Source organism: Phaethon aethereus, assembly GCF_964289735.1.
Source record: "Phaethon aethereus genome assembly, chromosome: 2".
In the NCBI taxonomy this organism is placed as follows: Eukaryota; Metazoa; Chordata; class Aves; order Phaethontiformes; family Phaethontidae; genus Phaethon; species Phaethon aethereus.
The window spans coordinates 136,957,493-137,029,581 of record NC_138582.1 but is presented as its reverse complement, the minus strand read 5'-3'; the positions used below and the strand labels follow the sequence as shown (position 1 = coordinate 137,029,581).

The following is a 72,089-nucleotide window of genomic DNA, read 5'->3' as shown; positions in this document are numbered from 1 at the left end:
CAAGTGCATGAAGGAATGGCAGGTACTCTAGAATTAATACATCTTCCTCACATAAGAAATCAGTGTTCTAATCAAAAAAAAGTAATTTTATTCTGCTTTCCCTTTGCCAAAGAATTTGCTGTAAGTTCATGTAAGCCCAGAATAAAAACTAGTTCTAACAAATGTTTGGCTGTGAGACCTGTCACAGCCTTCAGTTGTCTTCCTCTTCTTCAGGCCTTTCATCATTACACGTTCTATAAAAATCAAATATTAAAGGACTGGCTCTTGCATGCCTCTGAAGAGAGAACTGAAATACATATAATGGAATAATTGAAATATATATAAAATGGAATAAAGGAGATCTCAATGCTCATAGAAGTTTTTTTAAAATGTCTGAAGTCTATCAGGTAAAAATAATAAATTAACCTCCTTGATATTTGATTTTTCAGGAAGTGGCATGCTTTTCAAAAATCCTCTGCCTAGAAACCCCGTAATTTTAAAGTTGTTTTGACACTAAGGTCAACTTTACTGTCTTACAGGTAAGATCCTGCCAACCCAGACATTGGAAATAACAAGGAAATTAGCCACTGGGATAATTTGAGAAAGGAATGAAAAAAATGTTAATGTCTTTTCGAAGACTCCAGCTGAGATCTCATACACGTAGGAAAAATGTTTGAAGTGTTATATGGCAGATGTCAAATTCGGCTGGAAACTGGTTCAGTGAAGATATGTCAGAAGGACAACTGGGGACTGATACTTTTTTAAGGAGGGGAAGACACAGCTTTGTGGATCCCTTCTAGGTGAACATGAAACAATTCCAAATTTCCTGGGCATGGTTTTCCCAGGTGTTAGAGGAAATCATAAAAAATTCATCTTTACTGTGTATTTCAGACTCCCATTTCTTAAGCACAGACATGTCAGAATATGTAGATTTGATCATGAAGAAGTATATTAATATAATATTAAATTATATGACAAAGACCTAACTTCTGTGGCAGGTCTTTTTATCAGAAAGTAATTTATAATTTTCATTACATTTCTACCCAACAAACGTTCACACACTACCACTAAGCCTGGAAACGTTCCATATAGTATGGAAAATTAATTTTTTGGTATGAAATGGGTGGCAACTTACCAATGTTATGTATGACCTCCCTAAAAAGACTATGATTTTTGCAAGAAGGAAAATGTCATTATCCACTGGTAGCTCTGAACTTTTTGTTTTACTTTTGAAAAATTAGACCACTTTCCAAAATTTAAAACTGAAATGTTGTTCTCCCCACTTCCCAAAGCACATCCCTGTGCTTGTTCCTGGACAAGAGCATACCTATGACAGACAGAAATTTAGAAAAGTGTATTAAAATTTCTTTTTAGAAAGAAAATAACTGAAATGATAGACAAACTTATATCTCTGAATCTTTTACATACTTTCATCACCTTTTACATCCTTACATCACCTTGTTGTGATGTTAGAGACTCCATTCTGCTTACAAGGCTGTAAGTGTACTTCCCGGGACTGACTTACAATATAGCAAAATCCAGTGCAATGTGAAGATCATTCTCTGAGTTCTCTGCCTGTTGGTATACATCTACCTGGTAAAATATAGATCTGCTGAGCTGTACCCGGTAAGGATCAGCTTCTAAATGTTGGTCTTGTGCACCAGGGCAACTCTTTTACCTTCTGCACAGCTAAGCAGCTGGGAAGTGTCCTACTCATCACAACATCTTGCAATGACTGTTCATTACGGTATGATGTGCACGGCAAAAGGCGGCTTTTCTGTAATGAAATGTAAACTGAAAGTAACCCCACTCCCTGTTTCTGTCACCTTGTATGAATGTCAGGCCCAGGTTCCTGGTTCATAACCTTTTTATCTATTGGAAATATTAAACATAAACCACCCTCTGACAAGCAGTGATAGTGCATTTTGCAAGGGAGTTGTAAAACATATATGGCAGTTGAGAAACCTGACTCAAAGATTTCCCTCTGGCTCAAGGGAAGTTCCTGCTCCGTGCACACAATATCAGTCTACAGGAGAGAGAATAACTACAACTGAATGAAGGTGTGAGGTACTACTCCTCTCGCATAATAATTGCAAGTTTTAAATGATAAGAAGAAACAGGAACTGTGATTTTATTTGAACATTTTCCAACTCCCCTAACACATCCATAGTGCTCCCCTTGCCTATTTATGGCCACTTTGGTGGAGGAAGGAGTTTTATCTCTCTCTCTGTTAGTGGTTATATCCAGTTATCTGCCTACCACTGTGTAAACTTCCAGTCTCTTTGCTAGTGATTTGTTATCAAAAGTTTTAAGTGTAATTTGATTCTGATAACTGTCACATTAAATGGGGATGAGATTTAGTAGCGAAGTTCAGACTAAGCATTGGCTAAACCAGTCACCAAATATATACCATCTGCATATCCCACACCAGCCCATAACCCTCAAAGGCCTTGTGGTGAGAGGGACACTTCATATCCCAAAATTGCACTTGTCTATTTCAAATTATATTTTTACCTTCACTTTCCAGATTTTAATGCCTGATTTTGTAGCTGGAGCTCAATGCTAGGGCTCAGCATGTCTTGGCTAGGTTTACTTTCCTATGATTGACTTAACTGATCATCTGCTCAGACACTGTTCCCCTTTCTTGATATAAAATAAGGGAGATGATAAAAGGTTTTGCTGCTTCACTAGGAAGCTGAAGCCCAGACAATAGTGTAATGCTTGCAAAACATCTTTAGTCTCAGATGACAGTCATTATCAAAACTCAAGATATTACTGATTTAAGGGTGTTAAGTAATAACAGCTCCAAGAATAAAATTGTTCCAGCTCTGAGGGGGTAATGGGTGAATACCGAGCATGATTAGAGAGGGGAGGGAAACATCTGGATTTTCCTTTGATGCCCAGAGATTTTTCAGTTTGTCCTGCAAGTTCCTACAGAGCCAGGACTGGGCCTCCGACTGCCTTTCCTCGCTGGTGGCACACGGAGCAGCGGCAAGGGCACCCGTCCTCGGTGACCTTTGGGAGGCACGAGGCAGGGACAAACGCAACCGAGTCTTGCCAGTAGCTGCCCAAGAAGGCTGCTGAAGCCAGTGGTGGCGGAAAGGAGGAGTTACTTGAGGTTGAGGACAGAGGGGAGAAAGGATAGCCCCCGGGAATTAGAGCAGGAGGTATCCTGGTTGCTACAGTGCCTTTCTATAGGCTTGTTTGCTACCATATAGCATGCAAGAGAGGGCACGTCTTTTATAGCGGGAGGTAAACAGGAATGACCTCAGCACAGTGTTTCAAGTTTTTTAATTAGCTTGCCCTTCACATTGTTATCACATGCCTCATCTAGAGCCCAGGCTGCAAACGTCGGCCGCTGCAAAGCCAGGCCGAGCGTGTTCGTACGCGCGCGTGTCCCTGCATACTGATAATTCACCGGCTTGTTCGGCTCCTTCCTACAGTGCGTCCGCCGGTGTATCCTTCCTGCCTTGCTGTCGCGGTACTGAGGTTAAGAAACAGTGCTGACGTCTGCTACTGAGATCTTTTTCCTCTCTTTTAAATAAATCCTTCAACATACAAGACAGCAAACGAAGGAAGGAAGGTGACTTCTTCATAAAATGCAATAGCAGCTCATCCAGTTCTTTTTTCTTTTTTTTTTGCACTTACTGCTGGGCTAGTTTTGGCTGGGATAGTGTTAATTTCCTACATAGTAGCTAGTATGGGGCTATGTTTTGGATTTGGGATGAAAATAACATTGATAACACGGGGATGTTTTTGTTACTGCTGTAGTGCTCACAGGGAGTCAAGGCCTTTTCTGCTCCTCACCCCACCCCACCCGCGAGGAGGCTGGGGGTGCACAAGAACTTGGGAGGGGACACAGCCGGGACAGCTGACCCCAAGTGCCCAGAGGGACATTCCACACCATATGGTGTCATGCTCAGTGTATAAAGCTGGGGAAGGAGGGGTGGGGGGACAGGTTTGGAGTTACGGCATTTGTCTTCCCAAGTAACCATGACACGTGATGCAGCCCTGCTTCCCTGGAGCTGGCTGAACACCCGCCTGCCCATGGGGAGTGGGGAATGAATTCCCTGTTTTGCTTTGCTTGTGCGCGGCTTTTGCTTTACCTATTAAACCGTCTTTATCTCAACCCATGGGTTTTCTCACTTTTACTCTTTTGATTCTCTCCCCCGTCCCACCGGGGGGGAGTGAGCGAGCGGCTGCGTGGGGCTTGGTCGCCAGCTGGGGTTAAAGCACGACGACTGCCTGTGGTTTTGTAGCCCTTGAAGCCGTTGTGCTCCAAACCCTGACAATCTGTTCAGTATCAGGTACGGATCTGACTTTTCTGTCTGTACAACCTGGGCACTTTGTGCTTTCTTTGTGTTCTAACAGCACTTCTGTGGATCAGGAAAGGTGCATTCCATAAATTCCATTTCATAAATAGATAAATATTTAATAACTTCAATAAAATCATTTTTTTTTCAATAAATGAGGAGAGAAAATTATATGCCCAAGATCCTGCGAGTTAGTGGTAAGAGAGCTAAAAAACCAAACAAATCCTAACTTTCTAGATCATGTCATCTCTAACAATTGTTTTCTAAAAGATTCAGATCAAAGTTCCTGTTATAAGCTCAGAGGAGTGATAAAATAACAGGAATAAGGGATATAATGTAAGGAGGGTTTTGTGTAGACTATCAGTTTAATTCTCCTCATTCACTTCCTTGAATCAACCACTTCAGTGTCTGATTTGCCTCTCCTATGAAGCCTCTAGCTTCTGGTGGAACAACTTCAGTCCAGTTTAATTCAGAATATGCACATAAAAGCAGCTGTTGGTAATACAATTGCACTCCTTAATTTCCATGCTCATGTCTCCTCTGTACTCAAAGTTTCAGATACTATCTTAAGGAAGCTACTTTGAACCTTCATTTTGCAATATTTTTAGGAAAGCTTTTGGAGTGTAATATTTTGAAGACTATAAAAATAATCTAGTCATTTGGAGAATCTTACTTAATAAAATTATATATGAAAAGCCACTGCCTCTTTGTAGCTATATAAAAATTAATTTGACCGCAAAATAATTTTAAATACATTTTGAAAACTTATCTGAACGCTACATTTAGTGCAGGGTGCTCTTCCTACTGAAATCCATGGGAAGAGATTCCTGCTTTGTGGAGGTGACATAACCTGAGCTCTATTCAACACCATAGAAATATTGAGGCTGTCATGACAGCAGTGTTTTAGTCACAGTCATAGTCACAGTTTCTCACTCCTACTATTCATCTATATGGAATTTTAAAGTGATAACTTATCCTTTCCACTGTCACTGTGATACTCAGAAATAAGGAAGATAAGGTATACATCTCTCCTTGACTCTCTACTCAACTTGTAACTCCTCCTTGCCAGTTACAGTGGTAATATGATGCTACATTGGTGTAGACAAATGTCATTATTTTATTTTCTTGTATTAAATGCGCCTTAATGGGTAGGATAAGTCTTGCCCATGATACCACAGTCTTTCTTCTTCAGTTAAAACATTTTAACGAGGATAGCAGTAACAGCAAATTTTTTTCAACACAGTAACATTCCTGGCTTTATATTAAACAGACCATCAAAGCAAGAGAAATTAATACATATGGTTCAAAAACTGTGGATTTTAGCTAGTCTCTTTTCATGTGTGTGGCCATTGACACAACAAACCACGAGGCTTTTCTGCATGTAAATACTCAAATCACTAAATGCAAGTCCATAATATTGACCAAATTCCTCAGGGTTGTTGATTACTGTAAACTCATAATATTTTCAAAATACATGTTAACATGTGAAATGAAAATCCTCAGAAGGAAACAACCACAAGCACAACATTTTATAATGCAAGGTTCAACTAAGTCAGATGCTCTTTTTTGAAAGAGTGAGCCTTATGTACCAAGTCTCAGACAGCAAGAACCACAGTTATGCAAAACTCAATTTAATTTTTTGGTCTCCAAAAGAATGTCAACTAAGACTACTGTGATTCCTTCAGTGCACCATTTCAAGAGGATCTTAGAGCTGAATGGATTCTGTATTTTGTTTTTTTAAACAAATGACATAGTTACTGAAAGTTTTGATCATCCTGAACCATCTTCTTTACAGGCCTTCACTTGGGGAAAAAATGGGTCGACATCTGCACAAGTGCCATGATGTACCTTTTACGTTCAAGTTGGTGTACAGTTCCCACATTCAGACACATCATTCTAGATGTCTGCTTGTAAAGAAGGTGTCCAGCTCCCATTACTGTCAGTGAAGATCTAATCTATAGAGCAAGTGAGATATCCAGAGTGCACAAATCTGGTCAGCTCAACTTAAAGCAGATATCTACTTTACTGACTAGACTCCTGTTGGCCGTAATGGCAATTTGGACATGGCATCAACATGTAGTAACATAAATGTAGGTATCTGAGTCTGTCAGCTTAATCCCATTCCCCACGTAGGCTATGGAAGAGCCAAGTGTAGTCCTGTAATTTTCCAAAGTGAATTTTGATCCTCCTTCACTAGCAAGGAGAATTTCCTAATCACCAGGTGTCTAACCTTGCTTGTAAAACCGCTTCATGCTGTGTACATAACTCAGCATTAATTGGACCAAAAGAAGGACTTGAAGTGCCCTGCCAGCTTGTGGATGTCCCACCAGCACGGCTGCACCTCCTCCCTCCTGCTGGATCAGGGCTTGTGTCCTGGCACTGGGGCACCCTTTTCCTTTGGGAGACACGGAGCCAGACCCACAACCCATACCCAGTGGAGCAGGAATTTAAAGGTTGAGTGTCCCACTGTGTTCTGTGCTGCTGGTGGAGAAGGGCTTCTCACCTTCCCTTTTGATAGTTTTTAGCACTTCAGTAAATTTTGGCTTTGTCCTGGACTTCTATGGCTGCACTTTTATGTGCTTTTGGCAAGGGAAGGATTGTTCGCTGTTGGACTCTGGTTGAAGCTATCATAAACTCATGCTGGGGTCTGGGGCTGGAGGAAGAGAGACAATAATAGCTTTCTTGATTAAAAACTAAATAAATCTCCTAGCTCTTAGGAGAAATAACTAGGTTCTGAGCCTAGATTCATTTTTACCAGGTCTATAGGTAAGGGAACATTGCAGAATGTTGCTGTTCCGCAGCATTACATTACAAATGGGTTGGAGGTATTCAGATTATGTCTTCTTATTCGTTATAGGATAGCATCCAACATAAACAGAGTAAAAAAAAAAAAAAAATCCAGTGCATTCACAGTAATACTCTCTGAAAGCTCCTCCTGATTTCTGTCTTGGACATATGGTATGAATTTACTTGTAATTCATTAAAAGCTTTTTTGAATTACATCAAAAAGGGAAACACACAGTGCATATTGACTTCAAGGATATTCAGTAATAAGTAGTGCAGCTGGGATCTTCTAATTATTTCCATAACCATCAGTTCATCAGAATAGTACAACTATATTTTTTCCTTTTTCATTGACCTAAATAAATTTTTATCCATTAATAAATCAAAGTAATATTTGAGTAACAAGCATTTTAAAAATTAATTTCTTCCTTTTCTTTGATTTTACTTTTGGTGAAACTGATCCCAAATAGTTACTTTTTAGAATGCCTATTTTACTATCGCTCCGCAATGCAGCTAAAGATCCCTAAAAACAAAGTATTGCTTCTCTGAACATAAGTTATTTTACGGAACACTTAATTAATTGATATGCTACCTGAATTTATTTCTGTACTAAGTGATTCATTAGACAATTAAGAGACCATTCAGGAGCTTCAAATAGATTTTGATAGTATAGCATAGATAGTTTGACATCCTTTTGAAAAGAATAAAGGAGAATTAAAAAATACATTGCAGCAGCTACCGTTGTTTTTCAATGTTCCTACATATTCTCTCATAACCACGGGCACATAAAGGAAGATAATACATTTTGAAAGCTAGTCTCTGGTAGTCTAATCTTTTTTGGCAGGCTGTTGCTAGCTAGAAAAGCCTAATCATTTCCTGAATCTTTAAGAGCTGTTCAGGTGTGTTCTTGTGCATACCTTGGAAGAACCAACTCCTCCTTAAAAGGAAATATCATCCTTCATCAGACCTTTTTGATGCCCATGTTAATTTAGGTCCAACCAGAAGTTCATTAGAGTTCTTTTAATTTGTTTAGAAAGTAGTACAAGAGAAGGAAAGTTTGGTGAAAGCCTAAGTGTGACTGTGCAGTGATGCATACAGAAATGTAAGCTTACATAACGAGTTTAATATTGCAAACACAGTTAGAGCTAAAAGTTCAGCACTGCATGAAAACAGTACAGACAGTCCTGATCTAAGGTTTACATCAACAGGATAAAAAACAGGGGCTGTATCCCACTAGCTCCCTTAGTTGCCTCAGCACTCCCCAGTCCACGTGAAGCATTTCCTTTACTCTTGTGAGTGTAAATTGTTCAAGATTACACTGGAGAAAACATGCTCCTGAAGTCTGCTCACCTGTCAGCTGAAGGACTGGGCCAGGACCTTATTGGAAAAGGAGGTAGTTTTAGATGCCAATCTGCAGATGTGCTTGTAAGAGTCATGAAGTGCATGTTCAGTGAGCAGGGAAGTTTACACTGTTTCCTTTAGATGAAGAGGACCACATTTGCTGACCCTTGGGAGCATATAAACATTTAATCAGAACATCATTCAGTAGTAAACACATGCTACCTGTATGAATAACACCTGTTTGATTCAGTCGTGCTATTGAAATACTATATATATTTATTTTTATATATAAATATAAAGAAAATCTACAAAATGCTAGATTATTGGAGGGACAGAGGCTAGAGCAAAAGAGGTAGAACCTTGCTCTCAAGATTTGACGTTGCCTTGAAAAATGTAAATAATTAAAGGAAAGTATTTGTCACTTGTTAATTTCTTCTGAGGGCCTGGGACTAAAGAATAGAAATGAAATTTTCTGTGTTGCCCACACTCTGTCCAGTGCTGTGCAACACATTCAAAACGTTGTTCAGGTCAAAGAAAGGGGCTTGGTTGGTGCTATCCATGTAGTAAAGATATCTGATATTTTCTCCACATTTTCATACATAAACTCGTGATAATTCACCATCACCTAACTTTTTGATGTGAGGTGGGACTGAGTCCTTGAATAAGACCTTTCTGAAGCAGCATATGCAGCTTCTACCCACACAACTTCATTCATCCCAGGGTTATGTTAAGTGAAACACCATGAAATCCTCCCAGTGAACAAACTGTATCAGTAGTTACACCTACACTGCTAAAATATCTGACTCCTGAAGAATTCCATGACCTTCATGGTTTCAACAGCTTTTATCCACTTTACCCAGAAATACCCTCTCTGGAGTGGACCGGCCACATTTCTATGGTCTACCACTTAATTTGAGCTTCCTTTGCATCTCAGGTGCTGCACCCAAAACCCTAAGACATACTGATTACTTCTTGTCTTTTAACAGTCCTTAGTGCTGTGTATGGGTGCTAAGCTGTGTCACAGTGATGCTATACAGAAAGCAAAAACACAGAGAGATATCTTTGTTGCCCAAAGTGAAGGATATGCATTGCACGCTCCAGGATATATCACGACAGTGCACAGAAATAAGGGCACAAGGACCACGTTCCAGAACTGAAGAAGATGGAAAGAACCAAAACTGTCTTATAGAAATCAGTTCTTGGGAGCAAACTTGGGAATAAACTATTCTCAAAGCCAAAGCCCACTTTCATCTGAAAGTGAACTAATCTGTTTGCTTCAAAAGGAAGCCTGGAAGTTAATTAATATATACACCATGTCAGTGACTCCTCCCAGGATATGGGCTAGGTAGCAAAGTCATTTGGCAGTGCTTGAGATGGCACTTGGAGGATATAGGCTAGAAGAAGCTGCAGAAAAGGGTGTTATGAATCCATCCTTGAAAACTATCATGTCCTCTGAGGACAATTCACTTGTGTATCACCTTTTCTAAGTGCTCTGCCATTTGTCCAATTTCCCATCTCTCACCAGCAGAAACCTTCACCAAAACTGTCGCCAGCTGTTCCGCAGACTCAGTTTATACCTGATCTCATGTCTTTAACCAAAATATGATGTACCATCATTGTTCCATTTTGCCCTTCGTTATGTTTATCAGTACAACAGAGAATATAGAGCCGATGAGGATCTCAGCAGACAATTTCATCTTTCCTCAATCCCCAAGGAAAGATCATCTATACCAAAGTTTTACTTGTAGACAATTTCTTGACTTGACCTGGAAAAAAAAAAAAAAAGAAAAGTCAACAATCTAGATGCCAATAGCTCCATCAGTAACCTGGTCCAGTGCTTAACTATCAATACAGTTATAATGCCATTTTCCTAATATCTACTTTTTGTCTTTCTTACCATAATTCAGTGCCACAGTAGATATGAAAGATACTGGATTACATTGTTTTTGCAACAGTCTCATTTTTTTCAAAACAAATTGCATGTTTTCCACCAATTGCATGTTCCACGAAATTCCATCTGTCTTTTCTCAGAGGTCATGTCTTTTATACCTCTTCAATTTTGCATTCTTCCATAATTCGTATCACACACATCTTTCCCGAAATAACCAAAATTAGACACAGTACTCCAGCTGAGGACTTAACAGCACTACACAGAGGAAACACTACTCCATGTGTTTTGCACATGAGTTTTTTGTGCTTTTGTGAATTTTGCTTTTTTTCACAGCAGTTTGACATTGTTGGCTTATGTTCAGTTTTCCATCCAGTATATCTCCTAGATGCTATTCTGCAGAAAAGCTGCCTACAAAGTCATTCCCAGCCTCTGCTTATTGACAGATTATTCCTACACAAGGATTCTTGTGCTTCTACATGAAAGAATGAACTCTTATTTGTGTTTCAAGTCCATAACAAGTTTGTATTAATTGAAAACTCTTTTTATCCCCTTTGTCCTTAGACTACCTTTCCATGAATAACAATAATCTTCCTATACTCAAATTTGTTTTCTTTATTCTGTTGTCATTGCCCTCTTTTTTTCTAAAGAATCATGAACTTCATGATTTCATCATCACTTTCAGCCAAATTTTCTTCCTTGATTATATTCTATTTCTCAGGATGAAATGTAGAAAAGCCCATCTTCAGTTAATTCTCTCGCTTCTTGAAAAAAAATTTTGTTCCTGTCAGTTTCCAAGAACTTAAGACCTTTTTTTTTCCCTCTTGCCTGTGTTGCCCAACAAATGTCCAGGCACGTGATGGTTTCTTTATTCCTTTCCTTTAGCTAGACTAATGAAACATCATCTTCCTAATATTCCTGGTCTAGCAGACCAAAAAATATTGGTTTATCTTTCTCCTGTTATAGAGAAGGCCCTGGAATAAGTAACTTGCTTACATAAGGCAGTTCCTCCTCCCTTTCCTTTTTTCTCCTCCCTGTCTTTCTGAAATAGGAGTATATCTTGACATTCAGTCCTGTGAATTATCTCTGTAGGTCTTTATCAGCCTAAGTCACCATTTTTTAATAATGTGTGTTTTCCTGCTTAAAGTATATAAGGGCTCAGCAGAATGACTGCCTTGTGAGTTTCCTGTGATCTTACTACTTGTATCACTCTATTAGTTAGGAAAAAAAAAGTATTTTCTCTTCTTCTGTAGAAAGCAATGAACCACATTGACCTGACTTTGTTTTAAAGGCAAGAAGAATTACTTGAGAAATCTGCAAATTCTTCATACTTATCAGTTAAGTCGCTCCTAAAACAGACATGCAGACCTCATGGGATAGAATAAAATACATTTCCTTGGCTTTGTGCTTTGTGCAAACATGTACTACAGAGAACTTGTAAAACCATTTCAGCTTTAATAAATTCTTTAAAGTTATTCTGCTTAGAAAAAATTATTATTAAATAGATATCTTTGATGTAACTCTGTTTAGTTAAAAGAATCGGATATGTTCCCTCTCCCCAATTTCTAGAAAACCACAAATAATTGTTTTGCTTGGTTACAGCGTTAGAAATTTTGGACAACATAGCTCAGTCTCTTTCAGAAAGGTCAAGTATTGTGACATATTTCTCTACTCTACTCTGCCTGATTTTTAATTCTTTCAGCACTCACCTCGACCCAGACTTTCTCCATCTATTGCACCAAATCCTTCACAGCTTTGCAGTTGCCGGTGCTATAGTAGCATACATATAACTTGGCTTCAGTTAGGTTAATTACAACATTTTTGTTAGCTGCTCCCTATAAAGAAACTAGAAGACTTCTTAAATTCTAGTTTGCAAATGCGATTAAAATCCCTAAACTTTGACTTCATACTTAGGGACAACTTAGCAACAGATGCAGCCACACTACTACCTCATACATTGAGGCATTGCAGAACATTGCACAGTAGTACAAAAAGACTGAAGTAATCAAGGTACACATCAACAGGTGCAACTTTCCTCGTGCATTTTAAAACCAGAGTTAACTAGCATAACCAATGGTATAATTAAGTTCACCTTAGTCAAACGGAATTTACCCTACTCTCATTGCCCCAGCTGGTAGTCTGAAACTGGGCTTTCTGTTTTTACTACCCCAACTAGGTTTAGCATGGACCTCTGTGACAGAGAATGGGGAAAAAAATGTCCTCTGAAAGACACAGAAGCCCACAGCTACTCCACAAGAGAAGTCCTTTTCACTCCCTGCAGGTACTCAGCACTGTCAGTTTGTACAGCCCAACTTGGATCAGTCAGACAGTGATGGAGAAAACCCTACCTCCCCCACCCCACAGACATTAACTAAGCTTAGGCAGAATATTTCTTATCATTTTTATATTGACAAAAGTTAATTATGTAAGATATATTCATAAGCCCCACACTCATAATCCAAATGGACAACATCTGTAACTCAGTAAATTCAGGGAAGAACTTTGGATGGTAATGAGCCACTCCTCTTATGACCACCAAAATATGACCCTATCTCAGAGTAAGGCTGCAAGTACCGTACCATGACTACAGCCACTACCAGTGGTTATTAATAATATCACTGTTGAGCTCAAGTTATAATGCCTATGCCCCCGTGTTGCTGTAGAAACATGGGAGTTGATTACAACTGGTTGTGACAAGCCCACAAAGCCTACAAGACCTACAGTATCAATGTTCCATTTTGGTCTGATTTCTGACAAATAAGTAAGAAAATAGGACTTTTTTATTTTATCTTTTAAGTGATTCTGGCAAGTTGTTTCTGGCTGAATGACAGGTACAACACAGATGCAAAAGTCACAAAGCAACTAACACCAAAGAGCAGTAAGTAAAGATAAAGGGTTTTTATGGCTTCTTCCTGTTAATTACAACCCAGCTGCATGGGAAAGGTAGGTGACCAGCTGCACTTAAGGTAATGGGTCAAATACCAAACCTGACTTGCCATATGCGGCTTGTGGGTGCAGGCTGGTTGTCTTGCTAGTGCTCTGCTGGTCTGCTGCAGATGTTGAAGAGTGGTAAACAGTCTATGGCACTTGTAAAATACAATACACCTTCTTTGTATTTGACTGTTATTTTGAGGAGATGTTCCAGTAAAGTTGGGTATCTACTATTTTTGCATGCTGTGCATTGTATTCTCTTCAGTGTTAAGGCTTTGCTGGGTAAATGAGTTCTCATTTCTAGCTTGTGTTTTGGGGTTTTTTTTGGTGGAGTTTTTTGTTTGGGTTTTTTTAGTAATGTTGTGCTTATGGTTAATAGCATTATGGTTAATGTGGTTCTTTAAAGTAGGTATCTTTTCAAGTTCAGTCAGTTTTGACTGGTGTTAATTAATGATGCTTGACTTTGCTTTTCCTGTTACTGACTGCTTTTGGACAGATGAAGCAAACATACGGAGGCATGGATGAATACTGTCTGCTTGGAATAGAATACTCTTTCAGTGCAGTGAATGTTTTCCTAAGTTACACAAATACTTTTGGAAAAAAAGAAGAAATAGTATTTCCTCTCCAAATCACACATCATATTTTATCATAATGTCCTCCCACAATTGCAAGGACATTACTGTAAATTACTATTTCCCGTGTTGCTTCTCTGCCTTCTTTTGTTGATGAGTCTTCTCTGTTCAACATGTGCATGTTTTAGTCTAGAACTTCTGCAAAAATGTCAGATTGTGCTAATTTTTTTTTTTTTTATTATTTAAGCACAGAGTAACTATCTGTAACTGGATTGTAAGTCTATGTTTCTCAGTAGGTTAGGTCAGGAAACTTTTTCTAGGACACTATTTCTTACTCCTCCTTTTGTTCACTTTCTTTTTAATGTTTGTTTACAGTTCGGGGTCTTTTTCCTCTCCTTGGGAGACTCTTATTTAACATCACTCCCCAAAGAAGAAATGGGGATGGGGTGAGGACAGAGAAGGAAACAACATTTTTCTCGACACCCCATGCTTCTCTTTTCTGCACTGTCGGCTGTTTACCCTGCTCATCTCGTGCACCCTTTTTGGACTATGTTTTCTATGCAGGAGAGCTCCAAGGCTTTTTCTTACCAGGCGTGCTGTTCATAGAGCTCTCTGTGTGTGTGAATAACTGCTAATGAATCTTTGAAAAGTGCAAGTGCCTGTGTTTCAGAGGTACTAAACATTCCCTAGCTGTCAGTGATCCCAAGCAAGATGCATGGGTACTTAGCAGCTCTGAAAACTGGCCTAAGAGTTTTTTGGGTTCATATACTACCTTCATTCCTCTGCTCTGCTCTCTGTGTGCTCTGTTAGCCCCACCCCTACCATCAAATCCAGGCATTGGCTAAGTGGATGTCCCTATGTTTAAAATTTTATATGTGATGATAGTTTCTTCTGAAAATAACTGTTAATCCCCTGTTTTAACAAAAACTGTGAGACATGGTGAGGAGGTATTTTTGCTTCCATTGAGATGAGTAAGTAAAAACTGTTGCCTTTGAAAGAAATACTGCATAAAGCTGTGAACCTCAGGGCTGGGAATTGCCATTCTGTCTTTTCTGCTAAAATCTGTAAATGCAGATTCTTCATGGCTGCAGAAGCCAAAGCTTTTCATAAATTTTCTGGAACAGAGAACACAGCCACAGATGTGCGTTATGCATGCTTAATGCTGAGTCTGTAATAGAAGCCCTGGATAATGCTCATGAGATAAGGAAGTACTTTAAAAAGTAATAGTTCTGACATGTAGGAGTTTGAATCTAAGTGAACATATAGGGTCCCAGTGGGCAGGAGATGATGATGTCTAATAATGCCTTTTTTCTGAGGTTCTTTCAGGACACCATAACCACTATATAAAACATAATCTGAATCCTATGGGGAAGGCAGTAAAGGGAAACTTAAATTAGGCTGAGTCCTGAACTTGTTACTTGAGAATAACTTCAGTTGAGTAGTTTAACTGTCTGGGACTCGGCTGTGAGTTAATGGCATTTCAGTGGATAGGAAAAAAACAGGAGTTTATTTTTCATAAACACTAAAGGCGTAACTGTTAGGGTTGTGCAGAAAATCTGGTTTGTTTACCTGATTTCTTCAGAGGAAAACAAACAAAAACCCTCTCTGAGCCAACCCAAAACAAGGACCAGTCTTACTTTTGCCAGAACAAAAGCCTGCACAAATTCTGGGGAAGAGATGGGAACTAAATGAGCAAGATGTGATGCTTAGCTTCTGTAAAAAGAATAATGAATTTAGCTAGCTTTCATCTTCATGTCATTTAGAAGTGGGAAATGAAAACACTTCTTTTAATAACATTTCTTAGCTCAAATTCACCAGTGTATCTTTACTCTTAGTTGAAATTCATCAAATGCGGTGAAGCAATTCCCCAAATTTGGTATGACCTTGCAGATAGCTTTCACAAGCCTGACATTTTCACGGGACAAGTGACTCTTCTCCAAATACCCCCTCTCCTCTGCTTATCAGCAGAGTTTTCCAAACTAAAATTCTTCTAGGTTTAGTAACGGTGAGACTCAAGGTGGAAAGCGATACTCCGAGGATAACGGGGGCCGGGCGCGGTTTGCGGGACCGGCGCCCTGCGGGCTGCTGAGGGGCGGGAGCCCACCGGCCGAAACCTCTCTGCGGGGCCCCCTCTTCCTCGGCGTCCCCTGCCCGGCTGCGGCACCGACCTCCACCTGAAACCCGAGCCGCGGGCGGGGCCGGCCGCTATAAAGCCCACGGCCGGGGCGCGGGCGGCCCCAGCCCCACCGGGACCGGGACCGGGGCCGGCCGCAGCCGCGGGGCTGTGGGCACCGCGCCCCACCGCGACGGCCGTGAGGATTATGGGCACAGCGTGGGTCGTAAAGGTAAGCTGAAATAACAGGAGGGGAGGAAAAACAAGAAACAAACAAAAAAACCTCCAACCAGAAACCTATGCAAAAGAGTGGTTTTGGAAAAAAAATATAATTTTTTATGTCAGGTTGATTATGCATTTTGTTGTTGTTATTATTTTAGTCTACATCAAATTCATGTGTGTGTTTTTACTTTTTTTTTCCTTAAATCTGTATGTGTGATACATCAAGAAGAAAAGCCTAGGGAAACTTGGTACATCAGTCATTTACCACCTGTAAATCTTGCTTAGTTGGTGTACGGTATAATGCGTACATGTATCTTTAGTCTTTATCGTTATAGTCATGGTTGTGTTATGACTGTTCAATAAGTTTTAATCAAACACAAGATAATGAGGGAAATCCTCTATTCTGTAATAGATCATCCACAATAGTTTGCATATGAATGATCTAGGGCTTTAGCATAAAAGACTAATAAAATGAGCTATTGAGTTAGGTTCCATGGTAATAGTTTGCACTGTTCTTAATATCTTATTAAAAGTAGTTCTTTATCATGCTGTTACCTATTTCTTTTAGTCATTATTTTTAAGTAGGTCAATGTTGAGAGCAAAAGGTAACGAGTCACGGGAAAAAACTGCAAATATTTTAATGTGAACTCTTTAAATATCTACCATTTCTAAATGTTTTGTTGCCTTTTTTTTAACGTAGGCTTTGCTTAATGTGATTTTATCTCATAAGCATACCACAAAGAAGAACAATGAAGAACAATTTTCTTGTAAATTCCACAGAAAAGGACCTCTGCAATGCTGGTAAGCCACATGTGTGAAAACAATGTGTGTGTTTGAGGAATATATTCCACAGCTCCAAATCTAAAGGTGCATTATAAGTCTTTCCTGATTTCCATAGTGGTTTTATAGTAGATACCACAATGAGTTTACAGTGAACTGAAGCCACCACCTAGAAAACATTCATGAATGAGTCATTCCACCAAGTTCAACAAAATTCATTCACATGGGTAAAACTGTTTAGGTGGGTCCTAGCCTCGGCATGAGAATGCTCCTAAAATAAGCTCAGTAAGGTGGAAGTGCATTATTGCCTTTGAGTGGCTGTCTAAACCAGTCTTTATAGACTGACTGAAATTAAAAACAATATGTGAATAATTCTGTTCATAGTGAGTCAGCAGTTAAAGTTGAAGGAAAAGTAAATCGGGGATGGCTGGTGTGTGGAGCCCTTTTCTCCCCATGCGATTCACAGCTGATACCCTACTGGGGTTGCTCATCGGTTTCTTTATCCATTATTAGATCTCGTTTCATGGATTTAGAATCATAAGCTTTCTGGAGTATGATTCCCCTTTCATCTAGATCTCTCAAACCTCTAGCACAAAGGAAGCAGGACATGTGGCAACTCCTTCCATACAATGAAATAAAGATGATTATTGCAGGCAAAGACATGATTCTCCAGTCAACTCACATCTATTCTGTGTTACCTACAGCAATTATAACCTCCACTTACTTCAGTAGGGCTTCTCCTCATTTGCATTCAGTTGTGTAGGTGTTTACCGAATTAATTCTTGCTTTTAGTCTTTGATAGCCTTTCTGGATAAACATATTTTAACCGTAAAAATTAAGCTTGTTTCTATCTTGGAAATGGAGCTGGAAGCTTTTTTTCTGGAGTAGAGGAGATGAACTGAATTGAAAGGAAGTTTCAAGAAAAATTCATGAGGCTGTTCCACGAACACGAGGAAAAATTAGTCTTTAAGCTTTAATGCAAAAGAATCATCAGAGAGAGTTGCAAGAAAGTGGTATGAAAGATGGGATATTATGTTTAAAAAGTCTGGGTTTTATTTTACAGAATCTGCAAGCAAGGGATATGACAACCCTTCTTTCCAACACGATGAAAATCTTGAACAAACTGACCAGCTAAAGCCCAGGAAAAAAGCGTAGGTATTCTTTGAACTTAACACATTGGCCACTGATGTACTGGGGGTGGGGGTGTTAACACAGCTTTGCTAGAAAAAACTCATCTTAATTAGTCTCTTGCATTTTCTTCTAGGAAGGAAAATGAGAAGTCAGAGAAAAAGGTGGTTGGCATTTTTGAATTGGTTAGTGTCCAGTTTGATGGTCAGCTTTCTCTCCTTTATTTGTCATTATGAGTTGTTTCTTTATGAATTGCAATTAATAAACAATCAAAACTGGAGAAGAAGCCTGAGACCTATCAAATACTACTGCTGGTGTAAGGCCTCTTTAAAATTTGTCCTGTTAGGTCAGATTCCCACCTCAGTGTATTGGTAGCACTTACAGCAGTTCAAGCTTAGTGCTGATGGAGGATGAAGCTCACCCCTGCTGAGGTTGATCTAGGACGGACATACTGCACAGGCCCTTGCCTTGGCTCTATTTATAAAGGATTTGTCCTGTGTTTGACATTTAAGGGATCTGCTCTCGGAGAGAACCAGTGGTATGGTTTTGTGTCAGTTTTCTATACAACAACTATTCCCAAATAACTCTTACATGTGGACTTGCTTATTTTGGAATAACAGAACTTTATTCTTCTCTGGTTTATTCCATGTCCATTTACACTTTGGAAGAGGGTTAGGACAGTCAGGAATAAAATGTTCTGATCTCAGTTTAACCACATCCAGGAATAGCTATGGCAGTTTAAATTCACATCCTTCTTTAAGTCAAACAAATGGTCAAGGGTAGACAAGCCTTAAGATACAATCTCTGCTGCAAATGTTTTTCTACTGGCAGATTGAACCCAGGTGCTGGTCAGTAACTCACTCTTGTTTACATTTCAAAGGCATTATCTTAGTAAATATGTAACTTACTGGAACACAAAATGCAATATATTGTACAGAGAAGATCATTACTTAGAAACATGTAGGACATACCCTTTTTTTTTCTCCCTGCTGAGTTGAAGAAGATCCATGTGTCCTGCCAATATTCCCTTAGCAGCCCTGCTGAATACTGATTTAAAGATGTATTGGATCTACTACAAAATTCTTCTTATGTTCCTTGCTTGTCTTCTGTTGGAGTGTTGTTGTTGCTTAGAATATGTAGGTAGAAACAAAGCATGTTCTGTAAATCTGCTGTACTGTAACAAATACGTGAACTGTCAGGCATAACATCACACTCTTTCTCTTTTTTCCTCTTTTTTTTTTTTTTTAATGTCCACACAGTTTTGCTATGCTGATTGGGTGGATGTCCTTTTGATGGTAGTTGGTTTGATCGCAGCTGTTGCAAATGGTACTGGATTGCCACTTATGATCATTGTCTTTGGAGAGATGACAAACAGCTTTGTGCTAAGTGCTGTGAAATCAAACGTGTCAGAAGGTAAAAAGTTAAAATTAGGCTTCTCTACATATCAGTTATGTTTTGCTACAGGGACAGAGGTTTTTCCCCAGACTATACACTGGTGCAGATCTGAACAAGGGTATAATGAGGAAAATTCCTCCTGCTGTGAATGACTTGGTTGTTTCAATCAACCTTTAATGGCTTGAACAGGATAACAGCAGTGCATTGGCTGTTCTCTTTATGAATGAACTTCAAATTTGGTGAGATAGTAAGGAGCATGACCACTGCCTGTATCATCAATTATCAGGTACTATAATCACACACTTATTTTTTCTGAACTTCTAGTATTTGCCAAATAATTCTGTATTTTGCAAAGCCCCGCTTGCAAAATACAAAACATTCCCAAACTGATTGCCCTAGATCGCCATGATTTATCTTCTACATATAATATCTTCACAAATATTACTACTTTCTCTTTTTCTCCCCCCACAGATACTTCAGTAAATAGTTCCAGCTGTCCATCAATTCCAAGCATAGATATAGAAGCTGAAATGACTAAGTAAGATACTTTGTAGTTATTCTGTTAACAGTATTGGGGAATTTTCCTTTACTGTATTATCCCTTTGAGCGGAAGCCAAAAGCTTGCCTTCTTGAGAAGGTTTCCCAACAATGTATCACAGATTTCAGTGTTTACTTTGATGGAGTAAATGAAGACTAATTGTTGCTTTGCCTAACTTCTCTCACATGGTACAGTGGAGTCGTATGGCCTTTTGCTCCCTTATCACAGGTTTGCTTACTACTACGTGGGAATTGGCTGTGCTGTGTTGATCCTAAGCACCATCCAAGTATGGACATTTTTGATTGCTGCTTCGAGGCAGACAGCCAGGATCCGGCAGAAGTTCTTTTTTGCAGTGCTCCATCAGGAGATGGCTTGGTTTGATACTATCCAGATAGGAACACTGAACACCAGACTGACAGAGTGAGAGTTCTGTTCATTTTTTACCCGCCTAAGTACGACGTTTAAAAGAAACTGCCATTTATCTTCTGTGGAATAGCCTGTAGAGAGTTTAAAAGAAACAAACAAACAAAAAACCCTGAAATGTGAAATATTACAGCCCTGAGGGAGAAATTCATTATTCTTTTCAGCTTCATTTGTGCAGTTTCTGTGATATATGCATTGGAAGGTTTTTGCTGTGAAATGCCTAACATTGGCTTTCTAATGTCCATGAAGTACGTGGCAGACCCTACTAGATAAACAGCTCTGCTGTCTCCAGCTAGTTTACAAACCTGAAAGCTCTGACACTTTGTTGAATGGAAATGAGGTTGCAACTACATACAGCCAGATCTCAGACTGGACTCTGTCCAGTCAAAGTCTTTGGACCTTTTCCATGGACTTAAATAGACTTAGGGATGAGGACTGTATGCCCCAAGATGCAATGGGACTATACACACGAACACAGAATTCACAGATTTTTTTTCTGGATTTTAAGATAGTTTTGGACAAGAGCTGTGTCCTGAAAGGCGTAACAGAAGCTTAAATGAAACCACTCTCAGCTTTAATATCTGTACACGCTGGGAAGAGAAAATAGGGAAGGAAACTTGCATGAAAAATAGAGGTTCTTGCAAATAATGGTTTTTCTGATAGACTGGAGATAACCCTTGATCTGAATCTGTAGCCAAAATTAAGAACATAAAATGCATCAGAGAGCTGAGCAGAAGGAATCTATTTGGGATGGTCATGGGACATGAAGAGGCTGGTTGGCTGTTTACTTGTATTACTCCATTTGGATTCTGGATAAGGAAACTAGGTCATTTGTGACCTAGTGACAGGGCATAGAAACAGCTGAGAATGATGGAAAATACAGATAATTAGTCCTAAAAAATAGGAGGTTTCTGCTGTGTTTTGGCCACACAAGAGACTAATGGTACCGTTCAGTAGCTGTGGTTAGAAATTTCACTGTGCCAGTTAGGAAATGGCAAAGCTTCTGACATTAGGCCACACAGCATGAAACGGAGGGGGGGAGTTAGAATGAAAGGCATTCAAAGCTAACAAATCTTTTTTTATTATTATTATTTAAAGTGACATCAACACCATCCACGAAGGCATCGGAGACAAGATCTGTATATTTGTACAGTTTTTTGCCACATTTCTGACAGGGATTACTATAGGATTCATCCACGGGTGGAAGCTGACACTGGTGATTTTGTCAGTCAGCCCTCTGCTTGCTGCATCAGCAGCAATTTGGTCAACTGTAAGTGTGTGGGGATTGATAAACAAAGCAAACCAGGAAAACACTGCAGTTCTTACGCACAGGAAAGGGGGAGAGCATGGGAGAAACCTAGTGTGGTTTTGAAGCTGGGAGCTTTGCCCCATGCTTACTTTATGATTTCCGCTCCTCCTGTAGCTTTTCTCTGGGTTTCCAAGCACGTACTTGCAGGTCATATTCCTTCTGTCCACATACTCTGTCCTCGTACCATGTGGCAGGCGGATCATCTGCACCAGAGCATCTCCCTCGCACAGAGATTTCCCCACACAGAGCGCTGGGGAAGCCCAGGCACCTGCTGGTGACCCTCGCTCTTCCCTCAATGCAAATGCCTAAATGCCTTTCCAGCTCTTTCCATCTGCGCATGTGCCATACCACATCCATTGCAAATAATTTACCAAGTCTCATGCTGTGTACAGAGTAGACCCTAGGACAGATAGATAGAGATATAGATAGATAGATAGATATATACACAGCTACTGCAGACTGGAGTGATACAGATTAGTGAAATATCTGGAGAGGTTTCCCTTTCAGGTAGGAAAACATTTCCCCTTGTGATCCATGGTAGCCACATTAATGGGTACAGCTTGTATTCCTCAGTGGTTATTTGCATATAATACCAAGCTTTTTTCCACCTGAAGAATTTCAGATAAGCTAGGAAGAAGAGCATTAAAAGCTGTAATGTGACTACCGTGCTTACTTCAATGGCTACTGGTGCTCTAGTTTCTGAACACCTCAGACACCACCCAGAGCAGCTACAGCACACCTCCCTGACCCCTCACACATGACAGTGCAGATCATAGGCTGTCCTCAACTCGGGAGGAAAATGGGTCAGTCATGAAGCTCATCTGATGCTTGCATAGTCCTTAATGAGGACACAATGAGAGAATGAGCTGGATTTTTGGAGGAATTCAGGGCACAGAGAGGAGCTGACCCCCTCTTTTCTAAAACTTCATCTTGTGCCTTGAACACAGACAATTTTTATTCACCAATACAGAGTGCATACCCTTTCAGTAGGCTGCAATAACATCTGTTTTTCAACTTTCCAGCTCCTGGCATCCCTTACTGCTAAAGAGCTGTCTGCTTATGCCAAAGCAGGAGCTGTGGCAGAAGAAATTTTGACGGCTATCAGGACTGTTGTGGCTTTCAATGGACAGCAGAAGGCATTAGCAAAGTAAGTTTTTGAAATAATAATTATATTTAAAATCTGGAAAAGAAGTTTGGCCGTGGGTTGGGTTTTTGGTTTGGTTTTGGTTTTTTTTTTCTTCCCCAAGGGGCAGGGGAATGGGCTTCTCTTTAATGTCATTTTATCCTTCTATAAGTGGACAGCTCAGCTGAAAATAAAGATGTGTAAATCTGTTAGTGAAAACAGGCTACTTGGTGTTATCATGGCAGCATGAACACAAATTTCTCCTCTGATTGAGATCTGGAGTTGAATTTAAAGTGAAAGTGGTGGGAACATTATCTTTATCTAGCAGTCAAATGCAGAAAAGCATGTGATTAATTGCTTAACTTCTAGAACATGTGCACTGCTGTTCTGATCTCTGATTAACGAGCTTATGTTTAAACTTTGCTGGATAACAGCCTTAAGCAAAATCGCATCACTGGCTTTTATTACTTTAATGATTTGCAAATAACACTTGTAGTTGACCTAATCCAGTGTTGACCCTAGTCACATGTAAAAGGTGAGGGTGGATATGCCTGACCACAAATTTATTCACATATCATAAACAACAACATACAATAACATTCAATATACAAATACAGGGCATTACCAACACCATACAGTTGGGAAAGGCAAACCAGAAGGCCTGATCCATATGATCCATGAATCTCTTCTATCTTTTTTAGCTCTCATGTTTGCCCTGGTCTTGTGTGAAATATCTACGGTGATGTTAACCCTAGCTCAGGGTCCTGCAGCCTGCGTTTGTCTACTTCCAAGGGCTGAGCTCTGACTATCTTACAGCACTGTATTCTGCTTACTGGGATTTGTCCTTAAGTTACAATAATATTAAGACCCTTTCTGCTTACACAGTGAAGGCAAAAAAGCCTTAAGTCAGCCTAGATCTGTTGTCCCTCTTCTCCCCATCTTCTTCTTGGCCCCTGCAAATACCAGTGTCCAAAAATCCAATGGTAGGAGCTGCTTCAAACTACATTTTCTTCTTCTTCTTTATTTTTTTTAAGGTCTAGAGACAAAATAACTGATACCCAGGTAACTCCAGCTTAGTAGTAAGGCCTTTCCTTTCCTCCATGGTTGTCCAGTCAGCCTCTTCCACAGCTCTACCTCCATTTAATGAAAAAAAATCCATGGAACTGGTGGCTCTCTTAGGAACATCATCTACTAGGGACAAACTCCTACCAAGGACTGACTAGGGCATTTTGCAAATCGTGGATCGTGACTCCTACACAGCTCTTGAATGATGGCCTCAGAGTTAGGAAAAGCAACCTTTCACTGCACAGTGCCTCCACTGACTGCAAATGTTTACACTTGCAAGGGACCTTCAGTCTTCTGTTTCTGGCAGTGGCTTGGCTCTTCCTCTGTAGTCAAGGGATCGCATGTACTTGTTGCATTGCTTAAACCCAGCTCTCGTTTCCCTGGAGGACCTATGACACTGCTGGCTTGAAGGTAGGGCTTGTTTTTAAGAACACGACCAAGCCAAGACATTTAAATACATTTGAGTAACAAATATAGCACTGGTAGCATATGAGCAATTTACATGAACAAAATTAATGCACATTGTTTTAAGATTCCTTCATGGATGACTGAATCTCATGTCTTCCTGCTATGGGGATGTTTTGTACAGAAAATATGTATTAGCTTTTACTTACTCAAGCTCATGGAAAGTATAGCCTAGGAATAGTTTATCTTTTTACTTGCCAACGACATGCTCAACAGCTTGCACTGTTTTGCTATTAGCTGGAAACTATAGATGAATGAATATGAACTATTCTTAGAAGAAAAAATTCTCACATTGAACCTGTCAGTCTTTATACTGTTCTTCTGTGTCCACTTGTTTGCTGTATTGCCATAGTAATCAGTAAACTAACCTAAGGGAAAGGTTCCTGACTTTCCAGCATGGCCAGTAAGAGAACAACTCTGGCGTCTGAGGGCGCTCTGGCTTTCAGTCTTTTACCTGCCTTCATTTATAGTGCCTGGGGTTTGGGTTTTTTTTGTTTTGCCTTTTTTAAATGAGGAAGACTAAACCTTACCTTTGATAGGTAATGTTGATGAAAGTTTTTCAAGGTTTCCTTTCAGGACTAATGCAAACAAATGGCTCAAGTGTGGTATCATGCTTTCCATCATGATAACGAAGTCAATGCTATTCAGTTGTTTTCCAAATATCTTCCAGATACCACTATGTCTTCCGTAGTGGTTTAATGTTGTCAGCATACATCAGAACAGATTTATTCAAACAAATTATATCCCTACTAGTCTGCTGTCAAAAAAAAAAACAAAAAAAAAACCTGTTTTCTTTGTGAGACTTTAATTGTTTTTATGGCAGAAATTCTTTTAATTAAAAAAAGACACTGATAAGTATCAATCAGAATGGTATGTGGTACCTGTCAAATTAATGATTTCCTTATCCACTTTCAGATATGATGCTAACTTAGACGTGGCTAGAAGTGTTGGAGTAAAAAAATCCATTACTACCAACACATCTCTAGGTGTTTCACAATTTCTTGTCTTTGGATCCTATGCACTTGCATTTTGGTATGGAACCAAGCTCACTGCAGAGGAAGAAAATTATGACATTGGCCGTGTGTTAATTGTAAGTACAGCAATGCAGCTTTGAAAAATGCTCTGTAACTTGAAGAAAATAGTTATGTAAGTGGTGTATATAATTATTTTTATTTTCTGCCAAGTGCTTGCTAAATTAGCTGTTAGAAACTAGCTTGGTATAAAAGTACTGAAAGGAAGGCACTCATCTTACCTAGCTTTTGATATAGCAAGTTTGAACAGGGCATCTTGAATTACCATTCTAATCAATGTAGAGGGCAAAAGTATCTGCACTTTCCTAACTGGTCTTGGACACTATTGTAGGGCAGAATGAACAACCTAGAGTGGTGGTTAGGAAGCAAAGACAAGTAATGTGGATTGCCGACAAAATTCTAGCTAGACACTATGATTAAATGAACCCCACTGGTGTGCTGAATGTGTACTAGGAAGTCCTCAATATCTCATTTAACCTCAATATTTTCTGCACATTTTGTTGTTTACTTACAAACTACCATTGATTACCAATATGTCTAAGCTGGTATTAGTTTGGGAATATTTAGCTATCTTCTTGCTCTCAAAAGTCTGGCTACATGTTTAACTTTCACACTCAGGTGACTTCTGGTGAGTTCTCCTCAGTATTGTTCCTCACAGCATGTCAAGCTAATTGTGTGTTCTTCCCACAGGTGGGATTTCAGAAAAAACTGCAGTTTTGCAAGCCTCTTAACTTTGGGAACATCTGGCAAGCAACAAAGATGTTTGTTCTATTTGTACATAATAGAAAATGCAAGAGCATCAAAAAAAGTCATTTGTACCACAGAAGGTTGTGTCAGTAGTTACCATTCACCCCAGGAAAATGGGGAGTGGACAGGACCAACTGTGAAATGCACCTTTCACTTTTGTATTTAATTTTCCTGGAAAGGGTGCACTAGAAAGACTTGTGTGTTTGACAGCTGGGCACTGGTGGTTCTGTAATCACTGTTAAGCATGATGGGTCCCTCTGTCTCCTGCAGGTGTTCTTCTCTGTGCTCATCGGAGCCTTCTCCCTGGGCCAGGCAGCTCCTAACCTGGAGAGTGTGGCTAACGCACGTGGGGCTGCCTATGAAGTTTATCAGATTATCAATAAGGTAAGGATCTAAGTAAGCAGAAAAGAAACCTTTCAACCACACTTAATTTTTTCCCTTCTTTATTTTTCCCTCAAGAGATGTAACAAAAACACTCAAAATTCCCCAAACCATAAACTCTATAGATGCCTACCACTGAAACCCGTAATATTTCCATTCGTATCAAGAAAACTGCCTCTTTATTTGTTACAATGAATGTTAGGAAACCCAGCATGTGTGTCTGAGATTTATGGATAAAGTCCTTTTCTAATGTTAGACTTGCAACTGCAGAGGGAAAGTAGTAAGGCACTGTACTTTTAAAAAAAAAAAAAAAAAGCTTGTATGTATAATTTCAGCTGAGCGGTTTTTTTGGGGGGGAGGAGGAGTTGCTGAGGAAGAGAGTAATATTGCTATTGAAAGCTATAATAATAGAAAGCTGCAGTGCTGATGTTGCTATGAAAAAAGGTTTCCACATTGTTATTATCTTGGTCTTGCTGTGTTATGTGGCAATTGGATATCTGTGTTTATAAAATATTTCAAACAAGTAGGACTAGAATGTTCATGCAGAAAAGTCTACATCATTCTTCTTGATGTGAGTGTAAAACCCTCCTATATGGATTACTGAGGGCCATTTTTTGGCTGCAAGATAGTACAGTTCTGCAATCACAGAACTTCTACAGATTTTCTGCTGTGGATGTTGTTGCATTTGAAAATGTACTATATTTGTTAAAGTAGAATTCACAGTGAGGTGTTCCCCTGCATTCAGCATCCTGTGAGTAAAATGCAGCAGCTCTGCAATGGTGTACTGCAGTGTAAACCAGCAGCTGAGAAAGTAAAGGAGAAAACAGTGTATCCAGCTGAAATAACAGTTCTAAAAGTGTAATAACCACCAATACATTTTAAAAACCTCTTTCCAGAAACGGCTCATAGATAGCAGTTCTAAAGAAGGCTACAAACCAGACAAACTCATAGGAGAAATTGAATTCAGAAACATCCATTTCAGTTACCCATCCAGACCTGATGTTAAAGTAAGTGTTTGTTTTAGATTAATCTACTGTACTGAAATTCTGCAGCCTATATCCATAGTATTTGTCTAACCTTGTTGTTGTTCTTGAATGCAAAATGCATTCCTGTGTTGGGAGATGGGACTTTTTTTTTCCCACTCCCCCCCAATAGTGCACAAAGCTCCACATCTACTGCCACTGACTACCTGCTCACCATTCTCTTCTGCTGGACAAAGCTAAGAATGTGTGTTGCTCCTAGTCTGAATTTCTTGGAACAAGAGCTCTGATAAACCAAATAAGATTTTTTCAAGATCTGTTAGTAAAAATTCAAGACATTACACAGTTAAACCAGGAGGTTGCTCTTTCCAGCCCCTTGGTTGTTCTGAATTGCTGTGATTATCCTATGTGAAAAATGACCTGTCAGACAGGCTTTGCAACAATATGCCATCGAATGGATTGAAACATAGCATCCCAAATATATATTTGGAAGTCAAATTTTATTTTGAGCAGATGTTAAAATTGCTGTTCAATAAACTGGTGTCCCTATTCTTTGCCAGTTGAACTTCCCTTGATGCCCTTATTATGCAGTGCTATATATGTCATGTCATGGTGATTGATACAGTTGGTTTGACCTCTCTACCATATTCAACAGTTCATAATCTTTTGAAGCCTTGATAAAGGTGAAAGAAAAAGGGATTTGCTGCTGTTGTTACTTCATTAATAAAAAGGTAGAAATAGAGATTTCCAACGTTAACGATTGAAAGCTGGGCACGTCAATTAAGTGGTGAGAATGGGAAAGTTCATATCACTGTGGCTATTTCTTCAGATGGCTCTTCACACTTGTCATCTGATGTCTGTCCCATCATGCTTCAAATCTGTTTCCAGGACACTGGGGCTGCTGAAGGACAGACCCAGAGCTAGGTCTTCTGCCTAACTGAAGTCAGTACAGTGCATTTTCTTTCACTCTTGGCTCAGAAATCAGAAGTGATAGACTCTTCGTTCTCTTTCCTCAAAATGCTATTCAGGCTGGTGAGCTGTTACGGGTCTGTGCACCAAATGGGAGGGAAATAAACATTTTGTCATCCTTCCAAAATCTGCTGAGTCATCAGCTCTCCCCACTAAGAGTATCAATGTTATTTAACAGAACCAAAAGGAATCAGCAAAGATATGTAGAAGTTATCCACAGTCTCTCAAGCAATTGATGCAACACAGTGTAATCTCCGCTGTCCAGGCTAAACCAAATCGGAGAACTAAGGAGTCTAGTTATTGTCAGTTTTAATCTTGACAACACCTTGCCTGATAAGAAAGTTAGAAATAGTCTATTAGGTGGTTGTGACTATTTGCATCTGGAGAAATCATGGTGTCCAGAATATAGTTCTTGCTTGATAATGCAGGCACCAGGATATCAGCTTCTTGGAGATACAAACCCTGATGTAACACAGGGAAAGGAGAGCAATATTGCAGCTATTTTAATCTCTCATTGCAAAAACATTTGTAGGCAAAATTATAAATCAGCCTGGTATAAACAAGAAGAGTTCCCATGGCAGCCAAATATTTTGGCAACTACACAGCATTACTCGTATATGACATGGACATCTTCTGAGGTAAAATGTTCCAAAACGTGAAAGTGGCAACAAAGATATCATTAATTTGTAACTACTCCCCAGGTTGCTGAGGCTGTTAACAACAAGGATTGGGATTTATTAAGGGCTTTCCAGCAGTTACCTTGTCAAAACAGCCATTTATATTCTAAAAATAGAAGGAAGCAGGCTTGCTTCTCAGCAATAATATTTAGCGCCTTAGAAGTATTTTTCTGTGAGATTCATAACTAAGTGTTATGCCATTGTCTACGAATTGGAAAACAGAGGACAGCAGGAGAATGTTAAGACTCCAAGCCTGCTACCAGATCATACAAATTGGAGAAAATGAGCTATCAAGTTTAGAGTACTGTGGTTGTGTCTATATTCGTTGATTTGAGTGTGCTGGGAATTTTCCCAGGCACTGGAATGCAATGGTCTATGCAAGGGAACTCTTAAAATGTTTCTTGGCATGAACTTGGCCTGTTCCAGTTACCAATCTCCTCAAATAATTCCCAGGCTTGGTTTGGTAGCCAGAAGGATCCAGGGACCATTCACAAAAGACAGGTTGCATGTATCAGCCTTTGAAACAGGATGGCTACACTTCACAAGCATAGATGCAGGGTCTTTCATATCAGTGCCCCAGAATATTCCCAGGTACAAGTAACTTACTAATACTGCCATACCTTCAGACTCTTGTCCCTTACTACTGCCTTGATTATTGCTACAGTTATCTTAAAAAGACTGTTCTCTAATCAAACTTGTCAAACTAAGATATAACACTTTTTCCCCCCCCACCCAGATCCTCAAAGGTCTAAACTTAAAAGTTCAAACTGGGAAGACCATTGCTTTAGTTGGTGCCAGTGGCTGTGGAAAAAGCACTACTGTTCAGTTGCTGCAGAGATTCTACGATCCTGTCCAGGGAGAAGTGAGTGCCTGCAAGTGAACTGTAAATACTGAGAGGTCTTAGGATAAGCCTGAGTTTCCCATATTGACTGAACCTTGACTTTTATTTTTTATTGAATTTGAGCATATCTCTGCATAGTTCAGTATTTCCACAATTTAAATTTTAAATGAACCACTTTCTCCAGTTCGCTTGACTTCATTATTTTCCTCCTTCTCACGGTACTGTGCCAGAAATAGTAAATACCACAAATCTTTGAGTAGATAAAAGATCTGAATTTAAAATTTTTTTCATCAACAATTGGCTTCTAAGGTTCTGTAAACTTCTTTAAGCAAAATGTAACCCAACAGTGCTCTGCTTTGCTCTTTTGCTTCCTTTTCATTGAATGTACACTAAAACCTGGAGAGAGTTTTCCTATTTTGAATAGTTGTTTTCTTGGCTCATTTTTCTCTGTCTGCGAACCAACAGCAAAAGTTTCCATTGTTACACATTGTACGTCTGCTCTACCATTAAACGCTAGATCCAGTCAGCAAATAGTAAATACTTCTCATAAGAAATTTGCAAAGGGAAAAAACAGGAAAATAAACCATATTTAAGGAAATAATAAACCATATTTAAGGAAATAATAAACCATATTTAAGGAAATAATAAACCATATTTAAGGAAAATGTTCTTTTAATACTTAATAGTTGAAGAATGCTACTTAGTAGTTGCTACTGCTAGTTGGAACTAGGTAAGCATTTCAAATATTATTATATCACTACATAATGTGTCAAGGCAACTATCTATTATCAACACAGTTTTTTTTTAAACTGACTGTTTCTGTGGCTGTTCATTCCTGCCCTCATGCCTCAGTTTGCTGTTCCTCCCCTGTGCTAATGTCAATGTTAATAGGACCACATTGCAATCTAGATTAATTTAATCTAGGTTAAAAATAACCTTCCCTTCTTTTTTAGTCAGCTTGAACTGTTTCTTTGATCTGGTGTAAAGCACAGCCACAGACGCAATTGTGTAGCCACAACTGAGGGCAGCGAACTGGCACGCGGCATGAGAATGGGGTAAAATTATGCAGGGAAGCTGGAAAACTCTTAAGACAGCTTGGACAACATGGGGAGGGAGGAGGAACAACAGAAAAACACCCTGATGTCTTCTCTGTGCTGCTCCTCACTGTTTTCTAGCTTGTGCAGTGGATGGAAAAACCACAGTTATGACTTCTCCCTCAACATACTTTTCTACTAAAGACAAGAATTTTTTTCTTTGTAGCTGATATTTAAGTAATAAGAAGTCAATTAATTATTAAGAACAGAATGCATTTCCTCAACTTCTTTGACATATGCTTTTCCTCTCAGATTACCTTAGATGGTTGGGATATTCGTACACTTAAAGTGGCTACGAGAAAATATTGGTGTTGTGAGCCAGGAGCCTGTTTTGTTTGCAACAACAATAGCTGAGAACATTCGCTATGGCCGAGAAGATATTTCTGATGCTGAAATTGAGCAAGCAGCCAAGGAAGCCAATGCTTTTGACTTTATATCTAGATTGCCTGATGTGAGTTCATGAACTTCTTTTGAGTGTAAGAATGAAAGGTCCGTTTAGGACAGTGTTCTAAGAGGGATAGCATGGGAATGCAAGTTGCAGTATAACTTCCCAAAATACTCTCATAGCCTCCAGCAGCTTTCAGTTCAGGGACTTCCTGGGATAGATATTGTGCCTTTGGTTGCCCTCAAAGGATTTGTGCCTAAGTCTGAAAAAAATGTTAATGCCTTAACTCAGGAGAAGGGAAGCTGTATTACCATCCTTAGCCATCTCACAAGGCATGGGAGGAGTTGGGCTTTTAAAGAGAAGATCCAGAAATCCAAACCCCTTTGTCAGGAGCTGTCTGCACATTCAATAGGAAAGGGGGGTTGGAAGTAAATAAGTATGCCCTGAACCAAGGCCTTTTTTAGCATCTGGGATCTTGAGCTCTCCCTCTGCCTGAGATTCATAGCTTTGAGCCCTCTCCTACCATAGGTGCCTTACCCCTTTCAGGGTGGGGGCGGGAAGTGAGATCAGCCATTCAAAACACATCCTCAGGAATGGATGATGATGATATGTCCTTCCTTTTGGCCCTGAAGTTAAACAGATGTGCAAAAAGTGCCCACCTGGGATTTGATTTCAAATTCTTCTGCAACCTTAGAGAGTTCAGTCCCCATCTCTCAAGCATGTGCCATTTCTAGCATGTCAGTCTGTTCCAAAGTTTCCTCTTCTCAGGAAGAGTTGTTTGATCACATTTACTTTTAGACAGCTGTATAAGACTACAGTGGGCTTTAAGACTTGCCACTTTGGAGTGAGTGACACAGTCAGTAGGAACCAAGCCATGGCTCCAAGGGGGAGTGTGTCTCAGGTTCAGAGGAGGCAATGTTATAGGTCCTGATGGGTCCCTGTGATCCCAATGCTGTTAGAAAGGTAGGCAGTCCTCAGGAAATATAGTGATGCCTTTTACAGACTTGTCTTGAGAAAACCCAGGATTTGGAGCACTCTCTGAGCAAGCAGTAAAGATCAACACTTTAAAGAACCATAAGTTCAAAGTTAGGCATGTAAAGTATGTAACGGGGGTAGGAGGGCTTGGCTAAGGGGTGGATGGATGGATGTAGTTGCATGTTTGCTCTGCCCATGCTCTAGTCAGCCAGATAAATCTACCTCTTGTTTAGAAGTTGAGTACTTATGATCACACAGAGGAATGAGGATTTAATCTGAGATGACCCACAACTTCTGTTTTGTTTCCTCTTGTTTCAGAAATTTAACACCATGGTAGGGGAAAGAGGGGCTCAGCTGAGTGGAGGACAGAAGCAGCGAATAGCTATTGCCCGTGCCCTAGCAAGAAATCCCAAGATTCTACTTCTGGATGAAGCTACGTCTGCACTAGATACTCAGAGTGAATCCATAGTGCAAGCAGCTCTCGATAAGGTAGGAGTCATGTTACTGAAGCTATGAGTAGCCGTGAAAACATGCAACAGCATGTAAGAAGAATTAACATAGAATTTTCAGTGCAGGTTTTTATTGGAATCAAGAACACTGGAAAATAGAATTTGGATGGATGTTTCATTTTCAGTGTTTTAGCAAGGAGTTTAAATGATCAAAATTTTATGTAGGAATCATGTCTGAGGGTTTTTTAGTGTTATAACCAAGACACAGTCATATGTAACTGTAACTTAGGTCTCCTGCACTTCCTTCCTCAAATTACAATTGTTCATGTGCTGGTGAAATACAGATGGCATTTTATCAAGGCAAAATATGAGGACTGAATGGCCTTTTTAAGGTAGACTAATAGAAATGTATACTTACAATATTCCTAATATTCTTCACTGAATAGTTTCTTCATAATTTTCAGAAAGCTCTTGGGATTTAGCCATTTTCTTTACAGAGACTGAATGCAAATCACAGAACAAAAGCATGAAGCAGTTACAAATACCAAGTCTCTGCCCCCCTCATGTTTTTTTATCAGCCCCACAACTCTACTATGGAGCAGAGTTGTCAGAGTTTGTACCCTTGCCTCTGTCCCATTAGCTCACGATTCCTTCCTCGCAGCCCTTCTTTGTCAGCAGTTTCCACCAAGATGTAGTAGAGCTGAAGAACTTTGATTTAAAAAAAATAAAAAATGGTTGGGCTGGAGTGTTTTTTCATTTATCTAATATTTATTTTAATGTATTTTTAAAAGCTAAGTGAAAAATCCTACCGTTCCTTTCAGTAGTTACGCACAGAGAGATAGGGGTTACAAGTATGACTCGAGGGGAATACAGAATGTACCACCTTCATTGCCAGTGTTGCGTTAAGAGGCAGAGCAATTTGGCAGAAACTAAACCCCCTTGCTTTCCAGTCAATCCTCAGATATCAGAGGCACTGGGGGCGGCTGAGCTTAGGTTCTGAATGATGCCCAAAGTCAGCGTTAGTAGTCCAGTCGCGCCCAACACTTTCGTTGGGCTATCACGGGTCCGGATGCACTACTAACATCACACTACCTGCCCAGCCGGACACCTCCTGAACTCACACGGCCGCACTCAGAGGTACGGTCGCGTTCAGGGACACACACACACGGCTGAGTCAATCAATAGTGCGATTTACTGAAGCAACAGACACACAGGTTCTTTGGATCACCGGTGATAAATTCACTGCCTACAAAGCACGTGCAAATGCCAAAAGTATGAGTAACACTGCTTGGCTATAAACGCGTTAGAAATCTCTATAGAGTCACTTTACATCTTTTAAGTTTCGGGGAGGCACTTGATATGACCAAGTGTTTGAATCTTACCCAAAGGCGTCCCAATGCGGGGGAAGAGAAGGTCAGCCCGTCAGCGGATCCTAAAAGTCAGGGGTGATGGTGTCTTCCCTGACATCCAGCTCTTTTCACACTACTTTATAGTGTTTTACTTTGCAGGTGGAGCTTGAGTGACTCTAGTCACACATACCTTTATCAGGATTGGTTCAGAATTCTCTCGCTTTGTGTTTAAAGGTACAGACTAGGAAAAATTCAGTGCGCACGCTCATTGAGGGGTGGTCGCACCTTGGGGGGTGGGTAACTTTTGAGAGGGGTGTGTGTTTTAGTATTATAATGATATTATAATAAGCAAAGTTCACTCCAAGTACAGCATTTTGTCAAAAACATGACAGACCGTTGGCTCAGGGTAGTGAATATGCAGCTTATCGATTCCATTGTACCTTCGAGTTCTCTATATCTCACAGAGCCTGGCCGTGGTGTCTCCACTCCACTCCACCCTCTGTACAGTTCCTCCTAGAGTCGACACACCAAGTTCCCCTGGTGTGGTAACATCTAGGGTTACAGGCCTAGGGAACTCCCGTGGAATGCATCCCTTGCATATCAGCTGCACTACACCCTGGAAGCTTCTTCAGTGCTGTACCTTTCTTTAGAATATGGATATAAGTTAGATTTCTAGGTCACCTCCAACAATTATTCCACAGCCAGTCAGTCTAAATCTGAGGTAAAATGCATCTGTTGGTTATATTCATGTGACTATACTGATATTATTAGTATTGAGGTAACATGTGGATGCAAAAATAGCATTCGTCTAATCTATACATAAATGATATTATTGCTGCAAAGTGAAGCAGTAAAAGATTGCCACTTTGGCCATAATTTAGCTTTCTTCTGCATGTTCTTTAATTCCATGACCAAACACTAACCTTTTCCAGAAGCTTATTGCTTACCTTAGTGCATAGCATAGAGGGACATCACTCAATTAAGGGAACTGTTCTATATACTCTTCCTTATCCTTCAGCGTGTTCCCAGAACACACCAAAATGAGCCCTGAATTTTAACTTAATCAACTTTTCACAGTTTTTTTATGTCCATCAATGTAGTCCCCAAATGGGACTTACAAATGTATTCTCAATAACCCCAAGTGGAAAAAGTGGTGCTAATATTGTTCGTTATTTTCACAGCTGAGGAGCAGAGATATTAACCTCACAAATGCACACCATTTCTGAGGAGTCATATGCAGATGCTTGTAGTCTGCTGTTTTTCAGACAACTTTTCATCTTTTAAAACATTTTGCTTGTTCCGATCACAACTCCCAGCTGCAGTGGTGAAGGCTCCACACCTCTGCGCATTAGGGCACAGGCATTGAAAACCGCACTGTGACAGGATTTGAGTGACTTGCATCAGATCCATGAGAACTTGGTGGCAGGTGTAAGGGAAGAATCCAAATCTCCATGGAAGCGTTCATCTACTGAAACTGTCCTCATCTTCTCCATGCCCCTGGTCCTGTGCCCATATGAGGTACAACTTCTGTAGCAAGTAACTTCCAGCGGGCTCCATGACTGCAGAACGTATTTGTTGCATGAGGTCCCCTTGGATTCTCCTCCTTCCTCCAAGCCACCATCCACTCCAGTCATCAACGAGGAGGGAAGCCACTCTCTCCAGCAGCCCCAAGCTGACATGTGCTCATTTTGCAGCAGGAGGACTGTGCGCGCCACTGGTCTGCGTGTGGGAGCTGGAGCGGGATGGAACACGTAACCTGCAGACTGAGGCTGCGGCAGCTCTCCCTGCCAAATCCCAGCAGGCCCCTGATTTGAGATGTAGCTTATTTCAAAAGACTGGGAGAAAGCTTTAGGGAGTGGCTAAAATCCATTTCTGGCGCCAGATGTGCTCCACTCCTCTAGGCTTTCCCGCTGAGTCTCGTCAGAAGTCATGCTAATGTTATACTTCCAAAAATATGTATGGACAGTATATAAAGAAAATATCCTTTCTTTATATACTAGCTACCCTAGCTTGATTTTGAGAAAGACCTAACTATTCTCACTGCATTTCTTTCCTATGCGTGCATATACGTGGAAATACTCTAGCTCAAACAGTTTAAGTTTGGTAAAAAGCCAAATAACCTTACTTATAGCCTTTAATACCTGCATTGCCTGTCTAATAAGATTAATGTGGTTTTTCTGTGCCTGAACTAGGCCAGTGAAAATGTCCTTAGACTGTTAAACAAAAGACATGAAACCAGGAAAAATAATTTTAAAATAATTCTTTTTAAAGTTTGGATTTATTTTATATTATAAATGCCTAAAATTGTTTTATTTTTGTGCTATTTTCTTGTACATTTTAATGTAAATTGCTTTTGTTGGTTTTCTGTAAGGCTCGGACTGGACGTACCACCATTGTGATTGCTCACAGACTGTCTACCATCAGGACTGCTGACACTATCGCTGGATTTGAGAAAGGCGTCGTGGTTGAACAAGGAACGCACAGTGAACTCATGTTGCAGAAGGGAGTCTACTATTCCCTTGTTATGCAGCAGGTAAGGGAAAATGTACTTATTTTCTTTCTCCATTTCACAAAGTTGTGAAACGCTGGCATGTGGAGCCATTCTCTTTCTGCCGTTTTCAGCTGGCAGCTGCTCAGTCACTCTAGTCTGGGCATGGACACAGGCTTGGAATTCTTGGGGGTTTTACCCATAAAAGTGTTTCACAGTTACACAATCCAATATGTCAAAAACAAGAGTGAGTTGAAGGCACAAACTGCATAATTATGGCATAACCACAGAATTGTTAAATTTCAGGTGGACTCCATAGACTGCTTAAAGGAAAAGAGGAAAAAAAAAAATCAGGACCAAATAATCTATTGCCCTGCCGTTACAGACTGAAATATATGTGGCCTATAGGCAATAGTGAACACATTGAAACAGCAGTACTCATGAGAAAAAAATTTTACTCTTCCTTCTTCCTGCTCAAAATGCCTTGTGATTGTATACCCTGAATTCTCACTAGGGTTGTAGCAATAATGTTCAAGGTGGCGGGACATCAGAAGAAAGTGAAGACACAGGGTCTGAGGAATATGAGGAAAATTACAGAAATGATCTTGTGGAAGAGCGGACTCTTCAAGATCATTTTGAAGAACCAGTGATCTCTGGGACAGGCAGCATTCAAAGAAGATCCAGCAGGTATAAGAGCAAGAGGTGCTCTTCTAAGAAAAAGTCCTCTGGAAAAAAGAAAAAAAAAGAGCTGGAGGTTAGTATGAAAAGTTTAGTTCGGAATTTTAGTGATAATGTGTAAACATAAACACAAGGCACGTAATTTTAATTACTTTTAGATACCTGGCTGCCAGGCAACCTTTACTTTGCTATTACAGTCAGTACTCACCAGGCTGAGTATTTGTCCTACGAATAAGGGGACAATTGTGTACATCTTACCAAAAAACTGTAATACAGTTTCTCATCTGTAATACAGCACCTGATTATTCAAAATACTTATGAAAGCCTTAGTGTAATTTGTATCTATCGATATTCCTTCTCACTAAAATATAGCTTCCAGCTAGTACATATTTCGAATAGTATGAAGAGGCTGGATCAGTTCCTGTTATCACAAAAAAAGTTATGCAACTTCAGAAGATACTTTTTGACTGTGTGTTTATTAATACTGCTTAAGACTTCAGAAGAAGTAGTGGGTGTTCATGCTCAAGGCTTCCAGTATTCATCCCATTCACAAATAAGGAATCGGGCATCCAGTAGCTCTAATTAGTTCAGAAGGCTCAGCCCACTTTTATGGTTGAGGTTTAGCCACCCTCATTCAGCATCCAAAACATGGGATAAAATAACCAGGAAGCAGGAGCAACTTACTAGTAATCCTGCCTAATATTTTATCACATTTCCAATGTTTTCATTTTTTGCTTTTCCAGAATTCCCCCTGTGGAGGCATAGTGACTTGAATAAATTAGTGAAGCAGAACAGGGCTTTTTTTTGTGCTTTCAAAGGAGATGCAGGGTAACTGACTATTACATATGCCTCTTTCATGCTTATGGTAATGATGCATAGGCTATAATTTTCAAAAAAGAAAGATGACCTCTCTACCCAATTGTATTACTGCCAGCCCACTAGCATTTAGCTGAACCAGAGGGATCTTTTCTGCGCTTTGAACAGTGAGACTTTTAGTTCTTCATAAAGATTCAAGTGTTAGTTGCCATTCATGGTGACCAGACCTATCTGACTTTCAATGAACTGTCCTGGCCCTTCTCCCCTCATGACTTAGCCTTTTGTTTATTTTTTTGCCTCCAAACTTTTACAGTGCAGTTGAAGTTCTAGGATATGAAACAGCAAAGCTGCAGACATCCAGTATGTTTGTTCACTCCAAGTGCACAGAGAGGGCTTTCAGTAGTTTACCAAGGCAGTTCACTACTCAAAGCCTAATGAACACCCACTGCCTGGGGAATTTCATGTTCTGCAACTTTCCAAGGAAAACTTGCAGCTTTCCCTTTCCTGTAGGAAGAAAATCTCCCTGTGGTGCCTTACTCAAGGATCATGGCTCTGAACAAACCTGAGTGGCTGTATGTACTGCTGGGAGTGATTGCCGCTGCCATCTCAGGTGGGGTCCATCCTGCATTTGCTGTTATATTTGGAAAAATCATTGGGGTAAGGTTTGGGGTTTGGGTTTGGTTTTTTTGGGGGGGGGGGGGGGCTGTTTGGTTTGTTGTTTTGGGTATTTTTGCAAATGGATGTTGCAGTCCTGAGGCCTCCCTCATGCTCAGCCAGTTCTGGGTGGGATTCACTTATATAAATGGACCCAATGAAAAATGTTGGTGAAGTGACCCTCTAGAGGCAGAGCCTGGTGGAACCACATCTGACTAGCAGAGGAAAAGAGGAACAATAGTTAGAGCTGGGGGAACAAATTAGTGAGATGTATGTTAAATGGAAAGCTGGACTGTTTGCTGGCCCTCAACAGAAAGTTGACTGCAGACTGATTTCAGGATCCGGGATACTTGCTAAGAGAAATTGAAGTAGACAAGCTTCTTGAGATGAAAGCTGGTTTATATAACTGGCACTCATTGTCTACGTAGTCATTTTTGTGTTTTTTCTTGTACAGGCTTTTCAAGAAACAGATCTGGAAAAGAGGAATAAAAACACTTTGGTGCTTTCTTTAATGTTTCTTTTACTTGGAGTGATTACCTTAGCAGCATACATAATCCAAGTAAGTGTTGCTACACTGAAACATTAGAAGTTCTTGACTCCCCAGCAGGCTGCAGGTATAAGTCATATCAGTGCAGTCTGAGAAGCAAAAATACCAATCAGAGCTTACAAAAACATACAGAAGTGCTGGGGTTCTTCCTGAGCTATGTGGGGTTTATGGATGTGTTTACTTAAAGACATATGTCCATATTTGCTGTTGGTTTAAATAAACCACTGAAAGCAATGTGGATTCAACATGATTGAAATCAAAGTTGAGGGTCTGGCCTTAAAAGTCAAAGTTAAGACTGACATTTCTCATTGACAGTCTATAGGCTCTTGCCAAAGTAAGTATAAAGTAGACTCTTTCCATAGCAGACACTGTTTTTCATACCATAAATCAAACTCCATCGTTTGCTGTCCTCTTACGACTGCTCCACAGCTTGCAAGAAATAGTTACTGCACATTGATGTCCATGTCACAAAATCCGTTCATGTGACTGCTGTGAGTGAATATCTCTGGTAGCAGTCGGAGCAGGGCAGCCAATGACTAGGTAGGCTGATTTATCTTCCAGTGCTGCTGGGGCATACAAATAAGGCATTACAACAAAGCTGCTGCTGCCTTTGCCATGTTGCTTCCCTTCTGTGGGAAAATAGAGTTTCAGGTTCCAGGAAGGTGAATGGCAGTTTTCCCAAGACTTACATATGCACAGGGGATTGTAGGAGACTTTTTGGTGTCATTGCTTTTGTTGTGTGGTTTTATAAACAGGGTTAAAACATCAGATGACAAAACATGACTCTTTCCTCCCCCAGGGATTCATGTTTGGGAAGTCTGGGGAAATACTAACAATGAGACTCCGCTCTTTGTCCTTCAGAGCACTACTTCAACAGGTATGACTTATGCAGCTAGAGCATCCTGAGAGCCAACAGTTTTGCAGGCTGTTACAAGGTACACGTTGGGTCTTAATTGTGTGGTCTCGAGAAAAGAAAACAAAACCACATCTCTTCTACCACTATCTTAGGAAAAAGTACAACTTTTCTGAAAATCTCCTAATCCATGTGTAATTTGGATCAGTGCTGCTACTGCAAATAGTCTAATTTTGAAGGAGTGGCACTGCAAAAGTGCATATTTTCTGTCATGCTAATATATACACAGTTTGCAGCTGTCTGTGTGTGTGAGGGTCACCAAAAAAGTTTAATCTCCCCTTGCTTGGGTGGTCATGATGCAAGATGAGCAGTTGCTCTTCTATAGTTAATGGAATAGGTAACTCATAAGAAGAGAGCAGTTAATCTCTTCAGGCCCAAGGAAGGACTGAGTAAAAGCGGTTTATAATAAAAGTTTCTAAATAAGCGTGTTCAGAAGAACATCACAGCTAATAGCACTTTGATTGTGAACAATTAGATGTTCACAACAGAATAATACTTTTTAAGCTTTTTCTTTTAGTTACTTGGACAATGCTGACTATAGAGGAAGAATATTGCAGTTAGCCATCACGACTTGTACTTCCATTTCCCCGTACGCTACCTGAGCTGGAAATGTTTGTTCGTTTTATTATTAAACCTGATAAATTTGAAATATGGTAAGAGCATGTAATTTTCTGAAACAAAAATTAGTGTTTTTCCTTGCAGGAGGTTGGATGGTACGATGATCAGAAAAATGCTGTTGGTGTTCTGCTAACTCGGCTTGCTACAGATGCTTCCCAAGTCAAAGGGGTATGCTGATTCTTTCTTGTGTGCTTTTTAAATAATTTTATTCCCTACAAATATTAATTGCAACTGGCAAGGGACACTGAGATTATTTCAGAACAAAAAGTAGTAAATCTACCCCACAGACTGGCAGATGCATTCACATAGCATGCTGTTGACACCTTGGAAATGGCTTCCCAGCTGATAATTTATGAGAACTAGCAAAAATCCAGCAGATGTTCATGTACCTTTAATTTCCTTCCCTGCAAGTTATTAAGCTAAGTATATAATAACTGCAGACTGCTCACCATGCAAAGTGGAATCTGCGTATGTGCTGGGGACCAGAATCAGTGGACCCCAGGTTTTTACACCCTGTGATGGGTGTCACCTGTGTGTCATGAGGAGGTTGCAGCTGCAGATGATACAAACCTTTACTGACCTTAATGAAGAGACTTCTTCCCATCCCCACCAAATGTGCTTCACACACAAGCAGACCAGTGAGACATGGTCCAGAATTAATAAACACCAGGGAGGGCGAAGGCCAAGGGAGAGAATGACTCAAGGCACTGGTATGGGAGAGGGGGCCACTGGACACTGGCAGGAGACTATGGCAAATTCTGCACAATTCCTTCTACGGCTCACCTCATCAGCAGTCCCTGACAATCTGCCAAATGTCTCTCTTTCTTCCCTTCTCCTTAAAAACAAACAAAAAAAACCACCAACCAAAAAAGTTGCAGGACTTGTGGAGGAAAGTTTACTGGTTTGTTTTAAGATGTTTTTGTTTCCTCCACATTTGTACATCAAAAACCCTTTAATTCCTACATTTTTCAGTCTCCATAGACTTCTACTTCTCCCTCCTGTCCTCCTTCCTCATGGGCTTGTAGTAAGAAAATAGTCTTTGACAAAACTTAGCCATTTTTTATCTTTAAAAGTTCCAGTTTGCTTCAGTGGCATTAAACTATATCACCCTGTCAGGGCAGTAGAAGGGAGGGGTGCACAGGGTCCCCTAACTACAAAAGCCAACTAAGGGCATGAATTGGTCTCCAAAGCTATTGTGTTCTCTGGAGCGCTACAGAGTGTCAGCAAGTACCACGCCTCATGCTGGCTGAAGTTTCCAAATCCATCTTTATGTGCAGCCCCTAGAACATATGGCAACAATTCACCTTGGCATTGGTTTAATTATTACTATTTTAAATTTTATTGAACAAGAAAAGTCTTTTCAGGGCAGGACAGTCTTTGGCAAAAGAGAGAAGAATTTTTGCTTCCCGCCCAAGGATTTCTGTTTTTTCCATCAAGCCAAATTTTGGAAGATGAAGTATTTCCACAGGACTATTTTTAGACCTTTTTTCTACAGATCAGAGCCCACCCGGATGCTGGATGATGATAATCTCTCATTTTAAAAGTTCTTGATGTAAAGGTTACGCAGTCTGGGAGGAGACAGGAGTTCTTCAGTATGATTTCATCTTTCCCACTCATTATCCCTGCTGAGATAAAGCATTTCAGCAGGGTGGCCCAATCTAGATTATTTTTCTTCTAAAAGCCCAACCCCAGGTGCAGCAGTGTGAGAACCTGAGGATGAGTAGTTCCCACCACCGTTAGTGGGACATGTTGATAGATGGCTGTCGTTAGAATAAACCCCTCTTGCCTAATGCTGGGCACCCACAGCAACCTGCCCTATTGTGACAGTGGCTACAGTCTTCTGTGCCTCAGGTAGTGCAGGAAGTCCCAGATATATATTTCATTAAGCAAACATCATGGCCAACTCTTTAGACTCCTTTAGCCTTGCTTAAAGGCCCAAATGTTGGCAGGTAAGAGGAACGTCTAGGAAGAGTTACACGTGTAGGTGCATAACGTCCATGCATGTGACCACACATGGCTTCATTTTCCAGGTGAACTGCTGGCCTTGACAGTATAGTGATTTCAAGTGGTGAAATAAGTGACAAAAAGAAGATCTAATGACCAATATTTGGGGGTTTCTGGGGTTTTCTTAGGCAACTGGAAGCCGACTGGGACTGATGACTATGACTGTCTTTACCCTTCTGACTGCCATCGTTATTGCTTTTGTATACGGCTGGCAGTTAACTTTGCTTATCCTGGCCTGCATTCCTTTCGTTATTGCTACAAATGCTGCGAGAGTTAGCTCTGTGTCTGGTCATGCCGCAAAAGATCAAAAAGCTTTGGAAGAGGCTGGAAGAGTAAGTTCTCCAATTTTAAGTACAGGGTTATGGTGTGAGATCACTTTTAAGGACAACACTGTAGCTACATTACAGCTGACTCGATTATCCAAGATAAATGAAGGGGGCGAGAGGAGAGGAGAGGACAGGGTGGGAGATGAAGGGAATGTTTATATATCCCCAAGAAAGGCAAAACAGAGATAACACAAAACATCTGTAAATTAGGCTATAAAAATGCGTTTGAAAGCCTCCATGGCAGATTTCTGGGTAGGGACCTCTGTAACAGCAGCAGCCCCAACACTGGAATGCCTTGTGCAAGCAGTAGTAGTACACCCGGGGCGAGCAGCGCAGCTCTGCTCTGTGCTGTGGCCAGAAGCACTGCAGGGCTGAGCCACCGAGCCCTGACATTGCTGCTTTTTTATTCCATCATAAAATGCAAGCCATTAATGCGCTTAAGAGTTTCAGGGTACTGCCTTCCTTTGCCTGACAGTATTCTTCCAGGAGACAGAAGTAGTCCATGCAAAAGTGCAAGATGTGCCCAGACGACTGGGGTTTGTTCCTATTTTATGAAATAGGGTTTAATTTGTCGGCATCACAACGCACAGGTTAGGGCAGGGGCTTCTGACGCTTCCTGGGTGCTGGCCCAAGGTTCTGAACTCAAATACGCTGTTGGCTTCAGCCCCTCCTTGTCTTGTGACCTTGGGGTGAAATAATCTCATTGCTCTGGGTTTTCCTTCACCTGGTAATAGACCTCAATGCCTTCTCTTAAGCAAGCATGTTCTGATCTAAAATAATAAACGTTAGAGAAGAGGTCGAATGTTTAGGAGATATGTTGTAGACTGCAGTTGTAAGGGATTGCTCTTATTGGTTTTATTTTCCAATTTAGATTTCAACGGAATCAGTTGAAAACATAAGAACTGTAGCTTCACTGACCAGGGAAGAAACACTTTATGAAAGATACGTTACAAGTTTGAATGGTCCATATAGGTAGGATTTTTTCCTTTAATAATTCTTTCTTGGTACATTTTAGTCTTTTAGATTTATTCTAAATACATTTCTTGGAAACTATCCAATACCCAAAAGATTGGGAAAGATATCAACAATCATTTACAGAGTCTTGAAATTTGTTCACTTTATGTATTTTAATATACATTCTCAAATGCATAGTGAAAAGATGTTTGAAAGATTTGTCTTTTCATTATGCAAACATTTCATAAACTGCATTCTCTGCATATGTGTTACAGAACATTGTGTTTGCTTGTGTATGCCTAGAATATAGGACACTTTCACTCCGTTTCAGCATATTGGATTGATACTAGTTAACTCAGGAACTAACAGTTAACTCCCATACCACACCCTTTATAACAAAAACCAGTTTTATTCCCCTCATATGACCCTGAAACCTTGAAATGAACTTTGTATTTTTCCCTTGTTTGACCCACTATGTCCCACTGACTTGTCTCTACTGAAACGCATTCAAATCATCAAGGATGCCAGGTTTTTCTAGCTCCGTTTTATTTAAAAAAAATAGCCCAAAATCTAATTTGTTTGTTTCCTCCTTCAAGGTAACTAATGTAAAAGAAGGAATTGAAAATTATGTATAACCTGTCCTTGGCCAAAACAGTGTTAAAATTCAGTTTCTGGTGAACTGGTAATACCCCAGATATGGGCAGGATACTCACCTGGACTGTCAAAGGTCTCTGATTTACAGCTCTGACTAGAAAGGAGATTTCCATTTCCTCAGAGAGCATCCTAAACAATGAGTGCAGAGGGTCCTCCAGACTCTGATTCAGTGTGCATTCAATTAGCTACACAAAATGAAACTTCCCCAGAAGGACGGATTGAGAAAGAAAGGCTTAGTCTAAATCCCTGCGGGGACACCCAGCCATACGTCCCTGCTCCGAATCGGGATGAGAAGTCTCTGCTTGAATGGGAAGACCTGGCGGAAGCCTGCAGGCAGCTCTGAGCCTGGGCTGGAGCCTGCATGTTTTTTTAATAAAATGGGTCATATGTGGTAGTTATTAATTTTTTTTTTTTTTTTTTTTTAGCTGCTCTAATGACCTGCCCTGCTATAGAAAAGCAAAGGATAGAGTAACCGAGGATGAAGGATCTCATTGCTCTAACTTTCTGTCCTAAGGGCAGTTCAATGTCAGGATGTAGGATGCTTCTAGTGTCTGGCAGGGGCTGTTTGTGAGTGTGCACATATTCTGAGCTTTGTTGTGTTTTCAAAGGGTGAGCTGTATTGCCTGAAGGCTTTAACCCAGAAATCTGGCCATCCCCTGCTAGTGTCTGCTGTGTCAGTTTTACAAGTTATTTATGGAAATTCTCTTCCTTTATCAGAGATTCTCTGACAAAAGCCCCCTTCTATGGCTTCACCTACGGAGTAGCTCAGTGTGCAAACTACTTTATTAATGCTGCAGTCTTCAGATTTGGGGCCTGGCTCATTGCCCATTGTCTGAGCAACTTTGAAAATGTATTTATGTGAGTATACTTTATAAAATTAAAAAAAAAAATGATAGTGATTTCAATGCATGCAAATTATTTAATGTAATTATAGAGGTAATGGGGTGTAGAGATTCAGGAATTCAGTCTGGTTGGGAGTGCAGTTTGGGCAGAAGGGCTGTTTTGGGGAAAGGTGCATATTTGGGCAGTGAAGCAGCAAGAATGTGGCTATGCTCAGTGCACCTGTGCTGGAGAAGTCTTTCTTTGACATCCCTTCCAGGCAGAGGGCATTGCATAGAGAAGTGACGTGGCACTGCTGCTCATCTATAAAGTAGTTACAATAATAAATAGAACTTCATAATATTGGGTGACATTTTTGGGGGTGAGGAGTTCCAGAAATGTCATAATCTAAAGATGCTAAAAAACTTTATTCTAAGGGTTTGTTCTACCTGAAATGAACAATATTTTGTCTTTTGTTTTTAGAGTCTTCTCTTCCGTCATATTTGCAGCTATGAATGTTGGTCAGTCTGCTTCCCTGGCACCAGATTATGGCAAAGCTAGAATGTCGGCTCAAAGAATCTTTCAACTTTTAGACAGAAAACCTCTAACTGACAGTTATCATGAAGAAGGTGAAAAATTGGTAAGGCTTTTTTCAGAAAAAAACATTGAAATAAACTAAATCACTAATGCTTTATTGTCTAAAATGGTATTCATAGTTTCTTTTTTTTTTTTTTAGGTTATTATATAAAATAGTGGTATTGCCTCCTTATTTTTAATGGGCAATATTTTTTTTCAGTCAGAAGTGTATACCCTTAAATGTAGTTTTGCTCTGAATGCGCTAAAAAAAATTACTTTTCATTCTACTGACCCACATCTTAAATGGCTTCAGGAAAATAGTGACAATGGCAGTTCCACTCACAGTTGCATTGCCTTTGTAATAGTTTACAGGAGAAATAAAATACAAGTGATTTTTCCTGCTGCTTTTGTAGATAAGAGAGTAGCCCCTTCAGAGACAGAGCAGTTTTGCCAAAATCCATCCTCTTACAACTGTGGAAAATCTTACAAGTAAAAATGTGTTCTTGTGAAGTCAAAACTAACTTAATGAATAATCTGTTTTGCTCTAAAGGTAGGGGGAAATAGAAAAAAGAAAAAATCAAAACATACAAAAAAAAAAGAAAACTCTCAAAAAAATCACCTCTAAACCAAAATTGTCATTAAGGAAACTGACCTCAGCACTTGTCAAATTTCTCCATGAAATGCATTCAATTTACATCATCTGGAAGGATTACGTTTGCACATCAAAGTTTAAAATGAGCTTCCCATGTAGGATTTAGATGGTAGACCCTACTCAGGAAACAATAATCCAGTTTCTATAACTTAGAGTTTATACACAGGATTTTCAGCCTTTAGAGTTATGAACATGCCTTATGTACCTTCTTGAACCAGGGCCCTCCAGCAGAAGGTCCCCAGTAACATAAAGTTAAATGAAAATATTTCTAGTATAGACTGGACTCAAATACCAATGATGCCTGTGACTTCAGCAAAGCTTTGAGCCCTGCGAGAGCTTCTGTGAGAGCACTGTACTGGCAGTGCTGCTAGTATGTATGTACGGCTGGCTCCTACCCCACACAATGGGAGAGGCAACAGTCTTGATGTGTGCCCCCTTTCTTCCACTTGTGCTTAGAAACCGCCCTGGCCAGAATGGCTAATTAACAATTATCATCGCTCTTTAAGTCCTTTCAGTACTTAGAGAGGTTTTACAAGAATGATGGGGACAGACTTTTTAGCAGAGCCTGTAACGATAGGACAAGGCGTAGTGGTTTTAAACTGAAAGAGGATAGATTTAGACTAGACATAAGGAAGACATTTTTCACAATGAGGGTGGTGAAGCACTGGCACAGGTTGCCCAGAGAGGTGGTAGATGCCCCATCCCTGGAAACATTCCAGGTCAGGTTGGATGGGGCTCTGAGCAACCTGATCTAGTTGAAGATGTCCTTGATCCTTGCAGGGGGGTTGGACAAGATGACCTCTAAAGGTCCCTTCCAACCCAGACTGTTCTATGATTCCAAAACACAGCTTGTCCTACATGCCTGTAAATTGCCCACCAAAGAATTTAGCTCTGCTATCTTAATAGCTGATCTTGACCTTGTGTTACATTCATTCAAACTGTGCTACCTGCAATGTGAGATCAGGTAAGCAAATGTTATAGACTACATCAAGAGTAGAAGTGCCTCAATTACATTTGTCAGAAACTAAAAGTATTAATGTTGTTTATTTGTCTAAAGACATTCTTTTCAAAGCATAAGTGAAAAATAGATAGAAGAGATATAGAAAACTTTCTCTAGAAGGATCTAGTGACTTACATCTGCAAATAATCCCATAAATAATGATACTACACTTAATCCAATACGTAGTTGAAAAGAATTTCAAAAGCAGTTTCAAAAACACGCTCTCAAACTTCTTTGAATATTCTTTTATTTAAATAACCAAGTCTTACAAGTGTTATTGTAATTAAAGCTAATAAATGTTAATATGAGCCTGTGAACTATTACTTTTCAGAGCAATTTTGAAGGCAACATTGAGTTCAGAAACATCCATTTTGTATATCCAACAAGGCCAGAAGTTCAAGTTTTGCAAGGACTCAACGTGAAGGTTAACAAAGGACAGACTCTGGCATTAGTAGGAAGCAGCGGCTGTGGCAAAAGCACATCCATTCAGCTCTTGGAGAGATTTTATGACCCTGTGGAAGGACAAGTGGTAAAAATAGACTTGTGTGGCTATTAATAGCAATTAAATCTACAGAACTCTTCATCTTCCAAGGTCTCAGAGGCTTTAGTGATGTTGGCAGTATCTCTGGAGAGGTGCCATTTTAAGAGGCGTAGGTTGCTGAGGTGGTGGCTCCAGTGGAGTGCTAGATAACCTCAAGACCCCTCTTATTGCCTGCCCCCGTACATTAGCCACACGTACCAGCGCTGGCACCCATGTTGGCATGGTGTGCTGGCTCAGGGGACAGGTCTCACTGGGGAAGAGAATAACAGGGTCAGACTGTGTTGCCTCCCCATATCTGCTCACAACCTAGTCACACAGGGGCATAACGTTCGTGTCGGTGTATAAGTTGTCTTGCCAATATGAATTCACACATTGGGGACATAATTACATGCTTCAAATAATAAAAATGTAAACCCACAGGGATGCTACTGTGTCACTGTTGGAGTGTTGTGATGGGCTTTTTGATGCAGTCCTCATTAATGGGTATAGAAAGTCCAAAGAAACCTCCGTGGAGGTTTTAAGATTGAGTTGAAGGCCTGCAGTTGAGAATATTTACTGTTGTGTTCAGCTTCTTAGGGACAGACTTTCCCAACACACACAAAATGAAAAGCTAATGAAAGGAAATATTTCATCTATACTGCTGGCACTTTTCTATTTTGCATGCAAAATTTACTTGATTTCATCTGGGAATCTAACACGTAACAGGCCTCATCTTACAATTTGTGTTTCCTGTTCACAGTGTGTATCTGTGGATGAGCTCTGTAGTCAACGTGGCATCATTTTTCTGTTGCTTTTTCTAGTTAGCAGATGGATTTGATACCAAATCTTTGCATTTACAATGGCTGAGGTCCCAGCTGGGCCTGGTGTCCCAGGAGCCCATTTTGTTTGACTGCAGCATTGCTGAAAATATTCGATATGGAGACAACAGTAGGGTGGTTAGTCAGGAGGAAATTGAAGAAGCAGCTAAAGCAGCAAATATTCATACCTTCATTGAAAAACTGCCAGAGGTAAGAGATGGTGATCTTATCTTCACAGTGAGATGAGATATTTTGAGTGACATGGAGAAATCTAGGCAATGCTCACTTACATAGATCAAACTAAAAATAAACATTTTTGTTTCCCTTAATAGGAAAAAATATAGAACTTATGTTTAAAAATGTCAGCGTGTTTCAAGCTTAAAAACCTTGTCAGTCTGTTCAGAAAAGTGAATGGTCCAATTAATATAATGGTAGACAAAACAGAATATGAGGAAAAAATAAGAGGATGTTCTATGTACAAACAGGTCCTCGCTGATTTTTTTTGCTTTGACAGCTGAAACTTTTTTAACTTTTTGAGACAATTTTTTTTTCTAAAACAATTCAGTAAAACTAAATACTCTATTTCTAATTTGATGGGTCTGCATAGGGAGTGTTTCTTAACAAATACAAAGGAGCAATAAATCAAAAGTGAATGACATGGCATTTGACCTTCATGCTTGCCAAGAATTTGGTTCTAACAAGAAAAAATGCTTTGATAGTTTGTTTTCACTGTAGTTCTGTGTAACTTGAAAATGATGCAATGATGCTGAAAAATATTTCATCTTCATTACTACTAATGACATTTGGGGCTCTTTAATCACAAGACACACAGGATCAAGTTCTTCATGTATAAGTCAGTAAACATTAAACCTCTAGTTACTTTCATGGTCATACGCCCATGGTCAGATGTCTGTGAACACCTTACCACTGTATCACTGATGGTACCGTTCAGGTCTTATTCCTGTCTTTGGGGAAGTAAATTTTCAGACCAGTTGTAAATATGTGTGGCTGCATAGATAAGTGTTTATAAAACCTTAGCTTTCTTAAAAACACTTGCACTATTCTTTTCTTTCAAGATGGAAATACCTAATAATTTTTATAGCCACACTTAAAACTTTATTTTTCTAATCTCCCTTCTCTAAGAGTACTCACAGGCCTTCTCTTTTAATTTTTAACATCCAGAAATATGATACCCGAGTGGGTGAGAAAGGAACACAACTTTCTGGAGGTCAAAAACAAAGAATAGCAATTGCTCGTGCTCTGGTTCGTAATCCTGCCGTTCTGCTTCTGGATGAAGCTACCTCTGCTCTTGACACAGAAAGTGAAAAGGTGAGTAATAATTACTAATGTACCATGGCTAGTTGCTTTCTGTAGAGTAAAATCAATGCAAACATGCTGCAAATGCTCAGCTGTGAACCAACAGGACAGGTCTCTCATGGTGACTTTTTCAGCTGCAAGCTGTGCATTGAAGGACACTAGGAAGCTGTGCATATCTACTAAACAAACAATTTGAAAACCCCAAAACTTTAAGTAGAAAACATCATGGGGAGCTGATATCCTTCAGCTGTCTTCCTATCAGTTGTATTTAATGGTAAATACTGAATTTGTCTTCTGACCCAAACTGGATGCCCCAGAACGCACTTCTCAAGGACTCATGTTCATTTGATCAATCTCACTGACCTCAGTGAGAAATGTTGAGTAAGGTTGCCTCGTGTATGCACTGACTTGTATATCTATGGGAGATATATTCAGGTGATAACAAAGAGTAAGAAATCAAATGTGGTTCCATTGACAAGTGAAGGCTTTCCAGGTGCTAATAGCATTTTCATGACATCTGTGTGCAGATCGTCCAGAAAGCTCTCGATAATGCCCGGCAAGGTCGAACCTGCATCATCATTGCTCACCGCCTGACGACCGTACAGACTGCAGACATCATTGCAGTGATCCAGAATGGCAGGGTGGTTGAACAGGGCACCCATAGCCAGTTACTGGCAAAGGAAGGACACTACTATGCCCTTGTAAACGCACAAGTCTCTAATTAGTACTGTTTGCAGATTTTCTTTTTTTCCTGGCAAAACATGAAAAGCCTCCAGAGAATTAAGGTTGGCTGTGTCTGTGCTGATGGAGCAGGGACCTTGTGTTGCAGCTGGGTTGCTGTACCCTGTGTAGTCTTTGGCCCACACATCTGTGGTGATGAGCAGTGCATGGCCCGGGGTGTGTCATGGAAGGTGCACGGGGGAGTCCCAGGGGCTGAATCTGCTGGGCATTTGTAGGGATTGCATGATCTGGAAGGAGCCAGATCTGGAGCAGTTTCATCCACACCACAACTTAGGTGGGGCACCCTGTTCTCACTGTCCCCCAAACCCTGGCCTACACCAGGTGCCATAGATCAAAGCAGTACCAGAGTCTAACAGTGGTTAAGCACCATGGATATGCAGCGAACTGGTGCTTGTGCTTGCCCCTTGGGTTTCTTTACCAGCCAGATGAAGCCATAAAGTCATCTTAATTAGATAAAGATGACTGTACATTCTTACTACTGAGATTCCAAATAAAGGCATTTGTATTAAATTTAGTGAGAAGGTGTTGGGTGTATGGGTTTGGAGGGGTTTTTTTCCCATGTTATGCTACATTTATACTGTTACTGTGCTTCATGCATTTCTTGGAGATTCCATGTTCTATTTCAGACAATAATTGTAACAGTTACAAGCTTTCCATATAGTGATAAATTGACATAAAAGATACCATTGTTTTGTTTAGTATTTTTCAATTGCTGATGTAACAGTATTTAATCACTCTCTGCATCTGTCAGAGTAATTTCAAAAGTCTTCTAGGGGAGCTAGGATGGGTCCTTTCAGAGTGGACTCAAGTCAGCCATGTAAATAACTTTTCTTTTAAAAAAAATTAAGAAGTGGTTTTCAATATGGGATTCTTCAGTTTGAATTCACTCAATTCTGAGTGGAGTAAGGAGAGGGGTCAGCAAAACTGTTATCATGGACTTCTGGAGGGCAGACTTTGGCCTGTTCAGGTCACTGGTTGAGAGAGTCCCTTGGGAGACAGTCCTGAAGGACAAAGGGGTCCAGGAAGGCTGGACAGTCTTCAAGAAGGACATCTTAAAGATGCAGGAGCAGACAGTCCCCATGTGCCGTAAGAAGAGTTGTTGGGGAAGGTGACCGGCCTGGCTGAACAGGGAGATTTTGCTGGGACTCAGGGAAAAGAGAAGAGTTTATCACCTCTGGAAGAAGGGGCAGGCAACTCAAGAAGAGTACAAGGATCTTGTTAGGTCAAGCAAGGACAAAATTAGAAAGGCAAAAGCCCAGCTAGAGCTCAGTCTGGCCACAGTTGTAAAGGATAATAAAAAATGTTTCTACACATATATTAACAACAAAAAGAGAGGCAAGGAGACTCTCCAAACTTACTGGATGTGGCGGGGAACATTGTCACCAAGGGTGAGGAGAAGGCTGAGGTACTTAATGCCTTCTTTGCCTCAGTCTTTAATAGCCAGACCAGGTATCTGCAGGGTATTCAGCCCCCCTGAGCTGGAAGATGGGGATGGAGAGCACAATAAACTCCTCATAATCCAGCAGGAAAGAGTTAAGGACCTGTTAAGCCACCTGGACACCCACAAGTCTATGGGGCCTGATGGGATCCACCCAAGAGTACTGAGAGAGCTGGCGGAGGAGCTTGCCAAGCCACTCTCCATCATTTATCAGCAGTTCTGGTTAACAGGGGAGGTCCCAGAAGACTGGAGGCTTGCAATGTGACACCCATCTACAAGAAAGGCTGGAAGGATGATCCTGGGAACTACAGGCCTGTCAGCCTGACCTCCTTACTGGGGAAGATTGTGGAGCGGTTCGTCTTGAGAGTGCTCACAGGGCATGTGCAGGACAACCAAGGGATCAGGCCCAGCCAGCATGGGTTCATGAAAGGCAGGTCTTGCTTGACCAACCTGATCTCCTTCTATGACCAGGTGACCCGCCTAGTGGATGAGGGAAAGACTGTGGACGTTGTCTACCTGGACTTTAGTAAAGCCTTTAATGGCGTTTCCCACAGCATTCTCCTGGAGAAACTGGCGGCTCGTGGCTTAGGCAGGTTTACTCTTCACTGGGTAAAGAACTGGTTGGATGGCCGAGCCCAGAGAGTTGTGGTGAATGGCGTTAAATCTGGCTGGCGGCCGGTCACAAGCGGTGTTCCCCAGGGCTCGGTTCTGGGGCTGGTCTTGTTCAGTATCTTTATTGATGATCTGGATGAGGGGATTGAGTGCTCCCTCAGTAAGTTTACAGATGACACCAAGTTGGGTGGGAGTGTTGATCTGCTGGAGGGTAGGAGGGCTCTGCAGAGGGATCTGTACAGGCTGGATCGATGGGCAGAGGCCAACTGTATGAGGTTTAATAAGGCCAAGTGCTGGGTCCTGCATTTCGGTCACAACAACGCCATGCAACGCTACAGGCTTGGGGAGGAGTGGCTGGAGAGCTGCCTGGCAGAAAACGACCTAAGGGTGCTGGTTGACAGCCGGCTGAACATGAGCCGGCAGTGTGCTCAAGTGGCCAGGAAGGCCAACAACATCCTGGCCTGTATCAGCAATAGTGTGGCCAGCAGGAGTAGGGAAGTGATTGTGCCCCTGTACTCGGCACTGGTGAGGCCGCACCTTGAATCCTGTGTTCAGTTTTGGGCCCCTCACTTCAAGAAGGATGTTGAGGTTCTTGAGCGTGTCCAGAGAAGGGCAATGAAGCTGGTGAGGGGTCTGGAGCACAAGTCCTATGAGGAGCGGCTGAGGGAACTGGGGTTGTTCAATCTGGAGAAGAGGAGGCTGAGGGGAGACCTTATCACTCTCTACAACTACTTGAAAGGGGGTTGTGGCAATGAGGGTGTTGGCCTCTTCTCCCAAGTAACTAGCGGTAAGACGAGAAGAAATGGCCTCCAGTTGCGCCAGGGGAGGTTTAGATTGGATATTAGGAAAAATTTCTTCACTGAGAGAGTGGTCAGGCATTGGAACAGGCTGCCCAGGGAGGTGGTGGAGTCACCATCTCTGGAAGTATTCAAAAAATGCATGGATGTGGCACTTCAGGGCATGGGTTAGGCGGCGTGGTGGCATTGGGTTAATGGTTGGACTTCATGATCTTGAAGGTCCTTTCCAACCTTAGTGATTCTGTGAATAGATGTGGCGATTAGGGACATGGTTTAGTGGTGGACTTGGTAATGTTAGGCTAATGGCTGGACTTGATGATCTTAAGGGTCTTTTCCACCAAGTCTCTTTCATCAAGTCCAACTTTAAGATGTCCCTGCTCATTGCAGGGGGGTTGGACTAGATGACCTTTAAAGGTCCCTTCCAACTCAAACTATTCTATGGTTCCAACTTAAATGATTATATTAATAATTTTAAAGATTGTTTTAGATATTGGCAAAACTCATTTACACACATGCTTTAATAATTGGTTATTCCTCTGATATATTCGCCAGGGTGCTGCAATACATTCTTCAACAGTTGAAGAATATGTACTGTGTAGAGTGATTCAGTGGCCACTTTTCTGGCTGGTTAAACCTAATTGCAGCATTTTAATTTTCCAAGACTTTGCACATGGCTTTGGGTTGCGACTCATGGCCTGGAGCAATCTGCAGTACTTTATAATTTCCAGATAACTCTGCTCCATTGTAGCAGACAACACTTACAGTAATAACTATCTCTTTTGCTCATTTAAATTGTTTTCCGGCATTAGGATCCATGAGGGGAATAAAACACAAAAGAAAACAAAATCTGGGGTCAGCTTTGCCAAAACAAATACAGGCACTCTCCCTCACACAGTTTTTCTCAGGGATTTTTACAAGAGGAGTTATCACTCGTTCAGGCACCCCTCTTGTGTAACCTCTCCACGTCCTTGTGATAGGCAGATACTACAGGAGCTGCTGCTCTCATTACATTCCCAGTTATCCAATGTGGGCTCCAATTAATTCCCTTTTCCCTGTTTTGTTTCTTCACTGGAGCTGAAATTACAAGCAGTAGAGACCGATTCTCAGTTTTGGGGGAAAAAAAATTTTATCTTCTTAATCCAGAAATCTTTTGTAGAAGGCAAGAGTGATTTTTGTACTTTTGGGTTAGATGTATGTGTGTTTCTCATTACAACTCTAATGAATAATAATTTTTTGTCATATTACAATTCATTGCACTCTATTGCAGTAACAATTAAGTAAGATGAAGTAAAAATGGGAAACTAATTTAAATATATAAAGAGAGGAGATAACCATTAAGCTAAGGCTGTATAACACAATGAATCATCTAACATCTGGGGCTAGTTAACGGAGCATCTTTGTGGAAAATACCGCATTCACATCCATGCAGATAACAGAGAAGAATACAAAATGTGCTTCCTTCCCACCAGCTTGGAATTATTTAGTAGCACAGGGGCAAGAGCAGTGAGGAAAAATGCACTATTTGATCTGGAAGGTGCTGAAAGAGCTGCAGCATGGTCAGCCTAGAAAAATAAGTTCTGTGATTTGTGTTTCCCCTTATTTGCCCTTTCACAGTTCAACATTACCTACCATGGAAAGAAGAGTGACTCCACTTGCATCCTTTTTGGCATGTTGCTCACCCTTGTTTACATAGTGTTCTCATGCTGCAATAGCTGGACAGACTCGGTACTAGCAATGTATGTAAAGGACAAACAGAGAAAGGTCTTGAAGGAAGATGCTTGGCAGCACTGTGTGACGTTGTTCCTTATAGAAATGTAGCTGTGGGTTTTGGTCAGGGCCAGAAGGAGCAGGTGCTGATGTGATGGAGGGAGCGTGCGTGCACTGCCTGGGCTGTGGCAGCCATGTGGGGAAGAGAGCAGTGCCAGACAGATGTGCCTCGGGAACGTCCTCTGCTCTTACGTGATTAAATAGGGGAAATAGAAAACACAATGGAAGTAAATAACATTGATTTACGTAAGTTCACAAGTGAGACGTTATGTAACGTAAGAACACACTTTATTGGTTTATTTCAATACAAACATACTAAAAGCCACTCATATTACAGCCCTGTTTAAAAGATCAGCTTGCAGACCTGAGAAAAACACCAGACAAAAGCAAGTCCTACCTGACACAAAAGAGATGGTGAGCAAGGAAACGGAGCAAAATCCCAAACCTCTGTAAGAATGACAAAAAAGTGTAGTACTGCATGCCTGCTAAAAGACAGACTGAGCTGGATGACTTTACTGACTCCATGAGATATAAATAGATTAATACACTCAGCCTGTAGGCACTAATAACAAACCCTGTGTTCTGATGGTTTATTTCAGGCCATCCAAGTCACCTTCCCAGCTGGATATGCCCATAAAGCTTGCAGACTGGCTGTGCTCTGATTAAAAGCAGACCTAAATTCAGAGACAAATGCATGTTAAAAGCACTTTTTCAGCACTAAGCCCTAGACTGATACAGAGATCAAAAGAATTAGCCCTGACAGAAAAGAAAAGCCTATGAGGACACATCTTAAAAGCAGAAGATTTGTTGGCCTCAGCACTCTGCCCTGTGTTGCCATCTACCCCAGGTTTCAGAGTTAAAAAAAAGACTTTCCCTTATCCCTGCCCAAGCAGAAGCTAGTGTTCTCCAAACATGCCCATGATATGGTGAGTTGCTGCTGCTGTCACTGAGGACCTCACCCCTAACATGACTGCCATGAGGATAGTGATGAAGGAAACACATCAACCTATACTTGTCAAGGAACACCAAAGGCCTTGTTCATGGCTAGACAAGAAGCACTTAGACCATACACTTGCTTCATGCCAGCACTGATCTAAGCCTCCTAGGGAATTATTAAGATATGATGTCCCAAAAAAGAAGGTGAAGACTTCAGAGAAGGCATTCATAAGGGATTTTGGAGAAAGAATTGAGCCTTTCTTAACCACCTGACTCCATTGTAATATCATATATAGCTGTTAAATTTGATTAAAAATTTGCAATCATTAGTCTAGTTAAAAAGCTAATTACTAATGCAGACTAAAACCCCAGAGGTGGGATAAGTGGTTGACAGAAGCATATGAACGAGGGGGCACCAGACCTGCTGGTCACGGTATGGCCTCCAAGAGTTAGTTGTCCTCTCATTTGCATGATCACTGGAGTGCACCAGTCCCAGTGGGTGTGGATGTTTCCCATTCCTGGATGTGCCATTCCAGTTTGAAATACCTGCAGGCAATTCAGGAATAACACTGTTTCCAAAACAGCAAAGGAATATAGCGTTTATCATAGTGTGTTTTTCCTCAGGTGTCTACTTACCTCTGCAGCCCCTAAAATTTCAATTTATATTCATCTAAAAGCTGTAAAGTACACATCCACATAGAGAAGTTATTCAATAATGTTGATTGTATGTCAGGAAGGAAAACTTTCATTAAAATTGCAATTCACAACTCTTGTACTTTTAGAAACTATCTTTTTTTGAAATGTGGGGAGAAAAAAAACAATTGGAGGGTTTTTAGGGTCAGCTGAAATACCACATCAACGTGTCTCTGTTTTTTACCTGGATTAGATTTATGTTTCATTAAAATTTGGGGACTTTGCAAAATTCTGCTAAACAGCCTGTGGCAGGCAGTATCTAAGCTGTCCTTGGCTACAATCAACAGACTTTGTACTGCTGACTTTTCACTTCTGTGTTTGCAAGTGGGAATGGGTCTGGCTGAGGGAGAGCTCCTAGGGCTCTTGTCATACTGAGCATTAGGAAATTCCTGTCACACTTGGGAGCAGGCTTATTTAAATGTTAATGGTCGGTGATTCCACCTAATTAGTAAGGGAAATATTAAGAAACTATGCAGGATTGTTAAGGTCTACTCACCTGACATTGCTGAAGGGTTTGAAGTGAAACTGCTCTCCTGGACTGTGTCTGCTCTAGGAAAATAACTACCCTTGTAACGCTGGTGAAAAAAAAAAGCCAGATCTTGATCTGCTAGATCCTGCCATATAGACATCAGTAGGACAGCTGATAACCTAGTGCCAATGGAATTTGCATTTCAAGGGTTAAATATCTTCTCTGGATGAGGCTTGTGCCTCCCCTTCTGTGAAGAAGCGTTTTATCACAGCAATGCTCCAGCTCTGCCTGCATTTTAGGGCTTACCCACTGCCTGCTACCATGGGTGGTCTACCCAGGGAACTCATTTTTTCTGAGGAGAAAAACCAAATGCAGAAGGGTTCATACAGTTTATCTGGAGCCATGTTTGTGTCTTGCTGAAGAAGGAAATAAAGTGACAGCTTTTTCAATGTTTTTCCAAGCTCTTCTCTTTGCAAATGGGTTATACTGGAGAAATGCGGCTTGGCAGTCATTACAGCTGTATCCAAACTGCACGTGACCTGGTCAAGGCAGTGAGTGAAAATCAGTACATTACTTGACCTCTTTCTTTGCATTCTGCTGTACGTAGGACAAACTTAACTTCTGTAAAATACGTCTTCTCCATGTCTGAGACGTTAAGGTGTTTCTAAGATATACAACATAGGCAAGAAGAGAAATAGCTAGACAACAAGGTCACAAACAGTATATATGTATTTTCTTCTTGTAAAATAAACCTGAGAGGCTTATTTTGTTAAGTCCTGACCCTTAGGTACTTGTAAAGGACTGATAGTTTTCTATGTAAATGTAGAAGAATCCAGTTGCCTCGCTACTCTTTACCAGCCTCCAGCTGCCCCATAGATAAGCCTTACCACAGATTGCCCATCACCCTGATGTTTTCCAGGGTTATAACCTTCCCTGACTGTTCTCTTCCAGTTGCCTGGGCTGCTTTTCCTCCTCAAGCACCTTCCCTAGCACACAAAGCAGATGTTGCACCATGTGATCCGATGCAAAAGGACAGACAGAGATGAGAGGGGAAGTGCCAAAAGCAATAGCAATGCAAAAGGATTACTTTCTAAAATTATCAAAAATTTCTCATATGACGACTGGTCACTGCTCGCAGTAAGTGAATCATTTACACTGGATTGCTTCCATCTGCCCCTGTGCTGTGCTTTGTCATCCAGGCTGCAGGCAGCTCTTATCTACCTGAGACCCCAGCAGTCATCTTCTCATTTTGGCATTTATTGCCTACCTGGCTCATCAGCAGTTATGTCCAGAAACTATTTTCTGAAGCATGTCTTTCTGTCTGGAAATAATAATTTGCTGTGCCCTTGGGGAAGCTCACACATCCGTTCAGGTTATCCTTAGCCTGTCCAACAACATCAGTATCACATGCTCCAAAGCAAACTCGCTAAGCCTTCCTGTAATTCTCTTGAAGATGCCAATCTTTATTTTACTGAATGCTTTCACAGAAAAATATTTTAAAGTCATGTTAGCTCAACAAATAGATTTTGTGGGCTTGTCTGAATTGACCATTATATATTTCCTTGCTCTGCTATTGCCGTAGGACTAACAGCCTCATGTCTTTCTAATCATTATGAACGTTGTCTGTGACTACTGCCTTCTCCTATGTAGTCCAAACCAAAACCGTCTTGCAGTTAATCACCACTAGAATTGTTCTTTTTGTTATGGTCCTTGAGGCTTGAAAGAATGGCCTGAATATGGCTATTTTTGTCAAAATAATTGTTCAAGTTCAAATTTATAGCCTTGCAAAAGGCTATCTTCGGTATTTGGTCCACCATGGGCGGCATTCCCAGAGAACACACATGGTATTCTACGAAGAGGGAAACAAGGGGGAAACAGGCAGTGCTGTGGGACACTTACCACTCAACTTCAGACATTCAGGGCTGAAGCAATCAATCAGATTGCCTTTGAAGCACTCTAGGGTATGACTCATCTCTTTCCAGATGTCTGTCTGAGCATACAGTGGACTTCACGGGGGAAGTGCCTATTTCTTACCGCAAATATAAATGGGGAGTCTCAGTTCTCATTGAGATTATACATTTACATTAGGTGAAGGAAGTTCCACTCTGAATGTTTGATCTTTCTTAAAGAGTTTGCTAAGTTAGCTTATCAGTCCTGTGAATAATTTTTGGAGGTCCTGACCAGAAAGGCATTGGGGAGCACACTCCTGCAGACAAGGAGTGCTTCAAGGAAGAGGAAGGGCCTCTGCAGCACAGGAGGGTGAAGTTTCTTCGTCTAGGTATTAACAGGGCAAGAAGGTTGGAGTAAAGGACAAGCATTCAGGAAACAGGAATTATTTATCCTGAAAGTGTAAGATGGAAAAGAAATTTACAGATTGAAGAAGTATGAAAAATGGCTTATAATAATGAGTGAATTAACAGAATCTGGATTTTTTTTCCCTGTTGGATGGCATGAGGGAAATTTTAAACAAGGAGTTAACATTTTTCAGGGATCAAAATAAATGGTGTCTCTGACAATCCCATACATTGCCTGTTTTTTATGAAACTACACTAAAAATGGTAAGTGGAATTCCCATTTTCACATCTGCTATTCATATGAACATACACCTGGCAATGTAGTGTGTGTGTTGCTTCAGAGGAAACTCAACCAAACAACTATCACTTTATACCACTAATGGTCTCGGTTATAAACCCAGTACATGTGTTTTATTTACTGTAAATGAAGTGTATATCAGCAACACTGAATATGAAAATGAAATTTTAATGAGCCACTTTTATGATGCTAGAGCAATGTGAGGAGACATCTGTAATGTGATTTACTTTTTAATATTCAGTAATGTAGTTTTAGTTGGAATAAATATGGTTCCCAATAAAGACTCACATGACTATTTTCTTCAATTTCTTATTTCACACGTACTTTGAGACCTGGAGCAATTTTTTCCATGAATTTATGCCAATCCTTTTGGGACTCTTCCAGTGTTATGTTTTAATGTTTTCTTTCTCTCTCTTTTTTTTTTTTGGTATATCTTAGTACCTTGCTGTAATTATTTTACACTTATACATTTAGTTGCACAATGTGATGATGTATATTGATTCTGATAAATTGTCTGTATCCACCACCGTTAAATAATCTTTGCATCTATCCCTTCTTAATTGGTTCTCACAAACAGTTATGGATGTGCTTTTTCTGACAGAAAATGTCTAATCTGCTCCATTTATGGAAGAGATGAAAGCATATACTTTGCAATATATATGAGTATATTTAAATGGATATACAGTTTTATATTTGTAAAATGTATGTTTGTATATGTATGTATTTACATTAGAGATTGCTTCATAATGAGAAGTTTGGAAAGAATACAAGCAAAAATTCAAATGAATCATGGGAAAATTCCATTTGCTTTCAGCATTTTAGTTCAATCTTGCAGAGTCAAAAGTAGTTTTTTCTTCTGACAGTCATCAGGCTTTGATGACGCAATTTCTCTTTTCAGCTTAGTCAGACACTTTAACCCATCACTCTTGACTCACACACTGCACTTGCCCCCATGATTTTAGTTACTTACGCATTATGTCTAGGCCTTTTAGTCATACCTCCTGGGAAACCAATTAAACTCCTTGCACTTGAAAAGCCCAGACAGCTCATGCTATGAAAGCAGCAGCAGGTCTGTCCGGACCCGAGAAGCTGCCCCCGGCTTCCATGAGAGACGGTATTATGAAAAGCTACGCAACCCAAACCAGCTTCTCTGAAAACATTTCTTCCAGCAAAATTAAACCTCTACTCGTCTCTCTGCTTTGCCGGAGGCTTGCTTTCTTCCAGAAAGTATAGCTTTCCTGTGAAGGCTTCGTATTTTCATTCTCCCCCAGCCATCCCAGAGTTGCTCGTTGTTCTCAGAAAAAACTCGGGGGCAGCAGTGCCCCGCTGCTGCTCCCAACCCCAGCCAGCGCTACGAAAATGCTCCGCACAGGAGGAGCCTGAAAGTGCTGCCTGCCATGGGCAAACACCCCACAATGAGCATCCTTAAAAACTCTCTCATGCCAACAAGAGCACAACCTATCCCACCCTAGTCATCATTGCGTAGCTACTGCCAAGCATAGGTAAAGAACTGTATTAGGTGGGCGACATTTAAAATGCATTTTGTTAAAGTTCAGCTTTTGCCATGACTTCTTCAGCTTGTTTTCATCTTTATGGGGAATATAGTACATCTAAAAATTTATTTTATCCTCTTTACTGTTAAGTACACTCAAACATAATGCCACCATGACTGGCACGTTCACATAAACATTCACATGTGTTTATAATATACTTCTGCTAACACAAGTCATATTTAAGCTGTCTCAGCCTTTTTAATTAAAAAAACCAAAAACACAAGCAGAAGAAAACAAGCATTGATAAATGTTTTTTAATGTTGCATGTAACAGGTTGTGTTACTTGATATTGTGTGATTTGTGACTAACAATATTGTTAAAAACTATCTATCTATTGCATAAGATATATACTTTTTTGCATCGGTAGTTCTATTTGTTTTCCACAAAATCTGATGGAATTTCCTTCACCCCCCCTAATTTCTTCTCAGATTGCTCCACGTATTAGTCAATGTCTCAGCTGCAACTACTGCCACAGAGAAAGAAACTAAGCTGCCCTGGTAGCTCCATCCTTCACTAAGACTAGCAAAGGCCCACTTGGTGAGACCATATTACTTGAGATAATGTTTCCCTGGAAACAGAGGTACACAGAAAGTGGCTCGCTGTGCTTCATTTACTGGTGGGGGGAGATAAAGATGGCCAGATCGACTGCTAGAACTGGAAATGTCTGGGAACTTCAAGTACTGAGATGCAGTTACTGCATGTAGCCCCTGTTTGATGACGAGTCAAAGTCAGAAGGGGCTTTGCTATAATTGTTACCTTATTTATTATTTAGACGATTGCCTCTAAAATGTGCCAGCTTCTTTCTGACAAGGCAGGGAGAATCCTGTCCCCAAATGAGATCAGTATAGCCAAAAATAAAACAGGAAAATACTCCAAACCTTAAACTTGAAGTGCATGTTTAGATGAATACACACAAGCAGAAACATCTCCAAATCTTTCCTCAGGACTCTGCACTATTTTAACCTTCCAAAAATCTTGGCAACCATTAAAGGTTGAATTCAATGATAGTCAGACGTGTGTTTTCTGGAAATATTTCATGAGTCTCAAACAGTAAATGATGTTCTAGAAGGACATTAGCCATACATCTTTCATGTGGTCTTCTGTCTTTCAGCTCATCACGTTCACTTGTCCTATCTTGCTTCAGATTAAATAGCAAACCTGTCAAGAAAGAGGTGGGTATTTCCCTGAGCTGTTTATGAGTTGACTAGCACCATTCACCTTGGCTCCTGCCTGAACACTTCCCACAACATGAAACACAATAATAAAGTGTCTGAAACAAAGAAGTCCTACACACGAAAAGAATAAGCAAACTCCAGAAGTGGTGAGTAATGATGCCACAGGAAACTAACAGAAGGCAGAGGATTTCTGTCGGGTATGGTTGGTCTCTGGGTGATTAGTAGCAGAGATTTCAAAAGGTCATATTTTTCTAAGAACCCTTGTTATGCTCAGATCACAAGACAGAGGACTTTCTCCATCTGTTGACAGCCAAAATAAGCAATTCATCCACCCAGTCCCAGGTTTTGAAGCATGAGGGTCTGTCACAGCCCCCCAATACCTTACCAAGAGAGCCTTGAGGAGACAACAGGGAGAACAAGCTACGTCTACAGGACCAGTTACTTTGTTAGATATACTAGGATCGGTGCCAGGCTATGTATCAGATGGTTTCCAAAACTAGCTCAGGGTCTTACCTGACACCGTTAATTCTGCCACAGCAAGTTCTTCTCTAGCAAACTGCAATTGCAAAACCATTGCAAAGACATTCTCCCACAAATTGTTTTGTGGGAAGCCAGAATGACTATACATTCACTAAAAAATTATTTTGGCTAAGCCAATGATTTTGAACATTTTTTCGAACAGAAACTGAAAGTGTTGTTTCTGGTTTTAAAATCCTTTATTAGAAACAATTTCTTCAGGTAAAAATCAATATTTTTGTTCTATAAATGTTGAGATTAAGAGTTTCACCTTCTCAGCAATTTTTCATGGCTAAAACCATTGTCCATATTTAGCTATGAATAGTTTTAGCTAATGTCTGCTGCCCTTTTTACTGAATAAACTTCACATCCACAACCCAGCCCTCTTTCCAACAGACTGGAGATACAACTCTAGCAGGTGACTCCTGTGACAAAGGGAACCTCCTGGGGAAGGGAGGCTGAGGAGAGGAAAATCAGATTAGTTGAAAAAAGCAAAAGTTGTTCATGTTCTGGTCATGCTCTGTATCGTATCGCACAGCACCATCTCACACCCTGAGTGAGACTGTCCCAGGTGGGACACCCCTTCCACTCCCCTTCTCCCATGGGAGGCAGCTGGGGTCCAGGGCTGCTGGTAGTGTCTTGTATGAGGCAAGGCTCACCTTCTGAGCAAGCCTTGCCCCTCTGACATTCTCGATCATGGGACAAATCGTGTCTGGAGGAGGAAGAAGAGGGTCACCTATGCTTTCATCCATATTTGGTTTGATTACCCGATTTTAACATTTTTACTATTAAAAAAAAACCCACACCCAACTTGCTGGTATTAAATTAAAAGCCACTCTTCCTCCTTCCTTAATACATGCCCACAAAACTCTCAGTGCTTTTTAGTGCTTCAACAGACAAGTATTTTTAAGTCATCATAAATCAAGATGTTTTTAGCCAAAATAGGTCTTGAGAAATGTTTTCATGAGAAATTCTCTGGATCCCCAATGCAGGAAATGTCTGAGATTCCTGAGGAAGAGCAGTATTAGCAGGACAAGGTGATGATACTCAGTCTGTACCTCCAGCTTTTGTTACTGGGATGACAAAGGTTTCATGGCAGCTTAAGTTTGAGGTATTCTGGTTTTTACGTAAGTTTAGTAGCTCACCTGCTCCAAGAATTAAATTCTAATAATTCATCAGAATTGTTTTTTAATTAGGACAGAGTAAAGGGGAATTGGAAAAAACAGCACTGACTTAAATCCTCATATATTTTTTTCCCTTTTTTTAAGTATACACCTTGCAAGTTGCATATGATATGATATGATATGATATGATATGATATGATATGATATGATATGATATGATATGATATGGGGAGGGGAGGAAATGAAAAGAAAATGCAGGAGGACAAGACAAAAACTCTTCATCCGTTGGACCTTTCTGTGTAATTAGCAAGACAAATTCCTCAGGTCAGAGTCTCATCCGTGGGGATTTTCCACTTCCCCACTCTTGAGGAACTCAGAGGCTCTTGCACATCAGCACACACTGACACCCACGGAGAAACGAACTGTCTGATAAGAGATTGCTTTTGTTTCCCTCAAGCTCCCACGAAGGTACTTGGTGCACAGACCAGTATTTGTATTACACAGTGAAGCGAAGGATTTAGGCCAAAAGGAGCTGGCAGCCACGGCTTTTTAATGAGCCGTGTGCTGACAGGCCTGGTTGTGAGCTGTTACAGATGTGCGCCGGGCAGCCTGACGAGATGCAGGAAACTCAGGAGGCCAAAAAACCTCTTTGGATTTTCTGGTTACGCTGGTAGGATCAAAGGGGCTTGTGTTCCACCTGGCATCACCAAGCGAGCAAGGGACGTGCTCCATGCCCTTAACAAAAGCATTACCGTTTGGGGTAAAGGCGCTGATGCGTGTTGATTGCCTTAAGGGGGAATTAAAGAGGGCCTGAGTCATTAGCCAGGAATGAGCACAGGCAGGACAGGATCCTGCGGTGGCACATTAATTATAGGAACGTTTGCTGTGATTCCCCTGCTATGTAACCAGAGATGCGGGAGCATGAGCAGGGGCCGCAGCGTGAAAGGAGATGGCTGGGATGAATGATCTGGCAAGGAAGGGAAAGCAAAACCCTGGCGAGAGAATAAAAGCCCCCGAAAAATTTTCCTCCCCGCAGAGAGGAGTCTCCAGCTGACACGTCCGGCATGGAAGAGGTGCCTTTTCCCAGTGCTTTAGCAGAGGAGTGTTCTGGTATTTCTCTCAGAGCATGAGTCAGACGCAGGGGTTGCCAAAAAGCCGTGCCAAGTCCTCCTTCAGTTACATGTGCCCACAACAACACGGCACGTGAGCAGATGATATCTCAGCACCAGCTGAGACATCGGAGCAGCCGTGGGCTGCTGTGTGCAGCTCTGCAGCTCCTCGGTTTCACCTCTGTTAGCTCTGCGAGGTCTGATTATCAACTGTGCAGCAGATGGTCTTGCTAATTGCCACACCTGCAAATTCAAACAGATCAAAGCTAAAAGTCTGCTTTCACTGTTACGTGACAGATAAAACTTATTTTTAACTACCTAACTGATGAAGCACTAGCCAGCAGATGCCCCAGTATATTTGCTCTTTGTCATATGGACAGGTTTATATATAAAAAGTCATAGACAAGAGTCTAGGAAACAAAGTAGGACACGTACACAGACCTTTCCCAGCACAGCTGGACCTGACTGCATGTGCCAGACCGACAAAGCTGCATAAGCCATGCAACAGTGACACCCAGGGGCACACGCACTCGGTGCAGGTCCCTGCTCGGTGATTCTCCTGGAGCACGTTCAGCGGCGTTAGCGGTGCCGGGAGCGCGCACCCCACGCCGCTGCGGTAGCACGCTGCCGCGCTCGGGCGCGGGCCCTGCAAGCTGGCAGGGCTGCTACGTAAAGACCCGCTCGCCATAACTTGCCATGAGGACTCAAAGAAGTTTAGTCTCAACTGTGAACGGCCTATTCTCTTTGCACGGTATAAACTGCGGATAGTTCATGCTTCTGCAATCCCCACTCAGAGCGGACTCCCTCTTTTTGGTGCGGGTCTTTTTTTTAAAGATACTTCCAGTTGTGTGAACCTTGATTTGTAGCAAATACGTTGTTTTGTGACATGTTGGGTTGGGGGGAGACGGGAAGAAACTTCACTGCAAGAAATTCTGCTCTCTTGGGAACCCAGTGGTTCCGCAAGGCACAGACAGCTAGAAGCAAGACTGCCAGTAAACCTATTTCTTCTTTTTGGCAGTGGAGCCCTTGAGGCTGGGTGTTAAGTCCAGCCCCAGGGAACTATAGTGATCTTCAAGCTCCAGATTTCCCAGCTCACGAGGCAACTGCGGTGTTATGAGTTTTGGAAGTCCTGAGTTCACGTCCAATTTTGTTAGGTTTGTTAAGTTTTTTAAGCCTTCTTTCAGTGCAACTATTTCCAATTATTTCAGTTGCAAACAATTTACCTAGCACCACACGGCTCTAAAGAGAGGTAGGGAAAATCTTAATGGACCAGGTATTTTAACCAAGAGACATTGGTTTGCTTTCCTTGTCCTATCAGAGAAGCCTGGGAAAAAAGAGAAGAGACACTATAAAATTGATTTTAAAGTGGATTTTAATTCCTATTTTACCTGTTTCTTGTAATAAAGTGGTGTTTAGACAAGTTTTATTGTATGAATGAGTTTTAGCTTTCTCACATCTAAGTCAGCTGTCTATAAAGAAACCGAAGCTGAGTAAGAACCCACACCATGCACATTATGAAATCTTGTGTAACAAAAGCAGAGAAGGAAGGGACTGTGAGGAGACTGGATTTCCGTTGCCGTCACAGTCATTGCTGTTGCCCAGGGAGAAGTGGCAGCTGATGCATTCACTGCTAATTACTCAGAAAATAGAGCGCAAGCAGAGACAAATGCTGTGTCTAGAAAAGAGTAGCCTTCCCACATAGCGATGCAAGAAAATCCCCAGTGAGCAGTCAGATCAGGAAACCTGTGGCATCAGAGATATCCTGGGTGAACAGTTTGATGCATGCAGTACATGTAATGCCTACTGCGTTACAAGATTTTTCCTCTTTTCATGAGTAATCATCCTGCTAGGCATCATTCTCACTAAGGGGTCCCTGGAGCCAGAGCTGAAGACAAGAGAAAGCAAACGCACAGGTGTTTTCACAAAGCTTCATTCCCTTCTTTTTCTTTGTTTAAAATTAGAATGTCTCTTCTATCTCAGTGTTTTGTACAGCTTGTGGTTGTACAAAAAAAAATTGTAGAAATGGTTGTATTTGTGAATCCAGACATGTGGGTTTAAAAGATACCTCCAAGCTGGAGGCACTTGATCCCAATTATAAACTGAGTCACTGTTTTAGAAGCTAAATCGATACATACAGCTTAAATGATCAACCATCATAAAGCAAAGGGAAGAAGCCAGAGTCAGAAGGGTACATTGCAAATGACCTATATTTCTGTGTAAAATGTCTGTCAGATTGCAATACTTTCTTCATGAATTTTGAAGATAAGTTCAACTTGTAAAAGTCTCTGCAACAATCTGGCTGCAGAGACAATTTGTGTGGTTCAGAGAAACACTTCATGTCTCCTCCTTGGCTTCTTACACATGTGTCCTTTCTTGATAAAGCTTGCCAGCACGGCATTGCTTGGAGAGCCATCAACCAAAGCATCCAGTCACCAACGTGAGGATTAGGGCAGCCAGCCAGTGAAAGAATTGTTAAAGTAATATTAACACGGAGATAAATGGAAGGGGAAAAAAAACTACAATAAAAGGGTAGTCCAACAGCTTTTCTACTTTGCTCCAAACAGCTTGGTGTCTTTTCCTAGGGTGTCAAAACAAGTTTGAGCTTGGATTTGGGAAGAAGTCTTTATTCATGGTTTTGTCCCTAAAACGAAGTTCTGACAGATACTGACACTTGTATGACTCCACAGAATTTGGAGAGCTGGCATGGACATTCATCGTTTGAAGATGGACAACATTATTGCAAGGAGAGATGGAGGTGCAGTCTTTTGATTTTTTAAATTCCCTAGCTTTTTTCCAATACGTTCTGCAAAGAATGTGATTTGATAGGACTGAAACACAAGGTCTCCCCCAGCAATGCTCACCCATGTGTGTTGCTGAGATGAAAGCAAATCGTAGAAGACATGTCCTAAATAATGCATTCCAAAATGCATTATGTCTTTCCATAATCCAAGTACAGCAACTTTCATGATTTTGGAGAGAAAAGGCTTGTCATTTAACAATAAATTATTATATTGTTTTAGAAAAACATCTTCCTACTCCAAGCTCCATGCTGTCCTCAGGCACATTTTCCCCATCATCTAAAACTTTCTGTTAAAGTAGGAAGCTGATTTTTATGGTGCACGGCTGTAAGTTTTATATTCATTTTTGGCAGTAGGGGCATGTTTACTTCCATCAGAATTCTCTTGTAAATTCACTAAGCCATAGGAAAAAAAAAAGGTGTGAATCCAGAAAAGCTTCTGTATAAAATTGTGAAGCTGTCTCACTGAACTTATGCTTTGGCAAACTATTGATTATACACTCAGGGCCAAATATCTCGCCAACAAACACAAATCAGAGGCTAATAAGAAAATCCTTTAAACATATTGATTGGATAGTTGCCAGAATTTTCAAATGCGGTAGGAGTCAAGAGTATTAATCTTGGGGAAGGGAAACATCTAGGTGGAATCTGTTCAGAAAATAAAAATAGCTTGTTGGTATTTTAAAGGAAAAATACAAAAAGACAATAATGTTCATAAGCTTAAAAGGATGTGTATAAGCATGCAATTACACAACATGGAAAAACTGACCACAGCTATTTTTTGTAACAAGTTATACTCTAAACGCAAGGATTTAATTAATGCATGAAGAAAATACCATATACTGACCCAAATTTCTGCACTCCTTCTGCAAGAAGACATATATCCAGCAGGAAGAAAACATGAATTTTATAACATATACACAGTTTATAAGTAAATATCACATGCAATGATACATTTCATATATTACACGTGATATAAATATATAATATATAAATACATTATAAATGTGTAGTAGTATTTATTTTATTACAAATATATAAAAGTGTGTAATTAGGTCCACCAATTCAATTGAAAAATATTTTTTAAAGTAACTTACATAATTTTGCTCTCCATGGCAGACTTTGCTCTGTGTAAGGCATCATGAATCCCCATAAAATTGTCAGACATCAGTCTTGAGTTGAGTATAGTTAGTATATTTTGGGGAAAAAGGAGGTTTTTTAAAAATCTTTTTGACTGTCAGCTTCTCCCTCAGCAGAGGATAGAGATTCAGTTGCAAAAGAAAATCATTAGAATCTTCCTTGCTTCAGATGACTGCTGCCTTCTACTGCTTTGAATGGATCGGAGGTTGCAGTTTGCACAGCCATTGCCACTTTTTAATAGCTAAATGGCAATAACAGCTATAAAATCGATCTAGCACATTCCAATAAAATCTGTCATCATCTCAAACCCTTCTTGCCCCATGCTGGGCACCAAAAAGGTCTGTCGTGGTTTAGCCCCAGCCAGACACTAAGCACCACGCAGGCGCTCACTCACTCCCCCCTGGTGGGACAGGGGAGAGAATCAAGAGTAAAAGTAAGAAAACTCATGGTTTGAGATAAAGATGGTTTAATAGGTAAAGCAAAAGCTGCACACACAAGTGGCGCAGAACAAGGAATCCATTCACCACTCCCCATGGGCAGGCAGGTGTTCAGCCATCTCCAGGGAAGCAGGAGATGTGGTGGTGTCTTGGGAAGACAGACACCATCACTCCGAACGTCCCTCCACCCCTTCCTTCTTCTTCATCCCAACTTTATATACTGAGCATGATGTCATATGGTGTGGAATATCCCTTTGGCCAGCCTGGGTGAGCTGTCCTGGCTGTGTCCCCTCCCAGCTTCCCGTGCACCCCCAGCCTTCTTGCTAGCAGGCCAGCCCAAGGAGCTGGACTGTCCTTGACTGCTCAGCAACAGCTCAAAACATCAGCATGTTATCAACATCATCTCCTCCCAAATCCAAAACACAACCTCACACTAGCTTCTGTGAAGAAAATTGACTCTATCCCAGCTGAAACCAGGACAGTACATCATATAGATGCCCATGGATCCGAGTCGGGCCACTGGAGAACATCAAAACAACCATCACATGGATCAGGCTGCTATGATTAAAGTGGCACAGGTGGATCTGGACTGGCAACATAAGGGTGAATTATTTATAACTCGGTGGGCCCATGACACCTCAGGTCATCAAGGAAGAGATGCAACGTATCAATGGGCTGGTGATCAAGGGGTGGTCTTGATCATGAACACTGTTGCACAGGTTATCTATGAATGCGAAATGTGCACTGCAATCAAACAAGCCAAGCACTTAAAGCCTCTTTGGTATGGAGGATGATGGCTGAAATATAAATATGGGGAGACCTGGCAGACTGACTATATCACACTCCCACAAAACCGCCAAGGTAAGTGCCATGCGCTTACAATGGCGGAAGCAATCACTGGATGGCTGGAAACATATCCCGTTCCCCATGCCACCACTCGGAACACTATCCTGGGCCTTGGAAAGCGAGTCTTATGGTGATATTTCTGATCTGAGCTTCTGCTTTATATGCAATAGTAGCAGGATGAATCACCAGGCTTAAACAAGAACTTCATACATTATAATACACTGTCTGAATTTAAAGGAGTTAGAGATTTAATTCTGAGATGTCTTTTAAATGGAACATGCTGGTAGTGGTGACCCTATTTCCTTCTATTACACCAGTAAATATTTTCTTTTTCTGTATTTGAAGGTCATATTCATCCCTGGGGTAACACGGAAATTTTGCACCAGAAACTTTAAACAAGTCCTCAGTTATGTATTGAAAGCTTCTCTTTATTTAACCTGGTGATTTAAAATTCACCAGGTGGGAAGAGTTCATTAAATTAAATTACTGATTATCAAATTGAATACAAATTACACTTTCCCCTGATTCCTCTTGCACACACAATTGATTCAGCAAACTAAATTCAGGATTGCCTAAACCATTCACAGAAGTCTAGATGATGATGGAGTCATTTCTAATCAGTTTCCTCACATACAAAAATATTAATATCTGGTTTCTGCCAAGTAAAGCATGCGACATGCCCCTGATGCACCCAGAACGGCTCAGACTGGCTGCCTCCAGGCAGAACTGCAGATGCCATTTCCTTT

General features: G+C 40.7%; 1 protein-coding gene across 1 annotated transcript; it reads left to right on the top strand.

Annotated features, from left to right (window-relative positions):
* Nucleotides 1-18,794: 18,794 nt before the first annotated feature.
* ABCB5 (ATP binding cassette subfamily B member 5) lies at nucleotides 18,795-51,455 on the top strand. The gene is given in 26 exon segments (XM_081996663.1): nucleotides 18,795-19,464; nucleotides 19,918-19,984; nucleotides 20,213-20,404; nucleotides 21,506-21,677; nucleotides 22,739-22,863; nucleotides 25,285-25,459; nucleotides 26,418-26,531; nucleotides 27,425-27,535; nucleotides 29,891-30,016; nucleotides 31,342-31,373; nucleotides 31,375-31,540; nucleotides 32,768-32,938; nucleotides 36,619-36,780; nucleotides 37,250-37,489; nucleotides 38,740-38,886; nucleotides 39,338-39,442; nucleotides 40,230-40,307; nucleotides 41,046-41,129; nucleotides 43,094-43,297; nucleotides 44,163-44,263; nucleotides 45,617-45,757; nucleotides 46,202-46,358; nucleotides 48,278-48,475; nucleotides 49,288-49,494; nucleotides 50,467-50,613; nucleotides 51,129-51,455. Coding segments are annotated over 26 exon segments (3,786 nt in total). The 5' UTR covers nucleotides 18,795-19,298; the 3' UTR covers nucleotides 51,327-51,455.
* The last annotated feature ends 20,634 nt before the right edge of the window (nucleotides 51,456-72,089 follow it).